The sequence below is a fragment of the Gadus macrocephalus genome, chromosome 13 (assembly GCF_031168955.1).
Source record: "Gadus macrocephalus chromosome 13, ASM3116895v1".
Taxonomy (NCBI): Eukaryota; Metazoa; Chordata; class Actinopteri; order Gadiformes; family Gadidae; genus Gadus; species Gadus macrocephalus.
This window is the reverse complement of record NC_082394.1, coordinates 14,354,873-14,417,073: the sequence shown is the minus strand read 5'-3', so window position 1 is coordinate 14,417,073 and position 62,201 is coordinate 14,354,873. Positions and strand designations below refer to the sequence as shown.

At 42.8% G+C, this 62,201-nt stretch overlaps 6 protein-coding genes across 9 annotated transcripts; 4 read left to right on the top strand and 2 right to left on the bottom strand.

Annotated features, from left to right (window-relative positions):
- Positions 1 to 4,097: 4,097 nt before the first annotated feature.
- LOC132471257 (taste receptor type 1 member 3) lies at positions 4,098 to 8,695 on the top strand. The gene is made up of 8 exons (XM_060070406.1): positions 4,098 to 4,526; positions 4,701 to 5,001; positions 5,825 to 6,181; positions 6,298 to 6,711; positions 6,808 to 7,011; positions 7,095 to 7,215; positions 7,364 to 7,734; positions 7,845 to 8,695. The coding sequence occupies exons 1-8, from the start codon at positions 4,324 to 4,326 to the stop codon at positions 8,469 to 8,471; spliced, it is 2,598 nt and encodes an 865-aa protein (XP_059926389.1). The 5' UTR covers positions 4,098 to 4,323; the 3' UTR covers positions 8,472 to 8,695.
- Positions 8,696 to 8,772: 77 nt separating this feature from the next.
- odad1 (outer dynein arm docking complex subunit 1) lies at positions 8,773 to 18,831 on the top strand. Of its 2 annotated transcripts, none has more exons than XM_060070404.1 (16): positions 8,773 to 8,921; positions 9,305 to 9,398; positions 9,494 to 9,593; positions 9,940 to 10,120; positions 10,375 to 10,500; positions 10,937 to 11,050; positions 11,249 to 11,316; positions 11,416 to 11,603; positions 11,975 to 12,109; positions 12,221 to 12,303; positions 12,655 to 12,823; positions 13,276 to 13,439; positions 13,727 to 13,830; positions 14,012 to 14,102; positions 14,202 to 14,344; positions 17,874 to 18,831. In XM_060070404.1, the coding sequence occupies exons 2-15, from the start codon at positions 9,332 to 9,334 to the stop codon at positions 14,304 to 14,306; spliced, it is 1,695 nt and encodes a 564-aa protein (XP_059926387.1). In that variant the 5' UTR covers positions 8,773 to 8,921; positions 9,305 to 9,331; the 3' UTR covers positions 14,307 to 14,344; positions 17,874 to 18,831. The 2 variants fall into 2 exon arrangements, with proteins under 2 accessions (XP_059926387.1, XP_059926388.1); XM_060070405.1 differs by having other exon boundaries at positions 8,778 to 8,950.
- A 3,972-nt stretch (positions 18,832 to 22,803) lies between these two features.
- On the top strand, positions 22,804 to 25,547 carry si:ch211-222l21.1 (prothymosin alpha). Its single transcript, XM_060070402.1, has 4 exons — positions 22,804 to 23,067; positions 23,592 to 23,687; positions 24,218 to 24,284; positions 24,475 to 25,547. The coding sequence occupies exons 1-4, from the start codon at positions 23,014 to 23,016 to the stop codon at positions 24,663 to 24,665; spliced, it is 408 nt and encodes a 135-aa protein (XP_059926385.1). The 5' UTR covers positions 22,804 to 23,013; the 3' UTR covers positions 24,666 to 25,547.
- A 318-nt stretch (positions 25,548 to 25,865) lies between these two features.
- On the bottom strand, positions 25,866 to 33,538 carry slc45a1 (solute carrier family 45 member 1). 3 transcript variants are annotated; one of them, XR_009528807.1, is made up of 10 exons: positions 33,097 to 33,538; positions 31,984 to 32,446; positions 31,683 to 31,775; positions 31,353 to 31,577; positions 29,416 to 30,290; positions 29,100 to 29,250; positions 28,801 to 28,977; positions 28,403 to 28,608; positions 26,733 to 27,725; positions 25,866 to 26,692 (listed from the first exon to the last, which is right to left on the bottom strand). XR_009528807.1 is itself a non-coding variant. In XM_060070399.1 (10 exons), exons 2-10 carry the CDS (start codon positions 32,408 to 32,410, stop codon positions 26,395 to 26,397), a joined length of 2,406 nt encoding a protein of 801 aa, XP_059926382.1. In that variant the 5' UTR covers positions 32,411 to 32,446; positions 33,097 to 33,538; the 3' UTR covers positions 25,866 to 26,394. The 3 variants fall into 3 exon arrangements, 2 of the variants coding, with proteins under 2 accessions (XP_059926382.1, XP_059926381.1); XM_060070399.1 differs by having other exon boundaries at positions 25,866 to 26,420; positions 27,500 to 27,725; XM_060070398.1 differs by having other exon boundaries at positions 25,866 to 27,725.
- Positions 33,539 to 34,572: 1,034 nt separating this feature from the next.
- On the top strand, positions 34,573 to 40,901 carry prxl2b (peroxiredoxin like 2B). The gene is made up of 7 exons (XM_060070401.1): positions 34,573 to 34,759; positions 35,771 to 35,975; positions 36,159 to 36,210; positions 36,297 to 36,360; positions 37,432 to 37,507; positions 38,840 to 38,958; positions 40,573 to 40,901. The coding sequence occupies exons 1-7, from the start codon at positions 34,607 to 34,609 to the stop codon at positions 40,597 to 40,599; spliced, it is 696 nt and encodes a 231-aa protein (XP_059926384.1). The 5' UTR covers positions 34,573 to 34,606; the 3' UTR covers positions 40,600 to 40,901.
- Positions 40,902 to 41,203: 302 nt separating this feature from the next.
- mmel1 (membrane metallo-endopeptidase-like 1) lies at positions 41,204 to 55,703 on the bottom strand. Its single transcript, XM_060070400.1, has 24 exons — positions 55,537 to 55,703; positions 53,500 to 53,675; positions 53,188 to 53,232; positions 52,737 to 52,796; positions 52,333 to 52,494; positions 51,931 to 52,011; positions 51,518 to 51,613; positions 50,764 to 50,882; positions 50,328 to 50,393; positions 50,105 to 50,239; positions 49,749 to 49,838; positions 49,007 to 49,143; positions 48,784 to 48,877; positions 48,303 to 48,431; positions 47,986 to 48,084; positions 47,698 to 47,781; positions 47,484 to 47,587; positions 47,170 to 47,228; positions 46,709 to 46,828; positions 46,361 to 46,494; positions 46,187 to 46,252; positions 45,858 to 45,953; positions 45,131 to 45,207; positions 41,204 to 45,039 (listed from the first exon to the last, which is right to left on the bottom strand). Exons 2-24 carry the CDS (start codon positions 53,654 to 53,656, stop codon positions 44,940 to 44,942), a joined length of 2,310 nt encoding a protein of 769 aa, XP_059926383.1. The 5' UTR covers positions 53,657 to 53,675; positions 55,537 to 55,703; the 3' UTR covers positions 41,204 to 44,939.
- Between the last annotated feature and the right edge of the window lie 6,498 nt (positions 55,704 to 62,201).

The following is a 62,201-nucleotide window of genomic DNA, read 5'->3' as shown; positions in this document are numbered from 1 at the left end:
ATTGAATTGAAGCTTGGTTTGAAACGATCAAGATGAGAGAACATTTATGTAAACTGTATTTCACGGCTTCACAGCTGATCTAGTGCTCTTTATTTTTATTTGATCTAGAATGCTTGCATTGTTTCAAACAATGGAAATCTCCCCAGAATAGTTTTTAACTCATTTTTACCTTGTTTGTACGCGCTGCATAACAGATTAGCAGACTCATACGTTGTCAATGATTTGAACTAATAATGTTTTTTTTCCAAAAGCTTTATTTACCCTGACCTGTAGGTTAGTGAATGTGCTGCGTGAACACTGTGCGTTCCAGTCCTTGCACACAGTTCTAGGAATCAGGCCTATCACTTTTCCTTTTTTCTCTCATCCACTTTTAGTCTTTGCCCATGCATGAGGAAAAATCACACGGCAGCACATTAAATAAAGGTAGTGTCCAGGGCCTGGGCGGTTAGGAGACCAAGGTCTAGATCAAAGTCAACATGATAAAGATAATAAAAAAACTTTTGAATGGACACAATGTATGAATGTGCATGTGATGAAATACAGATTGCACCACATATATAAACAAGAGGGACACAGAGTCAGACTCTCTCACACACACACACACACACACACACACACACACACACACACACACACACACACACACACACACACACACACACACACACACACACACACACACACACACACACACACACACTCACGCAAGAAGAAGAACAAGTTTTACTGCTGGAAGAGGTGGAGGGTGCATCCTTTATTTAACCCTTTAGAGGAAAGAGAAAAAAGCGCTTACACAACGTGCAAAACAAGGCTGACTAGATACACTAAGTCTGTACAGTACAGTACAGTATATTGTCCGACGGTGGACTTCTGTGGCATGTATCACAAGGACCACAGCTGGGTCTGCAACGCCGCTCCTCCTCTGCTCTGACCCAACAGGAACTTCATGCTCCCACTCTCCCTCTCCCTCTCAACACTGCCAAACCACACAGATGGACCCGTGCTGGCAGCTCCGTTTAACCTTCTACCTCCCCTGCACACTCACTGGCCGGCCGGCTGGCTTTCTGGCAGACTAACCAACTGGGCTGGCTAGCTGGCTGACACCGACTGGCTGACTAACCGACTGACTGAATAGCTGGCTGGCTTGCTGGCTGTGTGACTGACAAACTAGCTGGCTGGCTGGTTGACTCCTCAGTGCATATAGAGAGAGCGCTGGCTAATAATTTGTCAGACCCTGTGGGGTATGAGGCCACCGTGTCAACAACGGTCCCAGTGTTCCGCCAGCCAACGCTGACCCGGCCCCCGCTCTGGGGGGTGGGGGGGGTCAACAGCAATGGATGATGTTCCCATGGCAGTGGGTGTGTTCTTTACTGCAGCCGCGACCGTGGCCGTGCAGTCGTTTACCAGCGTCATGAAAACATGTCAATAATTTTTCAGAAACAGGCTTTATGCATGCAACAGGGAACAAGATGTTTTGATATCTGGTGCCTCTCTGATGCAGAGTGATGCAGAGAGAGCCATATCTTTTCTCCCAATCTGAATGGGATTTCGCAATAAGGCTCCCTGCTCTGTGCCGCTTATAAAGGTAGCACAACTTGACGTGAACAAGTACGCCATTGTTTCGCATGTTCAGCCATCATTTTCCTCCTTCAAATTTAGATTTAGAAGATCATAATCCACGAGTAAAGAAACTGATTTCATGTAATGATTTGCTCCTATTTGCTCTTAGTCTGTTTGTAGTTACTGAAATAAACCTGCAGCATGGTCCTGAATGCATAAAGTCATCATATGCATCACGTCATAACCCTGCAGTCATTACAATATACCACAGGACATTTGTAATTTTAATACATTGCTACTTGATGAAATTATAATACACACACCTGCCATCTAGTGGCAACGCCATGTAAAACAGTCCGATTTATTCACAATGTGATTGAAGAAAAGCTGTCAAATTGATTTATTAAATGTTTTGTAAAGCTTTTGAATAAAGACATAATTTTGAACAGGCTGCACAACTACAATGTAATCTAGTTGTGCACACACACACACACACACACACACACACACACACACACACACACACACACACACACACACACACACACACACACACACACACACGCACACAAACACACACAAATACACATGCACACACCAACACAAACAAGCACAGTCACACTGTTGCCAAGATCCTTGACAAGACAGGGCAACAGAGTGACGATATTGATGCTTCCTGTGTACGCTCCATGCCAACGTAACATAAGAAGACCTGTGAACCATTCAGCTGTAACAGAGAAAGAAATGTCTATAAATCAAAATAACAAAGCAAGAAAATAGTGTTGCACAACCACTCACGGGTGTGTTGTTGAATGCAAAACCACTGTCGGGATGCAAATTGTATCCAAAGTGTAACCATGAAGAGCATAACGTAGCATAAAGTAACAATTGACTGAGTATGAAGCAAACACACCAAGAAACTTTGCATCTAGCATTTCACCACTGTATTATTGCTCTTTGCAATACAGTAGAATGCTATGAATTAGAATAAAATGTGTGTTGTTCTACACTGTTATATTATATAACTTTTTCCACAAGTGGTTTATTTTAACATTCTATCATTCACATACAATTATACAATGTGTCATCAATACCCCTACTTTTTCTTACTAGATCTAAATAGAGTGTCTAATCTAAGTGTCTGACCATGTAATGCAAGGTTTTCTGAGATAAATTGACCTTTGTCTGATATGAAGAAACACAACACAGGCAGACTACCAAAACAACCCTTTATCATCGGTTTATGGAAGACTTCGGTCAATCAAAGCTTTATAAATGTTGTTTGAGTGAAACTAAATATTTATGCTTGTCGTAGATACAAGTTATTGAAAGAGTCGGCAAAATACATAAAGGTGCGTCCATGCAAAATGTGTGGGAGGAAATATACAATTTGCTTGAATGAGCAAAATGACATGCAAAGAGGCATGCAAAACATAGAGCAACACTGAGTCGAATGCAATGCAGCCAAAGTATATTATAAAAGCCCATTCTAACATTAATTGATTCCAGATCATATATAATCAGCTACAGTCATCTACCTGTCAAATAGGCAAATGAACACGTCGTGCAACAACAGTGCCACACTGCCGCCTTCTGGACACATGCTGTTATAGTATATAGTATCTGAGCTTATTTAATAATAAACAATACAGAGTAGATTGTGACAATGAATACTATTTACCGAATGTCTTGTTGATGGATAGGAGACAACAATTTTATCTGTAAAACCTGGTTAACAAAAGAAGCAAATAATGAAAATATGAAATAGAAAATAATATTTCATGAAGGAAATAAGAAGCAATGGATAAGGATCAGTAGCAAAGGGTGAGAAGCAGGCTCAACTTATGACAAATATGTCCCCCAAGGTAATCTCTAGACTAACCCACAAGCAAATGTCAGGAAAATATTCCGGAAAGAACAATACCACGAAATACACTCAGGTGAGACACACAATAAGCTGCAAAACGAGGACTCATATGAGCTCATTCATCTTTTATCTTAGTAGAATGTGCAGGTCCCAGAAGCCCATCCAAGCCTAATGTCACTCATTTTGGGAGTGACGATGGTACAATGTTGTAGTTGTGGCCTATTAAACGTGGTGATTGGTGTACGTGGTTGTTCAAGGTCCACAACCCCCCGAATGTTATATGTTTTGTAACCCGATATCAAATCACATACAAAACTATTTTATGACTACTTTTATCTGGAATCAAGCACAAGGAAGCAACGGCAATACCTTGAGATTGGATTGGTGCCGTGGCGGGGTAAACACAGGGGTAGCTGAAAACACCAATTATGGGTCCATTCCATTTAATAAGGCCAGTGCACCAGGAGTGACGGAGCGACTTGGATGCTGGTGTTCTGGTAGAAATAAATTAAATGGACCCAATATGACACATGTGTATTGACACTGCTGACACACCCAAGTGGTCAAATTACCCTAATATTATCGATTATATTATTATTATTATTATTATTATGATGTGTTCCACGACAAGGGTTATAATGCATGTCATTCTGAGATCAACTGTATTCACTAATGCATTTCCACTAATCCGGTAAATTCTTAGGAATCCTTGTATGTAAATATGTCTAGCCGTTGGGTGACATCTACATAACCACTGAGGACACCAATAATGAACCCACAGTCATGCAACAGCCTCCCTGTATCACACGATCACACGGATCACACCGAATGTGAGCACTATCCTCGTTCATCTCTAACCCTGCTGTTCTTCTCTCCCTCTCCAGAAGACTTAGAGAATGGCTGGGGCGTTCACCCTGCTTGCTCTTTGCTGGGTATTTGGACTGGCTTCTGGTAACAATTCAAATGCATGGTTCGGGAACGTCTCTACCAACCTTTTCTATTTACAAGGAGACATTGTGCTTGGTGGGCTCTTCCCCATCAACAGTATAACCAGCAACCTGAGTGACAGGTTGACTCCAAACGACATTGCATGTGAACGGTATAGTAAGCATTAATGTTTTGCTTTTTTAAGACAAATCTTGTACATTATTTTGCCAATTTAATTTGAAAATATATGGCTGACGCTGAAATGAAGGTTCACTTTGTAAAAAATAAATCAAAGTTGTTTTAAAGGAAAAAAGTTACATGCTTTCATGCGTCTATGATCCAACAGGTTAAGACCATCGGGCCTGGGTGCCTCTCTCGTCATGAAATACACGGTGGATGAGATCAACGCCAACCAGGCTCTGCTGCCAGGGATCAAGCTCGGCTATGAAATCTTCGACACATGCTCTCAGTCTGCCACACTTGTCAAGTCTACCATTTATCTTCTCTCTGACAAAGACACCGGGGAGTTGGCGGTGGAGTGTAACTACACCGACTACGAGCCCAGGGTGGCAGCCATTATCGGGCCGTACACCTCAGAGATGGTCACTGTCGTCGGGAACCTCCTGGGATTCTTTCTCATGCCCCAGGTATGGAAATCTAGGACTCTCCATGTGGTCCATTAAAAAATATATGTTTATCATAGTATTATTATCGTTTTTCTAGATATGGTATTTGTAGATTTTTATATGATATATATATATATTATAATAATATTATAATAAATATATATATATATATATATATATATATATATATATATATATATATATATATATCAGTACCTGTTTGTATGAACACAATTAATTACAATGATATCACAACAGTTGTTGGTCCTTTGATAGCACTGTTTACAAAGTGGTATAATCACCATAGTCGTCATCTTAATATAGAATGAAAGGAAGAAAACACCCTTTTTTTATTGATTATATTATATATTTATATTTTCCTCAATTAACATTGCTATCCCCATCTTGAGATGCAATACAGCCAGATTCAATTTTTCTTATAATACAATTACTATGGCTAGATATGATTTTAGGAAGACCCTCTATGTAAATCCCCTTGTGAATGACTACAGAAACAGTGACCCTGAGGGACGGCCTTCAAAGAGCAGACAGGGTGGCCTGGAGTAACACACCCTAACCCCTGCTGTCTCCAATATAAATATTTATTAAGGGTATTGGACAATGCCCTGTACCTGACTTTGTATGAATTCTGCAGACTGTAAGAGGTTATGCCTGTGCATTTCCTGTCCCTTTTAGTTTTGTAACCTTTTGTATTAACGTGTATGTTGTTTTATGCTGCTTCTTGGCCCGGTCTCTCTTGAACAAGGTTTTAGAGACTAAGAGACTTCAACTGGTCAAACAAAGGTTAAAAAAAACAAAACATGTGTATTTTGTGCAACGTCAGATCAGCTATGGCGCCACCAGCACCATGTTCAGCGACAATCTGCTGTTCCCATCGTTCATGCGCACCGTGCCTGACGACAGGCTGCAGGCGATGGCCATAGTGCAGCTGCTTATAGAGTTTGATTGGAAATGGTTGGTCATAGTTGGCAGCGACGATGAGTATGGGCGGCAGGGCCTGCAGGAGATCTCCACCTTGTCAGAAAACACCAGCCTTTGCATCGCATACAAGGGCCGGATCCCTGTGTACACAGACCCATACGCAGAGATCAAAATCATCTTGGACAACATTGAAATCACTGAAGCGGGCGTGGTCGTGGTGTTTTCGGGCGTGATCTCTGCGGAAATCTTTTTTAAAGAGGTTAGTCATGCCTGTAGCAGAGCGAGTTTAATTGTAAAAAAAAAAAAAATCTGTTATGCGACTGTTTCTCGGTTTGTCTCATCTTTTTCCTTTTCATTTGTATGAATACGGATCAGGTGATGAAGAGAAACATGACTGCCGTGTGGATCGCCAGCACTGCCTGGGCACTCGACTCGACGCTGACCAACATGGACAACATGCACGCCATCGGCACGATTATCGGGCTGGCAGATAACACCGGGGCGCTCCCCTTGTTTGCCAGCTATGCAGAAGAGCTGTTTACCAAAATAAGCCAAACCACTGATGACCCTGAGCCCACACAAGGACCCGCCCATTCCAAAGATCCATGCCCACAATGTGCAAACTTGTCCCCGGCAAATTTGAGCCTGGCGACTAATACTTACATACAGCATTCCGGTTTTAGTGTGTACGCTGCCGTCTACACTGCGGCACATGCGTTGCACACACTGCTGAATTGTGACGTTTCAAGCTGTACTTGGACAGAGGACCGTAAAGTCTATCCTTGGATGGTAAACATAATTTGATGCCCGAATACACTAAGGGAACAAAATAAATGGAGAAATCCAAATAGTTTTATAAAAACCCATTTCCATCTTCTTTTGCAGCTTATGAAAGAACTGAGGAAAACTACCTTCGAATTGAATGGTATACAAATGTCTTTTGACAGCAGTGGCAACCCAGACCTAGGATACATTCTGGTGGAATGGTTTTGGGAAAATGGCATTTTTAAATCTAAAACGGTTGGACAATATCACAACAGTCTGTCCCTGAACAAATCCCTCCTGGAATGGCATACAGACGATAATCAGGTAATGTCATGTTTTAAATGTTTTAAATTGTACATAGAACTTTGATGATGTACGAAATCGACACTTCTTACTCCCTGCTGCAGGTCCCCCAGTCGACATGTTCGTCAAATTGTGGGGCAGGCCAAGTACGCAGAGTCAAAGGCTTTCATTCCTGCTGCTTTGACTGCATTGACTGCATGGCAGGCACATTTCAGGCAATAAATGGTAAGTTACAGGCGTATGGATATGAATTGTACTCTAATGACTGCAGTAATCGGTTCTTGTTGTCGCTAGAGGTCCCATGATGGCAATAGAGCTAGCTTTTGGCTACCAATTGGTGCTACTTTTGATTGTGCTCTTTCTATATTCTTAGATGACATCCAGTGCAGAAGGTGCCCCAGAGGCCAGTGGTCACTTGTTCGCAGCACAAACTGCACCGATCCTACCTTTGAGTACTTGACATGGAGCCAGCCCGAGTCCCTGGGGCTGATGTTTGCCGCGCTGATGCTCATAGTGTGCCACAGCTGCGTCGGGGCGCTGTTCCTGAAGCACAGAGGGACCCCACTGGTGAAGGCCTCTGGGGGGTTCCTGAGTGGTCTGGCTCTCCTCTGCCTTGGCGCCAGCTGCCTCAGTCTGTTGCTCTTCCTGGGTCAGCCGGGGAACATGGTGTGTCGTCTGCAGATGCCCCTCAACTCCATCCTCCCAACCGTGGCCCTGGCAACCATCACCATCATTTCCCTAAGGGTGAGGGGGTTACTACTGGTTAACCAATTAAATCAATCAATCAATGAACACATTTTAAAAAACAAAACAAAAAAAACAATGCATGACTCCCTCTGCCCCTTTTCACACAGATGTTTTATATGACCGAGTTCCCTGAGAAGGCTGTCGCTCATCTGGATGTAATAAAGCGTGTGGAAGGCTGGCTTGTCTTGGCTTGCTGCTGCGTGGAGGCTGGGATCTGTGGCTGGTTTACCCAAACAGTGCCTCTTCTGTCTCAATATCTGGCCGATATGGACATTCACTTTGTCAGTGAATTCCTGGTGTGTCCCGTGGAGCTACTAGGTTTGGGCCTATTGCAAGGCTTTAACACAGGCATGGCCCTGATATCGTTCATGTGCACCTTCATGGCGGTGAAGCCCATCCATCAGTATAACCTAGCCAGGGACATAACCTTCTCCACTCTGCTCTACTGCGTGATTTGGGTGGTCTTTATCCCGATCTATACCGGCTTGAACGATAAGTTCAAGTCCATCATCTACATGATTTTCAGTTTGGGAAGCAATATAGGACTAGTAGCTGCTTACTACTTTCCAAAATGCTACATGTTGTTGAAGAAACCAGAACTCAACACTGACGAGTACTTCCGTAGCTACCTGGAGGGCGCTCCACCAAGGCCACTGGAGGAGGAGCAGCCAAACCAAGCGCCTGATACCAGCCAGGAATCTGAACCTAAACCAGATGATCCCCACAAAGGCTAGAAACATCGCCCATTAAGGCGCTAGATTTGAGCGCTACATTATCATGAAAAATATATTTATTTTTCCTAAACCACATTTAGACTGCTGTATAGGAAATGAATGATTAAAACAGTTTGAGAACATGTATCTATTTGATTTGTTTGTGAATGTTGTTCTTGAATGGCACCAATGCATTTTAAAAACCGATATACAACAGTCAGTTCCGACTAAGTAATTTGATTGGACAAGAGGCATTCCATGAGTGCTGATTTAGAGTATAACAGCACTGGGACTTTTTACTACACATGTCACGGCTGTGATTAGGTTCATCAATCGGCCTACGGCCGAATGGCGGCAGTGCTGATATTCAGTACAACAGCACTCCCTCTCGTGTGATATTGCTTAAATCCAGAGACCTCTGCACATGGCAACGGTTGCTAACAACGGACCAGCAGCGAGTCAAACAGAGAGGTAACGACACAGTGAGCGACACACTGGAGGTACCTTTTAGGAATAAAACCAACAGTTTCAATATCAGACTGCAATCTTACCTATGTATTAACAATTATTATTATGGTTCGTTCATTAAATAATCCAGAAAGCAGTTTGATTGCCAGGCAAAAGTGTAACTGATCTCTGTTAGCATCGACGTTAGCAAACATAGCAATGTAAATATAAAACATTATGCTTATGACAGCAAAGTGTTTATATAACTGGGAAGTAATGCACATAACTTTGAAGTTCAACGCACTTACTTTAAGCTATAGGGCGCTGCTCCCAGGATGTGCTCCTACCAGGTGCTCTGTAGTGTGATGAAGTTTTGACGTTACCTGAACACTATAACGTTAATTAAGTTCCAGCACGTCCGTCCTTATGCAACTATGCGGCGAGGACGATCAGCCAGGAGCTCCCACTCAGATAACAGCGATATGGATATCGATGGCATTGGTAAGTGTCATTATTAATTTGCACAAGCATAACTATGATAGTCTCTTTACGATTTATTCTACCTGATGTTTTGGTATATGTTGTACTTGTTATAGCGGAAACAGAGATGGGTAAACTGCAGAGACAGTTCAGGATCATGGATGGAGACCGGCAGGCCTACACTATTCAATCTCAGGAGCTCATACGAAAACAACGGTAAACAGGCCCCTGTCATATTCTCCTTGTTTATATTTCTGTGTGTGTGTGTGTGTGTGTCTGTGTCTGTGTCTGTGTGTGTGTCTGTGTGTGTGTGTGTGTGTGTGTGTGTGTGTGTGTGTGTGTGTGTGTGTGTGTGTGTGTGTGTGTTCATACTTTACCATCATCTGATTATGTGTGTGTGTGTGTGTGTGTGTGTGTGTGTGTGTGTGTGTGTGTGTGTTCATACTTTACCATCATCTGATTATGTGTGTGTGTGTGTGTGTGTGTGTGTGTGTGTGTGTGTGTGTGTGTGTGTGTGTGTGTGTGTGTGTGTGCATATGCATGTGCATGGGTGTGTGCACAGGCAGGAGTTGGAGAAGCTGAAGAAGGAGCAGGAGGAGCTCCAGCGTAGCCTCAGGGTGTCTGAGAACGTGTCGCGCAGACAGCAAGACAGTGGGAAGCTCCGCTCCCTGCTGGAGCACAGGGACCTGCTGAAGGAGGAGCTGGAGCAGGAGAATGAGATTCAGAGAGAGCTACAGAGAGAGGTGCTAGGCCTGTTGGATACCCATGTTATAATATAGGAAGAACAAATTCATGAGATAGATAGAACAGTTGTACAGAATAACATGACTATTTTAATACACAATAGAAATATTTATGCACAATGGGAAACACACACACACATACACAAACACACAAACATTCACACACATGTATATTTATTAAAAAATTCAACAATCATAAACCACTATTCAGACACAATTCCCCATCAGGAACTGTTTCTCCTGGATATCCACAGATTTCCGGCTATGAGAAGAAGCTTTCGGAGGTTCAGTCAGGCGTGCTCACCGCTGGTGACGCACAGAGATCCCAGTTGCGGCAGGCCCAGAAAGCCATACGCACTCTGGAGAACAAATTGGACAGAGTGAGTTAAAACCCTGGGGACCATATGGGCCACATGTGGTCCTCTTTCATTTACTGACTCAGATGGATAGATATTTAATTGAATGGTGGGATGCACAAGTACTCGCCATCGTTGTTGTCGTTGTTGCTTTTGTTGTTGTTTTTATTGTTGTTGTTCTTGTTGTTGTTGTTGCTGCTGCCTTACCAGAGCAGTACAGTAACAGTATCTGTTCCAGTAACCATTTTTTCTGCTGTCCTTTGAACCATAATGATTGATACAGAGCATTAATAACTTTTATCAAATATCCGACTCAAATATCCGACGGTATGTCTGCTCATGGTTAAAAGCAAAAGCCTGTACTCATCCATACAGTGTGTCCATTGTGTAACTACTACACATCTTAAAAGTAACAAATAATTGCCATCATTTCTGTTCTATTGGTATTCCTCCTATTCAGGCCCTAGTTCACTTTAATGAGCAGCTGACCAAAAACAGCCACCTGAGAGAGGACCTTGAGACCCTACGTGTTGAGCGCGCTCGCTACCATCAAATCCACCATAGGCTAACCCAGGTCAGCAGTCTAACTCTGAACCAATCAAGAACCTGCTGTGAGGAACTAGATGGTCCTACTTGACAATTGGTGTTCAGAAAAAGAAATGGTTCATGCTGTTGGCAATGTCTCACATTCTGTGTTTGTCTTTCAAATGCAAGCTAAAAACAAATGGCTGCATTGAAAGTTCAAGATTTACTTTTGAATCCGCCATTACAGGAGCGGCAGGGTATTCGCAAGGAGATCGGGGAAATGATCCACCTGTCTACTAGTGCATACGACGTCAGGTGGGAGAGCATGCTTTTAAGATATCCTTCTGTTTTAGTTTTTCCTCCATGACCTTTCATTACATAAGAGGGCTCCACTGCTGGTCTCTGTGTTTCCAGACTTGAGGCCCAAACCAAGATGAGCATGATGAGAGAGAAGGCGGTGAAGGACCTGGCCCAGTACAACACTGAGATGAAGGAACTGGAGAGAGTGATCGCCCACGAGCAGCGCCTCAAGGAGTTCATGACGGCCAAGTGCAGCGAGAGGAGTGCCCAGGACGAGGGCCAGGAGATGGGCCGCAGGCAATGTAGGACGTCGGCAAATATTGGACATCATGCAACCCATATGGAAATTACAATAATAACTGCAATTCACTGCCAATTAAAATGGCTAATAGAAAGTCAGTAGTGATTTTTATTAAATTGAACTTGCTCATTTTAAGATCTGAGGCCACATTATGATGGCACAACATTTTATTATTTAAAAAAATTCATCAGGGGTAATTGAAACAATTACATGGACCAGAAGAAAGGTTGTAAATATCATGACTCGTTCCAAACAGAAGAAGATGCTGACTTAATGAACAAGCAGGCCATGTTGGTGGTAGCATTAAGGACACTCGTACATTGCCTTCAGTGATTGTGGCGGGGCTGGTATCTGACATCTCTGTTCTCCCAGTTTCAGAGATGAGGGATCAGCGGAGGACGGACTCAGGGGAGCAGTCGGTGGACATGCTGCAGAAAGTGTTTGAGAGGATTCAGGCCGTAACCGGGGAAGATAACCTGGACATGCTGGTGACCAGGTTTGTCCAGGGTGAGTCATGCTGGTGCTAGCGAGCACACGCCAAGCCCCTTAACAATAACAACCATGTTCATGCTCAGGCTCGTGGTGAGACATTGAATTACTGTTTTTTTCTCTTTATAGTTGAAGACCGCAACTTTGCGCTCTTTAATTTTGTGAATGAGCAAAACAATGAAGCCGAGGCCCTCAGGGAACAAATCCACCAGGTGAATAGAAAGGAACCTGTTATTTCTTTATACTTCAGAGAAGTGGGTTTTGGGTTTTGTTTTGAAAAATGTCACCATTGTTTCCGAAATTTTTTATGTTAAAAAGAAAGAGTTGAACTCTTACTCAAGGAAACATATTATGTAGATATCAATACATACATTTTTGTTATACATTTTACCATTTGAATAAATTGCACTATATTTAAATTCTCAATAAATATTAAACTGGATATATAATTTTCGACAGATAACAAAAGATTCATCAGCTCAACAGTTCCATAATCTCATTGTACCACATTGGAGGAAATCTAGCAATGGCTACTTTGTCTTTTGTCACGTGTGCATGATCAGATCCGGGGTGAAATGGAGCAGTTCCAAGTGGAGGGTGTACAAAAGGAGCAGGAGCGCCACGCTTTGCTGAAAGAAGGGGATCAACAGCAGAGAGAAACAGAGGGCAAGGCTGGAGAGTATGAACAGCAAGCTAACGCTGTTAGCAAAATCCTTGACCAGATTAAAACAGGTAACCCCCTTCAAGTAGCCAATGAACTTCCATACCATCCCCAATTTGCCATCTGACTTTCCCATCAATGGAGTACTGTCTTATCCATCTTATCTGATGACCGATTGTACACATGAGCATTTGCATTTGCAACCTTCTGTTCCATGCATAATTAGAAAGGTCATGTATTACAGGGATTCCCAACTGGGGGTACCCTAATTGAGTAGGTTTGAGGGGGTACTTGTAATTCTTGAAATAGTTCATCCCAGCTTCTTAATATTAACACTAATCCAAAATGTGTTTCGCAGATTATAAGGAGGAAAACATGTATGATGTTTCTATGAAGGGGCACCTTTGCTGATGAGGCTGTGGAGAGGGGGGGGGGGGGGGGACACAACACAAAAAAACTATGGGAAACCCTGCTCCAAAGGTGATCTTCCAGGACCATCTTTTAAAACACCTTTTTCTTGTAGGGGTGAACCGTATCTTCTCCAAAATGGACAGTGACCGTTCAGCCATAGACGACTTGCTGGGCTCCACAGCGGGCATCAATGAAAACAACATCATGACCTACCTGGGTCTTGTCGAGCAGAAGACCAATGAGCTGGTGGCCATGCAGGCCTTCCTCCGCTCCAAGGTTGGCCTCAACTCCTAAGCAGGGAAGGAGGGATCCCTCTTTCTGCGTTCCTTTCCCAGGTTTCCCCTCGATAAATGAAGGGAGGTTTCCACTTTCCGCCTTTATAGGGCTGAGGGTAAGGTGTTGTTGTGGCCTGTGAAGCCCTTTCAGACTGTAACTGATAAAGGGTTTTACAGATGCAATTAAATTGACTTGACTTCAGCCGGTTCCTCCTCCATCAATCATAACTTGCGCTCTAGGTTTTGGTGTAACCATAACCCAGTGTCTCCATGTTGTGCCTCGTATAGGATACCGATAAGGACTACAACCCTAAGGACCTGGCCACCTTTATATTGGGTCAGAATCCAGACATGCTCAGGCAGAGTAACGCCATCCAAACAACAATTACTGGGTGGGTTGCTCTGTATAATCTATATAATCTACTGATCTGCACTCGTTCACTCAGCACCTTGAGAACCTATTACTAAAACCAACGTAGTTCCATATTCTGTTTGTCCCTGCATTTTCATTTATTTGTGTGTGTGTATGTGTGTGTGTTTCGCGCTTGGATGTTTCTGATTATTGCTCCAAAGAGATGACCACGAGGCAGAGGAGTCCCACCTCACGGATGAGGAAGAAAGGCCTCTTTCTCAGGGAGAGCTTCGCCAGAGAATAATGAAAGGGGTAAACGGAACAAACAAAGCAGTCTATTCACCACGCCGGGCAACAATGTTCAGCCTTTGTGCTGCGCCAGTGCTAAGTGTGCTGTGTGATGATTTGTAGGTGATGAGGAAGGAAGGCTCGCAGCAGCAGGGAGCACAGAGAGGCCAGAGGAGCGGAGCCAAACCCGATAGTGGACCACTCTCCCTGGAGGCCCTCACCTTGTAAAACCTGGAACCCGGGAGTTCTCCTCAGGCAGCAGCCAGGTCTGCTGGTGAATGAGACATGGCTGACAATCTGACATCCATCAGGTTGACATAGAATCCTCAATTAAAAAATATATCTTAATAAGGAACCTGAATAACGAGGTCATGATATTTGCGAAAGCTGTGTTTGTTAAAGCTCTATTCGTGTTGAACCCTTACCCTCTGCTTCAACCTCATTACTTTTTTTTTGATTTGTCATCAAATGTAGGAAGGTTCAAAGCTAATTGTATTAGTAGCTACAAAGGACACTTTCCAAAGCAGTCCTACAGCAACCCCCTATTTTTTTTATGTGTGATTTGCCATCTGCCTTCAACTTACCAATTTGTGGAGCCTGTGAGTCGTTTTCATGTTTCGTAACATGACACTTGCTGCGATGCTCAAGAGGAAAGAATGGGGGCAGCAGATCCTGTTGTAATACTAATCAGCATGCCTTGACCGTGGCTGCTGCTACACAAAATGAAGGTTACGGACTGTAATCTCTTTACAGCGCCCAATTATTTATAGGAGCATAGCCGGTTGCATATTAACTCGTCGTGATTCTTGTATCCAGTTCTTTAGATATGGTTATTGATGAACGTAATGTGGCTTATTAATCCTAATTCTTAAAATGAATGAGTAATCATGCATTGTAATATTTGTTATTTAATTTGAACATGATCGCTCAATGTGAATCATGCATATCTTATGGATACGTGGGAAATCGAAAAATATATCTTGATGGGAAAGCCCCATTCAATGTTTATTTTAGGTAAATGAATGACTAAGTAATGGCAAATGGAGCGCGAAAAATAGTTTCCCTTTAACCGTATTGTACACCTCTGTAAGGATGATATCCATAGCATATCTAAAAACAAGTGTGCACTTAAACAACCTTTGATCATTCGATTCAAATGTCTCTTATCATTTCATCTAAACATTTGAACTGCTAGTGTAACCGTTTTGCATCGTTGACCTTCCCCAACGCCACTACCACTTCCTCTTTACTAGAGAAAACAATGAAGATGGCAAATCTGTTATTTTAGGACGAGCATGTAACCAACCTATTCAGCCTCCTAAAACAATAAACAAAGAGTATGTGGTTCGATTGGAAAAGGTCATTCCCTTTTAGATCTTAAAGAATGGCTTATGCATGGGAATAGATACGCCAAACAATCAAAATGGGTCTGTTCAAACCAGGAAAATATACATCAGGTTATTCAGCATTCGATAAAGCACATATCTACATTTGTTGAGGTTGCCTTAATGATGCATTATATTGGCAGAATTAAATTCTTACTGCTCCTCTGGTTTGCCTTTATAAGAATAGTAAGTATATATTGGTATAGACCAATGACTTGGAGTTTCTCTAAATAATCCCCCCAACGTCTCAACGGCGTGGCTATGAAAACAGACGATCAAAGATAAAAGGCCTCTATGAAAAGTGGGTGGGGGGTAGGATATGGATGAGGCTGTCGTCTTTGAAATTCTACTCTCACTAAGCTCCACTCCACTCCCCACACATTCTCTGTGCACACGGCCCTCTGCATTGCCATAGAAACATTCCCTTTAATCACAACAGAACCTCATTTCCTGCTACTGACAAAGGCTCCTCATTGCCAGCAGAGACCGTCTGCATCCAGCCAGTCTCCTAAGGCCCACCTCCTTACCCCAGCCTACCTATCAGTGGCAGGCTCTCCCGCCTGCTCTCCACCACTCCTCTCCATATAAGAGCATTTTCCAACGCTTACCATTTCTCTCTTTGTTTTGTGCCGCTGCACATTTGGTTTCAGTGTTACCGGGGAGGAGGATGTTTATATTCACACAAAAGGGAATTAAAACACATTCGTATTGAGATAAAAAAAAGAAACACTGGCATCTTTCAACTTCTAACAAAATGCACAAAGTGAGTCACGTATGTGCCGCCGGTATGTATGCATAAATCCTCCTCTGCGCTAGACTACCGTGGCTCCATCCTGCTCTCTCTCCTCTTTGAGAGGCTGCACCCCCTCCATTAGCTGTTCCATAAATGCATTCCCTGCTACCCTGATTACCTATGTGTGTGTCCAAAGCCTATGTTGTCCCAGACGGCTCTTAGCTCTAGCATGCACTTTGACAAATCTCAGGCGAGATTGTTATCTTTACTTTGGAGCAAGTCCCTATCTCTTTCACACGCTTACTCCTTCTTTCTCCCTCCCCAGTTGTCACCATATCTCTCCCTATCTCTCTCTCTCTCTCTCTCTCTCTCTCTCTCTCTCTCTCTCTCTTTCCCTCTCCCTCTCTTTCTCTCCCTCTCTCGCTCCCTCTCTCTCTCCCTCTCCCTCTTGTTTATTTGGGAGTCTTGCCAGGTAATTCCCTAGTCTGCCTGCACCCAGTATCCAGAATGCTACCTCCCTCTGCATACCCCTCCCACACCTACCAAGGCAAGTTGCTAGGCAACCAACCGTCTGTGAGGTCTGGACATTTTTTCAACCAATCAGGTTGTAGTATTTATTTTCAAACCTTGAGAGAGAATGCAACATCTCCTTTCCCCATGACAAATCTACCTTTGGCTTATTAAGTCTAGCTTTATATGACAGCTTCAGCTTTATTTAAAGCTTTAGCTTTTTTTTTTAAATCTTTATATGTTTATTTCCGAAAGCTACACCAGCAGGTACTATAAGTCCACCACTGGGTGGCAACATGAGTGGTTTCTCTGTTGCCACACAGACTAGCTTTTTTTCCCCTGCTGTTGCTAAGCAATGCCATTTCATAGCTCTTGTACCTGTGGATCATTTCAGATTTTTACAGATGTTGCTGACACCATTTTGTCCTCATTCACACCATTTTGAAACAGATGCTTTCAGAGCTTTTATGAGCCTTAAGGACCCCCCGGTCATACCCTCACTATTGCTCCTCATATCCCTCTCTTAAAATGGATCCTCACACAAATCAGAGATGGACCTACCTTCCTCCCCAAAGTCAGTTTTAATATCGATAGTGTTTAAAGCTAAACCACAGTGTAGAAAAACGATAAGGCACATTCGTGTTTTATGTCCATATATTATTATATTCTCTGACCTTCAAACTGTGAATGTTGGTTTCAAAACCTCTGGGATACCTGATAATGTTTAAGGGTATAAGAGTGTAAGGGTCTGCCTTACACTCGTCTGATTTCAAAGACGGAAACCAAGCATTCTCAGTTCTGAATCCCTCCGATACAAGGCTGGTTTGAGATGCTAGTCAGGGTTAAACATTAGCCTTGTAACGGCCAGCCCTCTGTAAACTTCACCTCGCCTCGTAGCAGACAGGAAATGTGCTTTCAAACGATTAGGGGAGCCACTATTAACCACTAGCAGTGAGATCCTGTCCGTGTTTTCACTCACTTCCTTTCTGAAGAGCTTAAAATTAGATAAGCACTTCTGTAAACCCTTCACTGCTGAAAGAGACCACAGTCCAAAATACATGTTTTAAATCCATAATTGATACATTTGATGATTTTACTGGGTTTTCTCTCAACTCCCTCTGCCCCCCCTCCCCTAATTTGTTGTTTATCTTTTCTTACACTCTCCAGGTCCCCACGTTTCTTTCCCTCCCCCACCCTATTCCCTTGTGGGCTGTGTCTCTCTGTGTGTGTGTGTGTGTGTGTGTGTGTGTGTGTGTGTGTGTGTGTGTGTGTGTGTGTGTGTGTGTGTGTGTGTGTGTGTGTGTGTGTGTGTGTGTGTGTGTGTGTGTGTCCCTCATCTCAGCTGTGGTTGCTGTGCAGATGGCGCTTTGTTGGTGCTTTACAATGGGACTAAGGTCAGTGCGCCTCCAACCATCAGCACACTGCAGGTTCTCCACTCCAGCTGTCCTGATGCTTGACGTGGACCCCCATCCACAACCTCTCCCTGCTCCACACCGGCCCCACCGCCACCACTCCATCTTTGTGCAGAGCAGATGAGGAGAGGGTCTTTAAAACACAGAATAGGCCACACGCTTGCTGACGACGCGATTGGTCGGACCGTTTTGCATCTCTCATAGGGACACGGACGTCTTCTTCTTCAAGGCTTCGAGTGCATTTGTATATATTAATTTGACGTATGTCATTGTTCAACACATTTTGTGGTGATATCTCTAATCCAACGCACAAGCCAGAACCTCAGACCAGCTGGGGAAATGCAAATCCACCATCTGCCGTGTGATCCCATATCAACCCTTGTCCATAATTAGTCATAAGAGCTAATGTCATGTTTGCTCTGCACTCATCGGATTATCGGGATGCTCTGTAACCAGGAGAGTACACAAATGGTTTATTTAAACTAATTCAGAAGGATCTAAACCACAGCTTAAATGACAACTATGAGCAGTCACAACGATATGTATGCTATAATATAGACTTTCTCAGTTCCTCTCCGACTATTACCTTCAGCCGAAAGTGATCAACTGCTCTCAACCTAATTAAATATTTTCAAATCAAAGTTCATTGCTGTCAGGTCTTGTAAACCAAATGTGATTTCTAACGGACGAATAAAAGTAATGTGACAATCAAAGCATGCAACAACAATCCTTTTTCAAAAGGTAAATTGATTGGTTAAAGATAGCTGCTGGACTATGCTTCTTTGTCTTGGTGGAACTTTCAACATGAGTAAGCAGCAGGAAAAGACAGGTAGAGTAAAAGGCGGGAAACATAAGAGGGGGTGGAGCTCCAAAGAAGCCCCACGTATTACTGGAAATTTCCACTTTCTTCTGGCAAGACATTGGTGGAGGTGGAGTTAAGAGGTGAAATAAATAACATGGTGGAGCAAGTTACATTCAAGTTGCATTCCACTGCAACCCTCTTAATTATATCTACATGGTCAATTAAGTGCAGTAAATAACAAGACAATGTTTTAAATGTAAAATTCGATTATTTTTCAAATAACACAAGCTTTGATTAGTGTTTTTAAAATAACACGCTAACTGACATAATAATTAAGTCAGTTTGACTTAATTGATTACATGTTACGCTCACAATACAAATTTCAGATGGATGGAATTCATATTGTTTGTATTCAGTTATAAATCAATCACAGCAGAGATGAACAAAAAGGTTATTCTCAGTGCTTTTGCGCAGTCAGCCCTATAACGGTGACAGTCAAAGAAAAAAATATTTGTGCAAAGAATAATGACTTGAAATGCACTAAATTCAAAATAGTAGCGCTGAGACAAGGCCATAAAATACCTTTTATATGTCAAAAGATTTAAGACTCATTACTTACGAAAAATTATATTTGATATAAATAAAAGCAGTGGCTACAACTAATGCTAGCCAAGGTAGCACTACAAAGATTATTACACAAGGCTCAAGTAGATAATTCCATTTATCACAAATTGTGGTTTAATTTAAGCATTCCGAATCACACAGAAGATCTTCTGCCGTGCGTAGCGCAGTTTGAATATTTTGCTTTTTCATTTTTTTTCTAAATTCATAGTTTCATTTACTATTATAACCACTATAAACACAAATGGGGAACAATAGGGAACATGGGGGGCGGTTGATATGATTATATTGGCTAGTTATTTCAGGAATAGCTATCATATCCCAATGCATCGGTCCACTTCACAAAATGCTATTGCTTTATCAATGTCAACATGTTAGCATGCGGGCCCCTTCACAGCGACTTGTGTCAAGTTGCTGAGAGAAGTCAACTTATGTTGGCCCTATGTTCTTGAACCGCGAGAAAGGCAGACAGAGCATGCAGAACACCGCTGTTCAAAACAAAGGAACTTAGTTGGCCCCCACTGATTCCTCCAATTATGGGGACCCTTCCCCCGGCCTAATCTCAACCCCTGCTCTTTGATTGCCCTCTCTGCTCAACTCCCCCGATACATTCCACAAGTAAGGACCAGTTCTTTGTCCTGTGAGAATTTACTTGTACTGCCTTTTAGCATTAGAGTGGTTAGCACAGAGAACTAAACCGTTCCTTTAGCTCCTTCTTAAGGTTTGCTTAAGACTATGGAAATTGTGGCGAAATGTTGCCAGTTATTGAACTTTTTTTCTCCTTCAAGCACAAAGAGTTTATGTTCTCTGCCATGTTGGTCTCTGAAGAACCATAACAAAGCTAAAAATAGCTCCATAACTCCCAGAGAGGGTACATTTGAAGATAAAATTCATAGAGATGAGCAATGAGAGACTTTTTAGCATGAAGCTGTATTTATTGGATTCTGTTTTATTATTATGTGATTGATCATTTATTTCACATGCACTTCACAAAACGATTTTCGTCTTCTAAAATAGTTTTTAGGCAAATGGAAACATGGTCAGTTTGTAGTCAAACAAAGAGGGGAGGGGACAGGAAATGATCTCACGAACACTCCCCCTCTCTGATTGCTCCCATTTTCCAGTTACAGAAAGGCAATGAGTAATGTTGTCTGCTGTTTTTTAGGCTCATGTTTTTTTCTCCCATGGATTTTGGTTGTGTGCACACTGTGGCCTTTACAGTGCAGACGTCTGCCTCTCAGCTTTGCGGTGCCCACATGGTCTTCATTTCCCAAATAAAAGGCTTCTACTGTGACTCTGAGCAATGCTCAAACAAGACCCAGCAACAAAACTCCTGCCTTTCATTGGCTTCTTCATGTATATCATCACAATTTACATTGATGAACATCGATTGAAAAGGTTTATCCGCCGTTTTGATCTTTCATCATCAAGGCAAGGATCCAAAAATACATTTTATGAAGATGTGCTGCTTATTATCACGTCTCATGTTCGAAATACAACCATATATTATGTTGAATAATTTGTTGTTATCTCTTACTAAGGGAACTGAAGAAACATCCATTCAAAGCCCACTCTGGCAGACACTCTTTTTTTTAAATCTCTGCATGCAATTACACTCAGCAATTATAATTTAGGTGAACATGGATGAACAATAGAATGAAGTTTGAGTGCCTTCAACATCCATTGGTTTTCTTGGGTGGCACGGAGAAGATCATTGCTCAGGCTAGAGTCCTTTTTTTTTAGTGTGGATTGAGCAGCTACATGCTTGCTTTAACTATATGGAATAATATCTATTTGTGTTACTTCAATGTCCTGCATGCAATGATGCATTAGCTGTAGATAAAACGGTGTCCGAGAGGCGAAAACCCTTAAGACTTAATGTGTCACATTGAGAACAATCATTTGTCAAATCTTGAACCCTGAATGTAACATGATTCCCTTCAGGTCAGTCTAGAAAACAGCACCTGAACAATTTCCACAGTTATGTGTAGCCACTCCCTTGACACTTGGATGAGTAAGTAGGTGGTGCAACCTTACTTTACCTCCCCTGCTATTGTGTAAACCTAACAGACTTTGGTTATGACTTTAAAGATAACAAAATTACAATGGGCAGATGTTTTTGTGGATGATCATGGAACACGTTATTATTTAACCCTTATTGTACAGGATTGATTTAGTATAAAATCCACAGATACATTGCGTTTTATTCTAATTCATTAATATGCTATCCCTAGCAGCTCCATGGCACCACTGGGTTTTTGCTCTGGTCTCCCTGGAGATGGGGGGGCAAGAGGGCTTTCCCCCTATTAGAAAGAATAAGGTATCATGTTTCATAGTTCCTAGCACAAGCATGTAATTCAGCGATTTCATGTTTAAGGCCAAAGTGCCTGCGCAAGCTATTATTTGTAGTCTTTTGTTTGTAGACTATCATTAGTTTAATAATTTTTGCAAAACATCTTTAAACAAACAAAAGATAGCAGTCTATTGTTTCATAATCATCCAAATTACTGATACCTAAACATATTCTCAAAATACTAACTTTAATGTTCAAAACGGCATAGTGCTGACACAGTGCCTGTGCATGTGGATATCTTATGTATATGGCATACCATTGATTATTTCAATATTCCTGTAAAGCAATATGTTAGAAAAATTAATTATCTGAAAAATAAATAAAAGGTTATTATTTTAGGCTACATCAACTACATCCTAATCAGCTCAATATTGGAGTTGCTTGTGAGACTTACAGTTCAGTTTGTATTTTTTGCATACACATTGCATTGGTAAATTAACTTTCGCTTTTTGAAAGTGAAAGCTCTTTAATCGATCTTTCCGTTTTAATAGCATTTTTATTTTCCTCGTTTGAAATTGCAATGCTTTATGAATGTGTATGAATGTATGATCGTGGTTTCCTTTAATCACATCATTCAGTTCTACTTGCAATTTTCTGCATCTCCTAAGAAAAAGGAAGGAGGCTACTCAAGACAAAGGATGCCGTCGTGTGCTCCAACTAGTTGCAGAGACGTATATAATGCACATTTACTAATTTCGTTTTAAGCACATTTTAAAATATCGATTGAAGATTCCAGAATCATAAATGTGTATAACAGATCAAGAACTAACTGTTCGGTCGCAATAAATATATAAATAAACGTTATGGATAGTGGTGAAGCGCGAGGACCAATCAAAAAAAAGAGAGCTGGGCGGCGCTTACGGGGCGGGATGTTTCAAATAGATTGACAATGAATTTGTCCAATGGAGAGAGCGAATTCTAGGCAACGTCCAATCGTACTCAACAAGGACCTGCGGTATCCTCCAAGTCGATTTGCAGCGAATTCAACAGAAAAGAAGAGGTTGGTCATCACCATTTCTCTCTCAGCCTCGTAAGAGAAACTCATACGGGGTCAAAACGCCAAATTAATCCGACCGAAGAAATAACGTATTCAACGTTAATATAATTCCAAACTCAACAATGGCTGATACAGCAGTAGAGAAGAAAGCACCAACCACAGAGGTTACTGCAAAGGTAGGGTTAATATTCTACATTAACTAGTCGAACTAACTAGGGTTAGCTTTTGAAAAGTACTTTTTTTTACATTGATAGCTTAATTGATAACGGTAGCCCTTAAACGAGTTTGTCAGTCGGCGTTTGCGTGCAGCCTGAATCCGGAACTCGTCACTTAACGTTAATTTAAGTACCGATTTAACGTCATTTTTTAAATCGTCGTAATCAACCTTGTTAATAAATCGACATGGTACACGTGGGAGTTGATGAAATGGATATCTGAGCATTGTTGGCTCCAAACGTTGTTTGATGGGTACACAAAGCGACGACACAGCTGGTGGAGCGGTGCCGCTGTGGGCGGGAAGCCGCTCTGCCACCAGCGGCCACCGCACGAGCTCCACACGGCCAAAAATTAGGGGTTTTAATATTTTATGGTCCAACAATTTGTAAAGACTTTTATTTTTAGGTGAGGTTATTGATAGTCGGCCCAAATCGCAGACGTCGGGGGCAAATGTACAAAGTGATAACGATTACATTGTTTCCAGGAGCTGAAAGAGAAGAAAGAAGTGGAGGTGGAAGTGAAAGAAGATAAGAAAGAAAAGAAAGAAAACGGCAGTGGGGACGCACCTGCCAATGGCACAGTGAGTTGAGGCACAGACTCGTTAACAAGCCTCATGGCCTTTTGTCTTAGCACCACCATCGTGCAGGTGTCGCTAGTTCCGCCTCCATTCAGCTGCTCTTCAGCCTTTGCTATCCCAAGGCGCTTTGTTTGGGTCGTGAAGCGGCACAGATGCTCTTTACTAAGCTTTGGACGTCGACTTTGGCCTAGGACTTTTATCCTTTCAAAGATCCAAAAAGCATTCCCGTGGCCTTAAGACGAAAACAAAGGACTTGCATTTTTGCATGGTACATTTTTTGACAAACGATCACAAAGACATAAACCAATCAGGATGATGCGTTTTCGATTAATTGTATACTAGTAAGGGAATGTTTAGCAGTGGTTTGCAAGGAACTGCTGCTTTCGGCACATTCACAACCTAGACCTGCTTATCTTCCGTTAAGTAATTTTCTAAAAAGATTTTAAGTTACGTTTTTCAGTGTGGATACAATTGTTGGAGGGGATGTTTTTTTGTTATCCACAATACTGATGCATATTCCTCCTTTCGTTCAGAATGGTGCTGATGACAGTGAAAAGGCTGTGAAGGAGGTAGATGAGGAAAAGCATGAAAATGGCAACGGTATGTTATAAAAAAAACAAACTGAGAAATTGACTCGGGATCCTACACTTGTTGTTTTTTTTGTGTTTGTTCTTCCACTTATTATTATTTCCGTTGGCATGGGTGGCCTCAATGTTTCTCTGAATAGGCTGGTAGGGCGACCTCTCTGTGTAGTGCTGTAATTCACAGAGCGATGGGTCTGTTTGAACAGGGAAGGCAGAGGAGGCTCCCCCTGCTGAGAAGGCCGAGGCACAGCCTGTGAAGCGTGCCGCTGAAGAGGAGAAGGAGGAGGAGGAGGTTCGTTCAGACATGCTTGTGCAAGCTTTTAAATTCCCCAGTATCTTTAGGAAAACAATAGTGTTTCAACTCGATCTTGTGGCTATGATGGGACTTTTGTTTTAATAATCATCATCTTCATTTTAGGAAAAGGTGGAGACCAAAAAGCAGAAGACTGAGGAAAATGGAGATTCAAAAGCAGAAGCAAAAGTAGAGGCCTAAACCTCTGCCATGTTTGTTTACAGCGCTGCCTAAAGGGCCCTGGTCGGCATCATTTTGTAGAGTGATGTGCTTTCTGTTTCTGCAAGATGTATTGTTTGTTCCCACGGTATCCATGTTTGCACTGGAGTTTTTCAGCTTGGTGGCCCCTACTCCTTTTTTTTTTTATGAGATGTTATTTATTGGTCTAAAAAAATTGAATGTTTTCTTTTTTAACTTGTAAAAATTGGGCCATGCCCTATGATAAGTTTAGTTTTATAAATCAGTATGTTTTGAAGCACATCCTCTACTCCTAGTGCAGACCAGCTCATTCATTACTGGGCAGTTGCTTTCCTCGTCATGGCTCATGTTGACTCAGATTCACTATAAGACCAAAGATAAGTTTTAAGAAGGGGCTAATAGACAGTTGGCGTTAAGGCTTTTTTTGTGTTGAGCTGCTAGTAGTTAATCCTTTGCCTGGCTGCCCTGTTAACATAACAGATGGTACAAATAAATTAAGGGATCTTTCTGTTATGCCTCATAAGATTACTTGACCCTATTTTGTAGAGGCAGGCTTTTGCAATGTTAATTAACCCCTCTTAAATCTTAACACTTTGGTCGTTTGTTCTGTACGCATTCCACGCCAAGTTTATACCATATCATCTACAATTACCGTTTCTGGTTTTCTATTGGTTTATGTTTAGCTGAGTACCTGTGTCAAATACTGCCTTTATCAGAATGACATTTGTTTACTTCAGCCACTGCTTTGTATATTCTGATTACAAAAAAAATAAATTGTCTTTTTACTTATGTGCTGCAACATTTTTCGTTTTTTGGATTACAATCTGATTTATTTTAATTAAATCAAAAAAAATATTTGATAATATTTTTGGTCTTAACTGGCTGACGGAAAAGGCAGCAACTCTGTCTCCTAGCTCCCTCTCCTGGATGAATTTGGTTAAGACAGGGTTTGTCATTGACTTTCAGACGTGAAGGGTGAAATGTGGAATAACAAGCTCTCGATAGCAAAACAAATTATCTTAAGTTTGATCTCGCCCCTGAAAGCTATTTCAATAACTCACTAATAACCAGTTGGCATCAATTGGCATCAAAAGACACAATGTAAAATACTTCATATGCTTAAATAAGCAAGCAAAACACTTTATTAGTTTCCATAGAAACGTGGTATGTGGGCCATGTGCCCAAACAGTTCTTCAGGTCGTGGTCTGCAGAGGCTTCCTCAGTCTGGGGTGACTGGCATGGGAAAGGTAGGTGCTCAACGTGAAAACAAGAAACTGATGTTTCAGTTACATATGTAATTACAGTGTTGAAGCAATGAGGTGGAAACTTATTTCATTTGATGAGCTATTTCCCTCCGATGTTATAATCAGCACCCAGAGAAAGATGGGACTATCGGATAGTATTAATCTTGAAGAAGCCTCATTTGGTGTTGTGAAGTAACAATCCTATAACCTACAGCATGCACTTATGGCCAGATTAAGCACTTGCAGCTGAGAACATGACCCCACCCCCCCAAAGTCCCTTTTCTTCGTTGTCCAACGTCCGGGTTAACGATTGTTCACGTGAATCTTCTGTGAACTTCAGTGCAACAAATCAGTTTTGTGGTTCCTCTGTTTGGTTCCAACTGTATGCTGATTCACACCCCAGTTTCAACTTCACTACCTGATAATGACAAGAATCACTCTGTCATTACAACGCTACGGCCCGCCGCAGAGGGGCAGCTCACAGTGCTTCCCGTGGCTATTGTGAGGGCCCCAGAGACTTGTAACCAGCACTGCACAAGTTTGAGTGTTTTTCATTGTTCTGTGTGTTTTAATACTATCATCATGGCTTTAGTCCGTTAATTATGTAAATGACATCAGAGCCCTGCTGAGGACTCAAATAAGAGTACACCAGCAAAAATGTATATCCATAAGAATGTAAAAAAACAACAACTAAAGTCTTGTGTTCTATGAGCCTGTGTCAAAATATTACATGTGTTTGCAACATAATGCCAAATTTCTTAAACACAACTTGTCATTTTCCATGTCATACTCTGGGCTTCAAATATTGGTTTGAATTTGGTAGCACATTCTGTCACTAAATTATGTGAATGCTATATGCTAATATATGCTCAGAGAAACAGGCAGTTAGACATTCTCTTGGCCATGTGACCAATTAAATTGGCCTAGAGAAAGCATAATTTAGCTCATGCAGACATTTGGCAAATAATAATAGAAGGAAAGAGAGAAATGCTTTTGTTAAGTGCGACTGCCATTTCTATCTTAAACAGAAACAAGTAAGGTAAGATGAAAGGTTTAGCAGTTTGAAATCAGACAACAATCACACAAGAATTATACAGGCAGAACACACAAACGCGCACACATAAACGCACACATGCACGCACACAAACAATACTATCCTATTCGTACATTCTGCAGTCAGTGAGACTTTAGGATAAAGAAATGCAAGGGCACACACTACAGGAAGGACATCAGTCATGTATAGAAATACTGAATTGGCCAATGTATGTCCGTCTGTCTGTCTGTCTGTCTGTCTGTCTCTGAGTTGAGCAGCCCTGTGAAGTGAAAAAATCAACATGAAGTAATGGTGCTGTACAGTGTGTGGCAGCGTGTGAAGACTATAAGTGCTGTGTCAAAAGATACTTTAAGCATCAAAAGTGTGAAAAATAATTTGTGTAGCTTGCACTAATTTCTAAATGTGCACCAGGAGAGGCTGGGTCTCGCTTTCGGGGGGCTCACCCTCAGGTGGGGGCAGATGATACACCACGAAGAGTGAGGAATAGAGACACCCCACGAATGACATCAGGCTTGAAAAGTACATCACCCCCTGGGCCCCGCCCACCAGCGTGGTCAGCGGTCCCATCGCCACCGAGACCAGGATTTGAGCCAGGAAATACTGGCAGCTGAGCAGAGAGATGTCCACCCCCTTTCCTCGTCTGGTCCCATCCTCAGACGAGCCACAAAACTACGGACATAACAACATAGTTAGGTAGAAGTTAGACCACAGAGGTAGACACTGCACCAGTTGAGTAGGTATACTGAGATATGCTAACAAACAAGATCCCCAGTGCAGTAACAAGGTTGCATACATCCACCATGTGACCTTGACAAACTAAGAAGCAGGTAGGTGCATATTAAGGGTGTGCGTCTCTCCATTATAGGACAATCCAATACGTATCTTGATACATGCGCTACGATACGATTCAGGGATGATACATTAAATATGGATTGGTCTGATTTTCTTTTGCAGCTACCTGATTTGTCACTTTTTTTTTTCGATGTATCTGATTGGTTTAAAAAAATTATATTTCGAGCGATCACATTGGCGGAAAAAACTATATATTTCGAGCAACCTCATATTTCGAAAATAAATATTTATTTTGAGCGCTCTTGTGGTCTAAATAATGTATCGTCCCTGAATCATATCGTAGCGCATGTATCTAGATACGTATCGGATTGTCCTATAAAGGAGAGATGCACACCCCTATTATTTAATGTAAAACAATCATACTTTTAATCGTGCTTATTGTCCAACCCTGTGCTTGGATGTGTATTTACACCCCTTAGTGCATACACAATGCAAAGTTCGATATCATTGACAGAAATCGACAGGGGAAGTAAATGGTGTGTCTATTAACCCACCTGGGGACTCTGGTAGTATTCACACAGCAGAGAGTAAGGCAGCGTGCATAGAGAGGAGAACAGCACCCCGTATGTGACACACAAAGAGAGGATCACATAGAGGTTGGTGGACAGCGTGGCCAGGCCCGTGCCCAGACCAAATGCCAGGTAGGCAAAGAAATATAGAGATCGGAGGGAGAAGCGCTCCTCCAGCTTCTCCAGTATGGCTGGAAAACAAGTCAAGGGAAAAAATGATTAGCAGCTTAACAACATGAAGCAGTAAAAAGCCAATATAAACAAAGTGATAAATCTCTGTTAATTAACGTATTGTCTTTATCTAGTTCTTTTGCTTTAGTTTATATCAACCAAACCTCCCATAAATAGTCTGATCTAGTAAGTGTATTGTGCAAAAGGCTTACCTGAGTAAAAGGCTGCACTAAAAGCATAGATGCACATTCCCCAGCAGCCCATGCTGACACCGGCGTTGTAACGCTGGTAGGCCTCAGAGTCATGGGGGGCTTTGGGGTCACCCTCAAACACCACCTCCCCCATGAAGTCAGTGTAGAACAGCAGCATGCCTTCGAAGGACAGCCAGCCTAAAACAGACACAGATACCATCCATGTACAAACAATAATGGAAGCTTTGAACGTCTTTCAAAAGGGGGATTTTAAATAAGGAGGAACCATTTGAAATTTGAACTGAAAGGGTCCTTCTTACCCAAAAAGTGATTGGTGCATAAGCTCCGCAGAGAGGGGGGCATCCTGTAGATGGCCACACACAACAGCTTAATTGACATCTGGGATTGGGCTTGCGCATTCTCACCCAGGTCACTTTCATAGCGCACCCCATTTAGCAATATGTTTGCTACCTTCAATCGCCAGAGAAAGAACAAAAGTCAATGTTTTGCACCCATAAAAAACAAGTATGTCTACAAGTATGAATCTATGACGATGTATCAACGATTGCAGCTGTTTTCTATGTGTAATTAAATAGGCCATTTCAACAAAATAAAGAAAAACAAAAACAAGCAAACCTGCTGGCTGAATGTCACTGTCCTCCTGCGACCGTTCTCCACACCGACAACTTCAGTTTCCATGAGATCACTCATTAGTGCAAGGCTCTGGGGACGCTTCAGGATGCCAGCACTTGAGCCTCGATGCGATCCAGCCGCACCCTGAGGGGCGCCTGCAGCTTCCTCTCCTGTCGGAGGTCCCACTGCATGCTGGGTAAGAAGGGCGGCTGGGTTGGCCTCGATGGGGGGTTTAGTCCCCCCTCCAGCATTTGACTCGAGCTGGCCCGCAGTCACCTGAGGATGGGGTGAGTCCCCCGTAGCCAAAGGCCGGGCTGATGCGTCACTGTCCACGGGCTGTGGGCTCTGCTGGCCTACGTAACAGTCTATGAGCACACTGTCGATATAGGAGGTTCCCAGGGAGGAGGCAAACTCGTTGATGCCTGTGAGGGAGCCGTCCCTGCTTATGAAGCTGCCGTATTTGGGCGTGAGGGGGCTCATGGGGGAAATGGGGCTGGCGAGGCCTTCGCAGAGGCGCGCGCTGGCACTGCTAGACTGACCCAAGGGTTCGCGGTGGCGGGTAAAGTGCTCTGTGTACTGGTAGCCGTAAAGTCCCCCCTCATCGTCCTCCTCCTCCAGCCCAGGCATTGCCCCAGGGGCGACAGGGGGAGAGGGGGGGAGAGCGAGGCTGGGGCTCTTCAGATGGCTTTTACCGGAGGAGCCCTGGTTCTTTGGCAGCGGCCGTTCTGGAATACTGTTCAGGGTCATCACCGTGGCGACGACTAGGGTAACACTGGTAAAAAGGTACACGACCCGAAGCTGCCCTCCCATTGATCTTCCGAACTCTGTGTTGTCCCAGTTGATCCCCCCCACGATGTATCCAAACCCGCCTCCCAGTCCTGTAGAGCAGCATTAAGGACAGCGTTAAATTGCAATTAGAACAAATCTCGAATCATGACGTATTTACAAATTAAGACTGTCTGTCTGTAAGCCTGTTGCAGGCTTTGTAAGATGCTCAAGGGATCCATGTGATGGTTCATTGTTGAAATGTTCAGGCCATCAGCAGGTTAAGTTCACGTATCGATATATACAAAAATGTTTCAGCTTAAGAGGAGGTTAGATACAGTGATTTGATTTGGAGGTAACTAATATGCCAAAACATAAACAACTAATGAATTGAACTACAAGGTTTAAAGTGTTATCAATATAATGATATAACTTGCCAAAACAGGTTACAAAAGAGGGGAGGATGAACAAATAGTATATTCTCTGTATTCCACCAGAACATGCCTCAGAGAAAACACCTCTGATCTAATATCCACGTCTAAATACATTTTGAGAACTGGTCCTTTGTCTTAAAGGCACCCAGTGCAACTTTCGAGGCTTAAAAATAAACATTCAATTTCTAGTCTTTTTTACACGTAGTAAGTTTCAATAACTCCATACCATTACATACCGACATTCAAGCAGCAAAGATGAGACGTCGTTGTGTGGTGAGAACTGATAGAAAATCGATAACAACAACAATGCCGCCATTTTCTTTATTTTTTGTAACCTACAATAAATAAAGCAGGCTTCCAGTCAATGGAAAAATGGCTTCTCCCCACCGGCGATTGTTGTTGTTTATTTTCTTTCAGTTCTCACCACACAAAGACGTCTCATCTTTGCTCCTTGAATGTCGATATGTAATGGTATGGAGTTATTGAAACTTACTTACTTACTATTGAAACTTACTATGAGTGTGATTAGCCTTACAAGCCGTTTTGAAAATCTGCCCCATATGACATCACTAGTGGGCGTGTCCACCTATATCTGTGCTGGATAGATCAGTCTACCAGCCTACCCACCGAGTGGACTGAAGTAAAGGTTGCTCATCTATCCAGCACAGATCTAGGCACGCCCAAATTTTCATGCCATGCGATCTTTAAACCTTACAGAAGCATTGTATAGGGTTTTCTAACCTGCCAGCAATGCATGGATGTTCAGACCCCGATCCTGGTCTTCCGGGCTGCACACGTCCATCATGTAGGCATGACTGGGGTTGTCTGCGGAGTCTGCACTGAAGTCCATCAGCACAACACCGCAGATTGTCAGGATGATACCCCACTTGTGATTGGTTGCTGTGTCGGCCAATGCACTGCCAATGTCTCGCCCATTGAGAACCAGAGTTAAACCCAGCAGAGCACCTAAGTGTAGAAAGGAAGATGAGTTGAGAGTGGGGTAAAGTGTAGTATAGTAGAATGTGTGATTATTGAAAGTGGAGCAGATGACTAATACACGGGACGGCGTACCTATTGCCAACGCAAAAATGAATGGCCTCCTCCGACCAAACCGGGATGTACAGCGATCACTCCAGGCTCCTAAGAAAGGTTGAACCAGGAAGCCTTCAAGCAGGGATAGAGGGAGAGAGAGAGAGAGAGAGAGAGAGAGAGAGAGAGAGAGAGAGAGAGAGAGAGAGAGAGAGAGAGAGAGAGAGAGAGATGGGACAAAGTTATAATGCCAGTAAATGAGCAGCTCCAAAACATGGCTTATTAAAAATGCCAGTTTTTTTACGCTAAACGTGGATCATTGACCTGGCCTGTGTTTACTCACCAAGTATGGGACTTATGAACCACACCAGGCTGTAGAACTGGTCGGGCAGACCCATCTGAAGAAGCACCGGGGTGACGTACGCCGTTTCCATGGCGTAGCTGAACTCGATGCCAAACAGTACGCAGCCGTTGAGGACCAACTCTGGGAACGTGCGTCTCGGCGGGATCTCACTGAGGTCCAGCTGGCCCAGAGGACAGGGCGTGTTGGGCGGCGGGGGGGGCGACGGTCGGATCAGTTTGCGATGCTTCGGGTGTCTTTGGAAGTTGTTGGCACGGTGACTGAGGTGGCGCGTGGTGGACGTGGGGAAGCTAGCCGTTTTGGGGAGTGTGCTCTTCCATATGCTACATTCATGAGCCGCACTTGACCTCCCCAAAGGGCTAGACAAGAGGGGGTCACTGGGGGTACCCATGCCTGGTGATGACATCATTCTCAACCCAGCTGTCCGCAGCACTCAAAACGTTGGCTGTTGAAAAAAAGTTGATGACAACATAAAACAAACGAATGTATTGTGACTCAAGGGCATCTCCTCAGGATGTGTCACGTGTCAGAGGGCATCCAATATCACCCCATGATGTTGTTATAATATGAGTTCCGTGGATGTATGTAAACATTGTTTTATGTATAATTATCACGGATCCCATGAACACCGGTTTAGGACACTGCAGTAAACAGCAGAGAGCAGCGACGACGCTCCTCGTGGGCAGGTTGAACTGTGACCACTGCGCATGTTTGATGTGCGCAAAAGCCCACGTGCTTGTGCATGGTTGTTGAATACGGAATATGCGGCATGGTTATCATGGTCCGTTTCCATTAAAGAAAATGATGGTTAACGATCATATAGCACACAAAGGAGAACTACTGAAGCATCAGTTAGCCCTGTCCACCCAATGAACCAAATGTTGGCCTATTATTATCTCAGAGATCGTTTTCCGCTTACATTTTATGTGAAGAAGATATACTAGCTAAATTGGTGTTCGGTGGTGGGGTTTGCCTATTCCAATCATCGTCTTAATAGTGTATTCAATTTGAAAATTATTTTTCAATGTGGGGGAATACACAACCAAATCGTGTTAGTATTAGGTAGGCGTGCAGAATGAACGGGAAAATAATTACCTTATCGATTTGCTCGTCATTTATGGTCGCAATACATTGTACAGACAAACCATAGCATTAGTAATGATTTATAATAATGTACGGTGAAGTGCGGGATTCATGTTATTTCTTCTTATGACCCCCGCTATATCCTCCGTCCCTTCTTCTCCCCCCTCTTCTTTACTCCCCGGTTGCTTCTTCCTCCCGGTCTTTCCCGTGACGTCATGCCCCTCCCAAGCAGGGGAGACTTGCAGCATCAGCACCACGCGGACGTCCCGTCTGCCGACCATGTCAATGTCTCCAGAACGATGGAGGTTGTTCTGTCCATCATTATCGGGCTAATATCAACACTTGCCGCATCCATATGACAATGGAAGGTGGGGCGTGTTGCCATCTTGATAAACCTCATGTCCAGACTGTATGACACGTGGTTTATCCCTTGCTAACTTGTAGCCTACCTCATTCCCAGGCATCCCACCGCGCGACGGAACGCCTGGAACAGGATGCCTGAAATTACCGTTCTGGCGAGAGATAGGGAGGGCGGGACTTTCACTTGCATCGGTGGAGGGCCGTCCGATACGGGATTTTCCGTTTCCGTTACCTGTTTTCGATATTGCTTAGTCCGGCTTTTCATCAAAGCTCCATATTTAGTCTCCTCTCGTTGTTGTTGATGCTATTTGTGTCATGTACTTATTATTCTCGCCCCAGAGGCTGTTACCTGGCGTACACAGCTCACAGGAAGCATAGGACCGGAAACAGCGATGCGTTAGACCAGCATAACGCTTCACTTTAGGATACTCTCTCTTCCCGTCAAGCACATGCCTACTGAAAGTACACCTGGTGTCGTACCCTTCCTCCAAAGACATTTATATAAATAATAATTTGGCTTATATAAGTAAAAAATATGAATGTAATTTATACTAGAAAAGTGGTAGGCATTCTAGGCAATCATACAGGTTTCAGGAAAACTGAAGTCAATAGTCTGTCGTTTCTACTAAGCTCTTATTTTGGCCACCATCGGCATTTACATTGAAATTTACATTAAGGACATTTAGCAGACGCTTAAAGCTAAGCGCTTAGGCCTATATCGTTATTTATTTATGTTTATTATACTTAAATGTGTAATTTCTTTCTGTAAATATAATATTTGAGCACATAGACAGTATGCATATAATAGGCCTAAAAATGTGTTTTGGCTTGTAGGATAATATCTGTATTTTAATTGTAGGCCCATTGGATCATCTAGCTATATTTTAGGCTTATGCCTAAACATGAATTACAATTCTGGCATAATTCTCGTGGGGGGAAATACCTTTAGTGAACTTGAATTGAACTTTAATGTGGGCGTAACAAGGGGGAGGTGGCCCTACATTTTAGTCAATGGTAGAATACCATGAATATAAACTTGCATACATACTATTGAGTTGTGCAAGCCAAGCAACGCCTCTTTGTCAACTTTGCCGCGATGGGCGGACTATAGAAATATGATTGGCCGATAGTCTCTACTGGGCGTATCAGGATATAGTAAAAAATGTTTTGTAACAGTTGCGTTTACAGAAATATAATTGCTTACTCAGGTGGCTGTTTAAATCGCTTTTCCTGGACAAGTGCAACATTAACAATGGCAAAGATTGATCTAACTCAAATTGGAAAGAACCTGTTGAAAAAGACAGACTCTGGCGAGGTACGTTGTGTTATTGTCTCATTAGCTATATCATTGGTATCTATCCTATCCGCCTAATCGTAATGACTACATAACAAGTTAGCTCAAGCTGTTGGCTGTCCTAATGTGGGGCACCCATAATGACATAATTGCATAATAAAGGCATTACTGTAGGCTTAATTGGTCGTGAATGCCCCCGCCCCCCCCCCCCCCCCCCCCCATGGTGCCATAATGGCTTATGAATGCATATAGGCAGATGCATAAAGTGACACTAATGCGACCCTGTTACAGAACAGTGTTGATGTATGACTTCAAATAAGATCTGTTTGAACAAGGTTTGTAAACTGACAAGTCTATTTTGTTATTAATCGATGGATTCAATGTATCATATACTGGGCATTTATACCATCCACCTCCAACTGTTACATTGCCAAAATTATGTTACGGTGAAACACTTCACCATCACATAATTAAAGGGACAACAACAGAATTGAGTTTTAAAGCAAAATGCAATTTATTTAGCAAAGCAAACAAACAAACAAACAGTAACGTGTCTAGGGGTATATGTTTAAGTGCGAGATATGGTTGTGGACGAGTGGATGCAGTGAATGCGTCTGTATGTTTAGAAATGAGACTATAACTAATAAGAGTGAGGATGAGGGGAAAGAGTTAAAGACAAAGAACAAAGCAACGTGCCCAAGTGAAAGTATACCTAGTACCTGCAACAACCGAAAAGAGTGCCTAATGAGAGAGAGACCCAACCTGCTTAAATACCCCGCCCATTAACCCAGGTGTGATCAATACTGTGACTATGATCACATTGCTAATACTCTCATTGTGTTTACATGAATATATCTTCTGTAATTATATTTTGCAGGCCTATTTGGTAATTAACGTGGGTTATAAATAGTGTGTATCAACTACTTTCCTGTATACTTTCTGCTGTGAAAACCATATTTAATCTCTGGGATTAATAAAGTACCAATTTATCTTCATTGTTGTGGAATTTACAAGGTTTATATCTGTTTTAAGGATATAGAGATCCAGTCTCTATGGAAGGGACAGACGGTGGTCTTGTTCTTCCTACGCCGGTTTGGATGTCAGGTGTGTCGGTGGACAGCGGCTGAAATAAGCAAACTGGAGCCCGACCTGAGAGCTAACAACATCGCCCTGGTGGGCATTGGTCCAGAGGAGACGGGCCTGCACGACTTCAGGGAACTAGGGTTCTTTAAAGGAGGTGGGATATTTTCATTCAGCATATTATTATGCGATGAGTATAAGACGTGTCCCAACACTGTCTCCCCCCTGTGGTCTCTATGAGAATTGCACAATTCAACTTTACATAATTTACATGAGAGTGGGCATGGCACAAGGACAAGTGTCAAAGCTAATGCCTGTCTATCAATTATTTCTCCTGAAGCCCTTTATCTTGATGAAAAGAAGAAGACCTACAAGGATTTAGGCTTCAAAAGGTGAGCGTAGCTTAAATGTATATTCAAGACTCATTCTGCAAACTGTTTCAAAATGCCAAGGATTCATTGATTGTTTTCCTGCACAGGTACACAGCCTTGAGTGTCGTTCCTGCCGGCTTGGGGAAAAAAGTGAGAGCTGTGGCTGCAAAGGTAAGATGTAGCAAGCTAGAGGATGTTGACATTACTGCAGCCTCTTAGTTGCAATTCACTCCATGGAGAGCCCTATTAATTAAAACGTAAGTCCTATCTGCTTGTATAGTGGTAAGGTCACCAATATCGGACATCTAGGGACAGCTTAGGTCATCCTCTTTGACATACATTTTCACATAAATCTGGTTTGTCAGGTATGAGCAACTTTCTGTCAAGCAGTCAGCGAAGCGTTCAGCCAGGGTTCTGAAGTGATTGAACTCTTCAGACTTCTAGACAGAAAGGTGGATCTAGGTAAGGTGTATTGCCTTGATGACATCGCTGCGTAGTGTATTTAAGTATAAGATTGATGTGGTCTTAAAAAAAAAAAAAAAAAAAGTTAATTGTAGCTAATGACACAACAGGCTCGTAGAAGCTGCTTATGCACCATGTTTCTTGAGTTATTCAGGCAGTGACTCACTTTAGTCCAGCTCACAGCCTCGCTACAAGGGAGAACACACACAATATCAAACAGTCTCTGTGTTGTCTCTGCTCCTCTAACCAGCCACACGTTGTTCGTCACCTACTGCCCATGTCTAGGCCACACCCCCAAATATAATATGGTTCTTCAATCTTTGGACTTGTTGTTCCTATGGATACTATGGGGTCAATTGGATTCATCCTTTGTTTGCACAGTTTGTGTTGGGCAGTACTGTTTGTAAGCCTTAAACAATTGTTTGACTGGAAATATTAAATGGGTGAAACCAGAACAAATTAGTAGAATAGTAGATTTAGCAAGAGCACATTAAGGACTTTCTATCCCTAACATCTGTGCGTCAGCTAATATGCACAGAGGAAAGGGTTTTATTACCTACATTTAAAAGCTTTTTAGTTAAGAAAGAACATATACTAAGTTAAACCCAAAGTAAACCCAAGTGAATTGAGAGCAAAAAATCTAGCTGTGTAGACACCTGTTCTTCAAAACCTCTACTTGTGATCTTCTACCATCAGACCGGTGCCCTGTTTTGTCTAAAACCTGCACATGTAGCAGAATGTACGGCCTTCTGACCAGCTGCCATGTCTGTTGTTTTCCAGGCCAGTGCTCAAGGCATCCAGGGGAACTTCTCAGGGGATTTATTACAGAGTGGAGGAATGCTGATTGTTGCAAAAGGTAGGCTGTGACATTGAGCAGATAACAAAGCTCAACTTACATACTGAGATAAGGACCAGCGCGAAACAAGAGATGTGTCGTTCGCCTCTCTTTTCTCCACGGGTATAATTAGAAGAAAACTGCTCAAATGAATAGTTTATAATAATAATAATTGGATTCTGCAAGTGTGAATTTAGGTTGTTCATTTTATATTTTGAGCGGGCCAAACGACGGCACTGGCAGGGGCAAATTTCAAACGGCCTTAACAAATCCTAAGGACAATAAAATAGAGCAAAGCCACAGTGAATAGCTTGCATGCCGGATTCAAAGCCGTCATATCCTAGCCTCGTGCAAAAAGCCCCTTCTCTTGTCCCCAAACTATAAAATACTTATAAACGTCAAGTTTTCATTCGTTCAGCCAATCAAAAAGCGTTAAATGGCACAACAAAATAAATTGTCTTCCTTAATTCTAAATAGTTGTTTTAGCCGTATAAGAGATGGAGTTCATGGTAACTTACTAATTGTCTGTCTGTCTGTCTGTCTGTCTGTCTGTCTGTCTGTCTGTCTGTCTGTCTGTCTGTCTGTCTGTCTGTCTGTCTGTCTGTCTGTCTGTCTGTCTGTCTGTCTGTCTGTCTGTCTTTCTCACTCCGTCATCCTCTAAGATAATGAATGTATCCTTATCAAAGCACCTAGGAACAATCCCCAATAAGCAGGCAGCACAAGAACCACTGGCGACCCTTGCCCCTCACTCTCTGATTTAGCGACTGCCCTGCAGCTTAGTGGCGCGTCCACAAGCACCGTCAATTCGGCGCAATAAAAGACAGACCACGTTTTTACGGGGACAGGTTGTTCTAATTGGAAATCGGCATCTGAGAAAAAAAGGCCATTCAACTGATAAAATCAAGAGGGTGGTGATAAAGGAAAACTAATAATTTTCAATTAATTCAATAAAGCCTGCAATTCGAAAATGATTGGGTTTAATCTGAGTTTGGTTTGAATTATAATGAAATGATAAGCTCATAAACTAATGAGATTTACCATCTTGCCAATAGGGCTTTGGGTTTTATAAAAAAATAAATAATATAAAACATTTTGCAGGGGGGAGCACCTCGAGACTAGTGCTTTCCTCCACGTGCCCACCTTTTGGCATTTTGAGGGTTATTCATTAACACTTGTCTTGGTAGTTACTCCTCTCCCACTAGAGGGCAGTGTAGTATAACAAAATGGGAATGGTGGCTAGAAAAATAACGATGACCAGAAGTTGACCATCAATATATGTAAAGTACACATACATACATGATCTGTATCTGTTGTCATTTGCATTGCTGCATTATTTTCTTTCACATTGTAAAGGTGGAGAGAAGGTGCTGCTCCACTTTGTCCAGGACAACCCAGGAGACTTTGTGCCTTTAGAAGACATCTCCAAGGCACTGGGTGTGTCCACCAACGCACAGGAGGGACAGATGCCGTCGGTGAGACCCAAGAACAATAAGATATGTAAAAAACATATCTTGGCTAGGATTGAACCTCAGTGGTTGCAATCCTTACTTGAAGGTTTCCAGTTCTGATCAGTTGGCCTAACCAGTGATCAGGGGTAAGTCCCCTGGTTCAACTGTTGAGGGTTTATCTGCTGTCATGCCTTGACCATGGGTATGACCGCAGAAGCTGCCACTTATACCTAATTTGACGGGCTTTACCATCTCCTAACCACGTCAAAAGGGTCTAATGTGACACAAAGGTCTGTTTAATGCATGGCAATTCCGACCATTCGACTTGGGGCTTAAGGAAAATAATAAAACAAAGAATTTAAGAGAAAACAGTTCATGCTCAATGTTGAGAGGAATAGCATCCTAGGTCATATGTCCCAACGCACATCGCCTGTGGATACTGGGGAGATCTTGTGACCAGTCAGGGTCTCTAAAAAAGGCCTGCGTACGAGAGTAGGCTTGCGGCCATGGCACAAGGTTGTGTCCCTTTCAGAAATCACTGTGACACGTCTGACGACAGACGGTTGTCATTCAAGTATTCGGGAAACAAGAACAACATTGTCTCACCCCGGTGTTGCTGTCACAAGGCTTGACGGCAAGCATGACAAGATGCGTTACCGGCCTGAAACTTTCCCCAACGTGCTTCAATCGTATTTGATCGTCATCAAGGCGAGGCCTCCAGCCTAAGGAATACAACTTGATCCCAAGCATCCTCATGGCTTAGACATGTAATCAAAACACATGAACGCATGATGTAGTGACGATTGTAATTTAACCATCGTAGGACGATGGTGTTGATATTTCTCTGGAAGAAAGCTGTGTCCCTCCAGATCAGCCCCCATACACACACACAGGCAGACCCATGGTCAATTCCTTGAATTTAGCCATCATCAAGGGAAGGTGGTTCTCCATAGACTAACGTATGTTGTCCTATGTCCTATGGGTATGGCTGTATGGCTGTATGGGCCTTTCAAAAAAAGATTTTGAGCTGACATAATTTATGTAAAAATATAATGTGTGGGTGTTTGCATGTTTTCCCTGCTATATTTTAGAAAGAAAAAATAAGGGATGGTATATACATATGTTCCAGACAGACAGTTAAGTCTGTGTGGACTTAACTGTTGTTTTTTTAACAAACATTATGGAGGTTGAAATTTAGAACCTAATGTGGCTCTTTAAAACTGTACATATATAGCAGTCAATGTTCCTTGTTCCTCTTTCCCCAAACTGCCTCAACTCACTGAATTCGGCCCCAGGGGAATCAGAAAGTGAGATTACTTACAGTGTCTGCACAGTGTCTCGAATTAACTCGCTATTCACCACGCTAGGAGAAAGATCTTTATCATGTGGCTCATAAACCCTCAATGTATGGAAACATCTGTGTAGGCCACTTGATTTGCCGCTTTCGTATTTGTTTTTGCTTCCAGTCTGAACTATTATCCCTGGACAACAAGTACCATTCAGGTCATTGGCATTCCAGACCAGTGATTGATACTGCTGATCTATCAATCTATACTTATATGTGTATATTTAATAGATTCTTTCTTCTGGTTTGGTCTGAATTTGATCTCTTCTTTATTTATTTTTAACTCCCTGCAGTGCAATGACGAAGTTTGTACGCGATGATGGCCTCAAGGACTGTGATCCCACCAGGAGGAACTTTTTGTCTCTTTGTTGAAAAGAAATGGGTATTTTTTAAATCATGTGTGAATCATTATATCACCACCAATATTTTTTTAAGTCTTTGGTGAAATTGTGAGATTGAAATAGTTATACTTATTTAATAATGTAAAAAATAAGAATATTGTGATTTACATATATAGTCTGGATATTTCCTTATTCTATGAAGTGTCTTACATATCTAAATAGATTTGAGTTTTCTGTATAATTTTGAATGTCCATGATGGAATAAACATCTATAGAACTAACTTAAATACAAACTTTTGTATGCTTGATACCAAGAAATTATTACTTTAAAACTAGGAATTCTAGCCATTGACTATATCGCTGTATCCTGCTCAGAACCTTTATCCTATTCTTCATGAAATATGAATCGGAAGATGTATTTTCTATAATTTCAACCATAACTTAATTTATTATTATTATTATTCATTTAAGATTAGTGTGAATTTAATGAAAGCTAAACGTCTTCTAAATTGCTGTATTCAGACAAATGTTTTGCATAGTCTGAGAATACAATGATACATTCAAGGTACAGATTGAGACCATACAAGTAAAGATACTTTAATGGAATTTATAACATATTTGAGGCACAAAAATAGCAGTCTCAAAAATTACATAGCAGCAGAAACATTCATGTAACATCCTTTAATACTTATGCAGAGCAACAAGGGTATATTATAAATACATAGATAAATAAACTTTCTCTGGTTTGGTTGGTTTATGGCTTCTATAGCCGACATATAAAGCAATATATATGTACCATTAGGATTAGCATTTGATGATTACTCTTAAAATGATTTTACAGGAATATAAAGCTAAACAGAACAGTTAAGAATTTGCAAGCCATATATTTTCCCACCTCTGCATTCTGTTGATTTGTTATCACGACTGTACAGGGCATACCGAACATTTTGTCTAACATCACACTGTATATAACCTAGCTATTTTACTCTATACAATAAGGACTCTTCATCTGTTTCCTTACATGTAAAGAGAAAGTGAGAAAAATCTACAAAAGGCCAAGCAGTTGCTTCTAAAATATCAAAGCCAAACTATATTGTTGGTTAGCTTATATGTTTTTTGAAGTGAAAAGTGAATAGCTGCTGTAGACGGCAACACACTCTCAGTATTAGTGCTCCAAGTTGAACAGTCCCTAGCCACAGAGGTTTTGAATGTCCCCCGGTCGGAAACAGTGTTGGCCAATATGTAGAGTAAACAGGCTGAGCGTATAAAGCTTCCATTGGCACATTCATTGTAGCAGTCTATATGGCCACAAACTAACAGTCATGTTGAACTTAGGAAGGCATCCCCAATGGGACCTTCGACCGGTAGCAACGTTACAGCACGGAAATAACACGATGACCTTCACTGCATTTACCTCAATGTTATGAATATCACATTGTAATTAGGCCTCCATATTATTTCACATAGTCACAGCGAAATATCTACCATATTACTGGATAATATAATAGACAACGAATATATCTTTCAGTTATATATTCAGTTACATAATATATAACAATATATAAGTACTATATCTAAGTGGTGTCATTGATTATATTCAATCTTTTGTCAATGTGTAAGAACAGAGTAACAGCTGGAAATGCTGCATTAATTCGGTCCGTACTCAGTGACACACGTCCACCGGCCCACCAGCAATGCTTAACCTCCACATGAAAGTTATGTCGGGTTACCTGGAGCAGTGCTACGTTTCCTGGTTCTCCCCCGGCTGCAGACCTCAGCTCTCGCTAATTACTACGTGATCCACTTTCCAGAGACCTTGTTTCAGCGGGGAGTTTGCTAACTTCATGTTGTTGCACTTTAACAGCTCACTAAAGGAAATAGTTGCAACACAGCTGCCAAATCTGAACCCTTGTTGGACCTAAATAGTGATCGTCAATCACCCCTCCCAACTGCATATTGCCTGCGCTCTCCGAAACTTCAGTTTCAGGGAACTTTGTGTAAATGAAAGTCATTTTGGACCCACTATTATCCAAAGCCTCTTACAATAGTGTGAGAGGATACATTGTGAGCTTGGGGATGTTCCTCCTCAAATATACTGATTCCACATAACACACTATTCTGAGTGATAGAGAGACTTAGTCTGTATAGTAGGGAATGGGTTGCACTTGCAACAAGACATAACATGCAAGTTACATTATATTCGAGATGAGGGTGAATGTATATAAACTGGTATTTAAATAATTGTTTCGAAGAAGTGACTAACTACGACCTTAATACAATATTCTTCCCTATAGGCTACATCAACATGGCTACACTTGAATATGATATTGATATTGCATAAGTTATAAAAACAGGTTCGGATCAGCAAAATCTGTGTCGCACTGTTATTCCCGTGCTGTAATGTTGAGTAGTCCCAATGCCTACAACCCTATGATGAAGAACAATTGGAGCCAGATGTTCCTTTGTGGCTGCTGCCACAACAACAACAACAACAACTCCACGGGCTAACCTGATTGGTCATATAGTCAAGTCAACCCTCTCTCTGTCTTCTCTATGTACTGCTCCCGTGTTCCACTGTCATTACCCGTTAATCAAGGTAGAAAATAACAGACCCCCCCCCCCCCCCCTGCCCTGCGCGACTCCGTAATGGCCACGCTAATCCCTAGGACCCAGAGTGGCCAGCTTCATCTCTGTGGACAACATGCTCCGGCACAAAGCGACCGCTCTCCCACTCTCTCTCTCTCTCTCTCTCTCTCTCTCCCTCTCCCTCTCCCTCTCTCCCTCTCCCTCTCTCGCTCTGTCTCTCTATCTCTCTGCCTCTTTTTCTTTCATGTGCACACCGCTGATCAATATGGTTCAAGGTAGCCCACTTCATTTGATACATGTCCAGATAATCCCTCTCCGGCACTCTGCTTTCTCACTAATTCGTCTGTGTTCATTTTTTTCCTGGACCAAAGAGTATTTGTGTCACTTTGTATATCAAAACGTAAACTCACAGATTTTTCTCAAAAAGGATATATCTATTGTTGTCCAGAAATGTGTATCTATCACTTGAACCACAAACACACTTGGTTATTAGAGACTTGATAAGAACATGTACGTAACATAAACGGCACACAGGTCAAAGGTCATGTCCTATTTGACAACACAAGGTAGAACGGGCCGAGGGAGTCCAGGGGACGTCTGGGGTATGGGTTGGAGTATCAGTTAGACCATATTCAGTCCCAAATGTTAAGGCTTTCCTTAACTAACAGATAGGATCCAAGATTTTATTATTATAGTAAAATAAGCCATACATTTTAGTCCAATCTGCATTTGGGTGAACTTTTACTCTCCAAGGTATTGCCGACACTTGTATAACCTTTTAGGAATAGTGTTCAGGCATACAGAAACCCCACTTGTGCCTCTACCTCCCATGACTGTAACACCATGCCCGATGGCATAAACTTGCAATTCGACTGTGAGAGAATGGAGTTTGGATGATATGCGGTATGAATACAAATTCTTAATAGCTTTTACATTTTAAATGTAGTCACGCTGTACAAGTTCACTGTAAAAAGATATGTTAATCTGTCAGTATTTAATAAATGTCTCTTTTTTTTTTTTTAAAGCTGGAAAGATTTAACAGTCTTAAAGTCTTCATGTAATTTCCTTAATTTTACAGTGAATGACTAAAGCCTCATAGTGTGACTAATTATATTTAGCTCTGCTTCAGCAAAACTCCCATCACACATTTATCTCATTTTCAAGCTTTCGGCCGAACGACACTGGTGCTTGTTCTTCTTGTTCAACGTTTTGACTCAAAGAGAATAAAAGCAAACACAACAAGGCAACTTTGTGCCCACAGATCGGGAATAATCACAAAGATCCTTCCCCATATTTCGAAAGGACTAATTCAAGAAGTGTTGGTAAAGCCCGTTAAGCCCAGCTGTCAGCCTCAGCGTTCATCACGCTCTTGGTTTGTTTGTTTTACGTAGCTGTTTTCACTTACGCCCCCAGAAGGACACAGTGTGACCGTTTGTAAGCAGAGACCAGTGACCACAAGCAAGACTTCAAATATGAGCAGCAATACTCTATTCCTTTCTGTGTGTTCACTGACATACGTGTATACGCGTCCAGTCTCGAAACAACAGCTCGAGTTTTCTCAAGAGAATGTTAATATGTAAATGTGTGATCTTTCGCCATGTAAATACATATATATATAGAGAGAGAGAGTTATTGCAGATGGAGTTCACGCAGGATATCTCTGTTGGTTTCAAGATTTTCACCAGCTTTTATGAGTTATCCATAGCAATAAATAGCAAAAGTACCAGAATGGTCTACCAGACCCGGCATTTCATCTCAGGATTCATAAGGCTGCCTTTTTCACACTGGAACGCCTCGGAGAAGGCTTCAAAGTTCTGCAGGGATCCAAGAACTCTGAACAAAGCAGACACATCAGGTGTAAAGCATGCTGAATCAATCTTGAATCTAAATGATGATGTGTCATGATAACAATGTGTGGACTGACCTGTATTCTAGGGGACTGTGGGAGTCGGTTTTGATGGACTGGCTAGCATACTCAGGGCGATAGGCACCGCACCAAACCTGGGAAAACAATTGTGGTCGTTTGGACTGAAAGATCTTCTAGTGACCATGAATGGTGCTGAAAATCAGCGGTAACAATAGACTCTAAGAAACATATTTGGCTTTAAAACCAATCCAAATGTGACCCTTCTTTATGTTTTATGATCAATGTAAATGCAGTGAGATGTTTGAAGAACGATACACTGCTGCATGTTATGATAATGAACAGGAACAGGACATTGGTTTTCTTTCATTGAGCTTGCTAACATGATTTATTCATTGACCCTCCCTCCGACTTAACTCTCAGTGGAGTGTGTAACGCTTATATAGTGTGTCGATAAAACCTGTTTATTTAGGGCCTGTATTCTGACTAACTGACTAGTGACCTGTTTCTGGTTGTGCTGTATTTTCTCTGGCCCAACAGAAATCTTTTCCTTGGCAAGTCCTCTCAAGTTTAATGGAGATATCTTGTAGCACTCGGTCCCTCAACGACCACCCCCCACATTCCTTATTGTTTATTTGTGAAGAACAGACAGTATATTATAAAAAATATATACTTAAGGGAGTTTTTGTTCTCCGGAACGTTGAAAGAAGAAAGTAAATACATAAGGTTATACGAAAATTATATTTGACACCTGGAATGTGCTTTGGAGAGTGTTTTTTTTAGTTACCTGGGCAAAGTTAAGAAAGAAAAGCTGTTTATGATTCAGGTCTAGTCCAGGTAAATGAGGCTCTTCACCTTCTGTAGCCACCCACTTCAGATAAGCCTAGACACACACACACACACACACACACACACACACACACACACACACACACACACACACACACACACACACACACACACACACACACACACACACACACACACACACACACACACACACACACACACACACACACACACACACGCGCACACACACACACACACACACACACAGGAAACAATTTTAGTTATGGCCTTTTCAAGTCGAATGGTGGCTGATGGCAAACATCCTACCTTAAAAGCTTGCCTCACTCCTCCATTGTCGGCAATGTTTTCCCCCAGTGTACTGATACCGCTGACCTGATATCACACACATATAAAAACACAAGTTAGTCACTGTATCCTAACATGCATGCTATTTATCGCTAGTCCAGATATCACACATAATAATATTAATACTCGACTTACATTCTGTCCACCTGCAAGCTTCCAGTGGAAGTTCCCATACTGTTGCACCATGCACTGGGACTGCTCTTTAAAGTGCTCGGCAGAGTAATTACTCCACCAGTTGAGCATGTTACCGTCCTTGTCAAAATTGCGCCCTGCAACCAAAAAGAAAATCAGTCAAACACTGTTTACCCAAAAACAGTGACATAGTCGAGAAACATCTCACAAACCCCCCCGGAGAAAGAATCCCAATGCAATGATGTGATGATGTTGTCAGCAACCGTCAAGACACTAAAGAATGGTGCAATTTAAAGTTTAAAGGAATGATCATTATGAAGAGGAAAACGATGAGTTATCCATCCTGCCCACCATTGTCATCAAACCCATGTGTGATCTCGTGTCCAATCACCATGCCAATCCCGCCAAAGTTGAGGGCCTGCGGCTGATGCTTACTGAAAAAAGGTGGCTGTAGAATACCTGCAGGAAATACTGAAACAAGAAAAGAAAAAAGAGCAGATTCAACAGGAGCAAGGATATGAAGGAGTCTGAAGATATAGGATTATTTAATAGTATTATTCAGTTAGTGCTTTAGCATCGGCTGAGTAAGCATCACATATTTCATGCTTATTCTTGTGTTCTGGCGAAACTATTGCTATTGAGAATCATCCGATTCTCAATAGCATTGCATTTGGCATAGGACCATTACAATATGTTTCCCAATATGAGGGGTCCTGGTTCTTGAACCTCATCCATCTCATTTATTTATTATCTTATCTTTCGTCAGAACGGAATTGAGGCTTTGTGAAAAGGGGAAAGGGGGGTTGTCTTACCGATCTGGTTTCTGTTTGGTGAGTAAAACGCATTCACTACAGCAGCACCAATGATCCATCTAAATAAACACAGAGGGGGGTGACTAAGCTGGCTGAACATACGCTTTCTAGTATGGTGATGATGGTTGGGCCATCTGAGTCATTGTTGATGTGTATAATCATGATATTATTATACTACTATATTAGTGACCCAGTGGTGGTAGTAGTAGTAGTAGTAGTAGTAGTAGTAGTAGTAGTAGTAGTAGTAGTAGTAGTAGTAGTAGTAGTAGTAGTGGTGGTAGTGATAGTAGGTGTTGTTGTGTGATATAACTCACAGGTCTGAGTCAACTGGTTCTCTGAGTTTCTTCAGGCTTTTATGTGCCTCACACTGGAGGTTTTCAAGGATGTTCTCAAAGTAGTTATCTTCTGTAAAATTAAGCTACAGAGGAGAAATAAGGTGGAAGGTAATTGCAAATACTGTACGTTCAGAAACATATTCAAGTGGTCGAACAGACAGACGGACGGATCTGACAAACAACTCCTACTTACATGGGCATACTCCTCATCCAGCTTCTGATTGTTCTTTTCCAGAATGTGGTCTGGATACCCAATGTGTTCCTTTATGGCCATGGCCTGCAGTAGATGAACAAGTGGAGTCAACCAACAGCAGATTCCATCGGCCCCTCCTCTCTGACAGCAGGGTGTGTGTGTGTGTGTGTGTGTGTGTGTGTGTGTGTGTGTGTGTGTGTGTGTGTGTGTGTGTGTGTGTGTGTGTGTGTGTGTGTGTGTGTGTGTGTGTGTGTGTGTGTGTGTGTGTGTGTGTGAGGGCGTGGTCACCTTCTCTCTGGCCTTCTCCTTGGAGGGCGCGTCCATCCAGCTCAGCTCCTCCAGGGTTTCCACGTAGGCTTCTTGGATCTTACTGATGAGGTCACTGACCTGGATACAGACATGTCAAACTTTATCTAGAACGTGGATCTGTAAAGACAGAATGTGGTTTGAATAGTTCCCAGAGGGTTATTTCCACTCTGTAGCCAGCATGACTCGCAGTGGTACATAGTGAAGGTTCACGTGTCCGAATGCCTTCTAAATTCAACAGCCCCAGCAGCACCTCTTCTGTTGAGTGATCGAACCTCCGACCGGACGGCTGAACCCACCATGCGTTTGCTCTCTCCAGCGAAGGTCTCGCGCACGTACAGCGCCCCCACCGCGTTCTCCATGCTGCTTTGGATGTAGCGCACACAGTCACGCCAACGCACCTCCTCTACCGTGGTGCCGAACAGAGCCTAGCCCCGACACACACACACAGACACACACAGACACACACACACACACACACACACACACACACACACACACACACACATATGCAAACACGCACATATACATATGCACGCACACGCGCAGACACAAACACAAAACACACACATGTACATACACACATACACACGTACACACAAATGCACAAACACACACACACACACACACACAAATACACACGCATACGCACACATACACATAAGGGCCTTGCACAAATTGGGCGCACACACACGCATACTGAAAGGCCTGATATGGTGATATAGCAATAGTATCACAGTGGGCAGCTGTAATGTCTGTCTGCAGTGCCTTCAGCCTCACCTTTCTGTAGTGTGCTCTGGCTTCCTTGAAGCGGCGACTCAGGCTGTTGATTCGATCAAGGATGAGCTGCCAGGTGAGGTAGTTCTTCATAGTTCTGGAGGAATCAACACGAGTCAATCTCAGCACCTGCATGCTGTGATGACTAAGGATGGATGGATGGGTGGGTTGGTGGGAAGATAGGAGGATGGGTCAATGTTAAGGGAGGGTGGGGGGATGGACTGACCTGACACTATGTTTGGCTAAAACTTCATTCATTTTCTCCAGGTATGGAGAGCTGTAGACCACCACGTCCTCTTCAGGCTGTATTTTGATGGACACACTGGACAGTACACCTTGGATGAATCTAGTCCAGTTAAAACCCTGGGACAAAGGAACACACCATTTAAAACCCATGTTCAACGCTAGTGAAATAGTTTTTACCTACCCCTTCATAAAATAATTATATCAATATACATTTCAAGACCTTTTTTTTTTTTACAAAATATTGTCAACACATATCCTCAAGCTGAGAATTATCTTAAAGGTTGTATCAGCGATGTTGGCTGACGTCACTTCTGTTGGTATTTGAAGCGAGATCCCAAACCAACAGAGCCAGCTCGCCCCTCCCTACCGGGTTTCGTGTATCCAGTTAAAACTATCATGATCGCAGCGCAAAAAAACCACAATATGGTTTTGAGTGGTTGGCAGTACCATTTGTTTTTGTGTAAGATCTCGGAGCATAGGCTGCTCACAGATACCCGTTTTTTTTGGCGGCCTGTTTATGTGGCGCATAGCTATCAGATCGTGAGGAAAGATTAGTTGAATGTGATCATTTATGTTTCGGCCTAGAATCGCTGATGCAACCTTTAAGGGGGCATTCCAACATGTTTTCCCCTTCCTGCCTGGGGTTTGGCAGTGCAGGCTGTAATCATGCTGTAACTTTGCTAGTCAACCCGTCTCGCTTACTGACTGATGGGCCCACTCACGTTGAACTTGAAGGAGTCCTGGAGCTCTGCCAGGGTCATCCGGTTGTAAAGAACCGTGACATCTTGCCGCTCCTCCACCGGGGACGTGGCCTGCTCAGCGACAACAACAACAACAATAACAACAATGACAATGACAAGCCGTCTGTGACATTATCAGTTGACCACACATTTCCTCCATCCACTAAAGCCTGTCCCATTATACTCATTACGGCCGTTGCAAAAATAGCCACTCTCATCTCGTCTAGCCATGAGCTTCTGGCGCTAAACCCTGGACAAGTTTGATGTGTTTTATTGGATCCAATCTGAGAGGAGGCTTATCGGTCATTGCAATTTCATTTCCGATGCTATCCACTCACGTTTGCAATATCTGTCTCCAGGTCCAGCACCTGCCCCATCTCCTCCCACACGCGGTCGTCGTCTTGGGTCAGGTTCCGGTCCTCTCGGGCGATTTTGGCGATGGAAACCATGAAATGCAGATAGGCCTCTCGTACCTGTGGTGTGGAGATGACAAGTCGATGAACGGTGCCAATCATTTCAGAGCTACTGAATCAAGCAATGTTTTGACGACGTTGAGTTGACCTTTTGGTAATTTCCATCGTTGAAATAATAGTCTCTGGATGGCATTCCAAGACCAGGCTGGTCAATCTGTCAATAATGAAGCAAATTACATGCATGATTTGTGTGTAACTGTTTACATTTCAGCAGACACTTTGGACCCAGAGAGATCCACAGTGGATTCAGATAGAGGTTATTCAGGAGAAGGTAGAGGGTGAGGCATCTTGCTGAAGGATGCCTACTGCTAGATTGCAGACATTGGGGAACCAAATTTATGGAGTCAAACACCTTGGCCACGACCACCCTTTGCTTCCCTATCATCCAAAGACGCGTAAGCGCTTTACATCTGCGCATTCTCGATTCACAATCGTCATAAGAATGTGCGCATTAAATAATGAATACAGCCCATTGGTTATGGGCTTCAGTGCTTTATAATTGCTGTCCTGCCAGCTGATCTTACGTAAATGATATGGCGACAGGAGTCTCGGTCGTCCGTCCACACGTACATGTCCAGCAGCACCTTCTTATGAAAGCGAGATGTGAGTGTTGCCAGTTCGTCCTCCAGACTCCACGCCTCCTCTGTAATGAGAACAAACTCATGGAAACCATTCCATCATTCACAGAGAAAGAAAGAGAGAGAGAGAGACAGAAAGAGAGCGAGAGAGACGGAGAGAGAAAGAGAGACAGTTACCGAGCGAGAGCCATGCCTGCCCAAGATTAGGCCTGACAGGTTTTGATGAAAGCAGACTGCCTCTTCTCACAAGAAATAAAACACAGTCCTGCCAGCAGAATTACCCGGCCACTCATAAATGTGCCTGCAGATACGCATGGCTAATACTGTGTGAGCCACAGTGCTTACATTTAATTACAGGACAGACCAAGCTCAAAGAAGCTCTATTTAAACCCAGGGTGGCAATCCTGATAGAGAAGCCACCGCCACCACCAACACTAGCACTGCCATCCCCATCTCTATGACTGGCTTATCCCAGAACCGAGCTCAGCCAAATGTTACTGAACGCACACAGAGAAACTTCTAGAGTTTGGGGGTTTGAACCAAAGAGGATAGATTGTGTAGTTGTGTAAATCTGCAAATCACAGCGACAGCACCATCTGTGGTGAAACACAGGCAATTGTGATGATTTGCGATGACATGCGATGCTAAAAGATGCTGATCTGCAGCATTTGGTTACCCTCTATAGTCAGCTTTATATTACCTGTGGTCGTGTTCCAATCATCGGAGGCAATTGGCCAGTCTCCGATACTTTCAATGAGCCTCAACAGAGGCTGGGAGTCTCGCTGTTCTATCAGACCTGCCAACAGAAAGCCCACCACAAGCCATCAGATTTTACAGTGTTAAAGCATCTCTCCAACTGGAGCTGCAGGGCAACACTCGCTTTGTCCAGATAATAGTAACAAGACAGATGGCTCCAGTGGCCTCCAGTCCGTTCTACTGACAGTCCGAAAGAGAAGAAGCACAGGGGATACACGTTTTATGTTTGACATTACTTTTCCGGCCATCTATTTCAGATGACAATTTGTTTGCAACCATAACTTGTTTTTATGTCTTATATTTTAGGCTTATGTCAAGTTGAATGGCAAAAGAGGGCTGCAGAGTGGCGATCCTTACTCTCGTTCATGCAGGAGCTGTAAAGTGTCTTGGCCTTGCGTATAGCCACCCTGTCCTCCTCGTTCTCAGTCTCCAGAACACCTGCAAAACGGATGACGAACAAAGTTCAAAGTCTTCGCTGTAACGGACACTCTCTGATGACACCAAAAGCAGTCCCAATCACAGCGGTAATGATGCCAAGCTGTTCCGTGTACACTCCCCAGGTGTGTGTGTGTGTGTGTGTGTGTGTGTGTGTGTGTGTGTGTGTGTGTGTGTGTGTGTGTGTGTGTGTGTGTGTGTGTGTGTGTGTGTGTGTGTGCGTGTGTGTGTGTGTGTGTGTGTGTGTGAATATACATATTGTATATATATATTTATATGTTTGTGCGTGTGTGTTTGTGTGCACGTGTGTCTGTTTGAGCTGACCTTTGAGGACAATCTCCAGCTTGTCCCCCAGAATGTCAAACACACTGTGACGGGAGCTGGTCTCTGGGATGACATGGCGCTCCAGCCAACCCCCGCAGGCGTACTGGTAGAAGTTCTCACACGGCTTCACCGAGGCATCCATGTTCTGCAGGAGTCTCGCGGCTTCAGGGAGACATCAGAAGAACAAATCAAGAAAGAATTGATTAAAATAAATAAAGACAGATGATGATGTTTAGTTCAGGGATATTTCTCTTGAAGGGGAAAGGCATGAAGGTTTTTTTTTGATGAAATCAAACAGGGAGTTCATCATTCATTCGTGTTGGGATGTTCAGATGTTGTACTGGAGTTGGAAGTTATATGGAAAATCAAAAGAGAAATGGAACGGAACAGTGCCGAGCTTTCACCTGCAACAACACACTCTGCGGTCGTGCACACGTTGTTGATGTTGGAGCCGTGCTGCTGCCCTGCAAATATAATACGGGCTGAGAGTTAGAGTAAGGACAAGACAGGAAATTAGCCTGATTAGCATCCCAACCCCCAACACCCCCCAACCACGAGATGTAGGCTAGCGGTCGTATTGAGGGGGGGGTCATATTTTGTATTTTGCAAACGTGGCGGCGGGATAGAACAGGCTTCGACCAGATGGAGGTCAATGTGTCTGGTCTGAGGCGGTTTTGTCAGAACTGAGCGATGCTTGTTTGTTACTTTTGTCCGACACTGCTTATCAGGCAGTGCGGGGGAATTAAGAGGGAGGTCTGGCTTAGATGGCAGAGGAAATTCATTCATGATGGGGACTATTGTGCAGCTATTATCTTCAGAGTTGCGGCTCTCCAATCCTCCTGAACCAGCGCTCACCCTTGTCCGTGGAGCTAGTCCAGACACCAGTCCTGTTGGATTGTTCTGTGAATGGAAACAACAGTTCAAGATGGTCCCCAGTGAGCGATGAACACAACGGTACTGAAAACAATGAGGCTTTATTACAGCAGTTGCAACACTTTCCACTCACAAACAGCAATAGAAGCCGCGACAAGATGTGCAACATGTTAAAGAAATTGGCATGGCTTCTTCACCTCATCTTATTACGCGCTCATAAAACATTATCGCCTACTGACCCTGGGTGGGTGAGAGGTGTTTGGGTATTTTTGTGAGTGTGTTCCGGTAGCCTACCCTTCACAGCCGACGTATAGAGCACTATTAGCCCTGCCAAGGCACAGCTGAGCAGCAGCAGCAGAACAGACAGGCTGATCTCTGCGATGGTCCAACGGCGCTTCCCTGGTTTGCTTGATTTCTCCATGATGTCCATTTGACTTTCTGATTTGCCCATTCTCCCCTCCACCGGCGTTCTGGAATGGCATGGAGTGAGAAGGGACGCTAGGAATCCATGTGTGTGTGGGCTGCTCACTGCGATGCGAAATGCTGCACACCTACAAATGCACGACACTGATGAATCAAATGTTTTGCTTTGAGGTCCTACAGCACCAGAGCCTATGGACATGGTTGTTCAGATCCATGGAAACTCTAAAAGGTTGTGTTTAGGAGCTGTGTGTGGTCAGGCATGGGGAAAGGAAGGCATATGTCACTTAGGAGATTGGGTCCGGCTGGATCAGCAGACTGCATCTGTTGATCATGACGCGTGTGACAGATTCATGTATAGTATTGCGTTGTTTTAGGGAATGAGTGATCACATGCAAACAGACCAGCACACTGTCCTCCAAAAACCAAAATCAGTTTGAAATATTATGCGTGGTGACTGGATTATTTTCATTCTTTCTGTCTGTGTGTGTGTGTGTCTTTTCTTCCCTGTCTCCAGAATCAATAAATCCCCAGTATGAAAGAAAGAGAGAGAGCGAGAGCGTGAGAGAAGGAGAGAGATAGAGAGAGAGAGCGAGAGAGTTTCATTTTTCCTCCTCCTAATCATTACTTACACGTGAAACACAATATTGCTGATGAGTGTTTGTGGAGGTAACAAAACCACAATCACCTGCGGCATCTCGGGCGGCCTGGCACGGCATCTCGTCACTCCTGAGCACCTGTTCCCTCCGTAAGCAGCCTATCGCTCTGTCATTATGGGGCCCTGCCGACCGCGCGGCGCTAAATCAACGCCTTTCGTGCTGCTTTGCCCGCCCCCCGCCCCCGCCCCCCGCCCCTCCCACTATCCACCACCGCCACTACCACCGCCGCCCCCGCCATCAGCTGCTACCCATGAATACACATGGGCACATGTGTGTCGCCAACCCACCATGATGGATGTGCACTCGAGCAAAGGGGGGGGGGGGGGGGGGGGGGGGGGTAAGACACCCTCTGACACCGGTCAGGAGGAGGAGGAGTCGCTGACAGACATTCAGGGATGGAGATGAGATGCAACCACAGCCAAAGAAGAATCGAAGAAGAAGAGGAAGAGGAGGAAGGAGGAGAGGAAGGAGAGGACGGAAAAGCGAACAATGCCAGATTGGGTCTTGTGGTTTCTCTGTTACGTACGGTGGTGTGCTGAAAACACTGCGTAATTATTTTACTGTTCATGACATGTGAATAATATATAACAAGTGAATAATGTATGAAGTATTGATTAGTTAATTCTTTATTTACAAAAAGGAGGAAGAGAAATACAGATGCCAATGTGTGTTGAAATCGTGCAGTGGTTTAAAAGTTCTGTGGGTCAACGTTTATACATAATAACGGACATTTGAACCGATGGAATACTTTAAGCTGCTTTAACTGTATTTTCCGGGTAGGATTACAAGTCATTGTTTTTGGTCAGTTCCACGTCACTACTCTTAACTCGTACACAAAAACAAGGCTTATTGCACTGGCTGTGACAGGTCACCATGTGACCTGCTCTGTTCTGTCCATACTCTCATAATTTACATCTATTGTCAAGCACATGTACAGCCGAAAAACAAAGACACCAGGCACAAGCCATTGCAACGCTCAGCCTATCTTATCCAATGATTCACTACATAAAGTTTTGTTTTTCAAAAATGTGTCTGCTTTGTAAATGCACATTTGGACTACAATTTTAACTGGTACCTGTAATCCAATCCACCACTTAATTTGCGTGCGTATCATTCTGTGTGCGTGTGTGTGTGTGTGTGTGTGCTTGAAATGGTATACAAACAACAAAATTGTAGTTGGCTGATCATTCAACATTGTTGGTTTCCTATAGATGTACACACATGCACACTGACAAAGAGAATCACTGCTTACCTTTATCTGTGGATTGTAGAGAGTCGTCGCCAGAGCCTCCGTGCGGTTATCCCAGACACCCCTGCTGAGCTTCCACTCAGAGCTGGTGTGTGGAGAAATGAGACTGTGCTGCTGGATGGAAGGGAGAAGCAATGCACAGTGTGTGTCTACTGGGCTACTCATGGAGCGAGGGAGGCAACCTCGGAGAGGGAGGGAGGGCGAGAGAGGAGGGAGGGAGGGAGGGAGGGAGAGTGGAGGGGAGCGGAGGGCAGAGGGGGGAAAAGAGAGAGTAGAAAGGGAGGGAAGAGAGAGAGAAAGAGAGAGCGAGAGGAGAGAGAGAGAGAGAGAGAGAGAGAGAGAGAGAGAGAGGAGAGAGAGCGAGAGGAGAGAGAGAGAGAGAGAGAGAGAGAGAGAGAGAGAGAGAGAGAGAGAGAGAGAGAGAGAGAGAGAAGGCGAGATATAGAGAGGGAGACATATTAGAGCGAATGAGTTGCAAGATGCTTATTGGGTGATTGATTGCAAGAGTGATTAGGATAATATCCCAGGGTTTTGGCATTGTGGGCAGAGAGTAGTGCTGTACAAGCAGGGTGGGGGGGTGGGGTGGCTGTGTTGGCAGGGTGAAGGAGTTGCATGTTGCTGTAACCATCTGGTCCTCTGTAGTACTGGTAGTGGAGGCCTCCAGCTGCTTTGGAAGTTACTATACACACAAGCTGGCATGAATGAGGAAGTATGGAGGAAACAAAAGAGCATAAATCATGCACTTAAAGGATTTCCACAAAAGGGGTTCTAGAGTATCCTACTGTATTAGCACGATGTCCGGACACCCTCTTTTCTCACTGAGGTATCTTATTGATGTGATGTCATTGTAGCAGACAACTTTCAAACAATTTCGTAACTTTTAAAGTATGAGTGGAAACTTTCATTTCAGACTACATTTTCTGTGTTGGTGCCAGCTGAGTGATGTTTATCTTGTTTGTGTTGTTCACAATTTGGCCACCAGGTGCAGCATCAGGCCTCTTAGCAGCTCTCTGCTGTAATTAAGTATTGATGCACAACAGGTGTGGTCCGTGATGGCACACAGCATTTGACAGTGATGGATGTGTTTTGTGACCGACGTGATTTATGTGTTTGATCATGCGTTTTGGGACATTGCACATTAAATGTGAATTAGCTTTTGGGGGTTTTATTACTTGATTGATCTCCCTGCGTTGTATTTTTATGTCCTTCATTAAACACATTATATTATTCAAAGGAAGTTACAAGCCGAGGCGTTCACTTAATTAACTTGTCAAAACGCACACAGCTTCCCAATCAGCAGAGTCGCTTTACTGGAACAGGTTCAGAGTGTGTCTCTCAATTAGGAAACACTACGATCAATAGCCTTCCTCGGAGCAGCAGGGCTTTGGTTTTGGTTTTCATACTAGCATCAGAAAGACATCATTCAGCCCTGTTTTTTTCACACCATGTCTTCCCATGCCTCCCTCCTCCTCTTCATCATCTTTGAGGTCTTCGAAGGAAGACAGTGAGGAAGCAGCAGGTGGATAAAATGAACCCAGGCCTGTGTCATCTACAAATGGCACGCAGCCCAGAGTCATTATCAGCCTGATTGGGCAGACTAATGAACTGCTATTAGAGGGAGAGTGCCAGTAACTTTGGCCCGCTACCATCGTGTGCTGAGCCACGATGACTGTGGCGTCGACGGAGGTTTGGCATCAGAGTTTCAAACCTCCAGAGACACTGTATTTAAATGGTTATGTTCAACAGCAGAGAACAATGTAGGTAATCACAATGTTCCTTGTTAAATGCAGTCGTTTATGAAGTCTAAAATGAAGGTTCAATGCTTCTTTTCTCAAAGTTTACCAAAGATTATTTTATTACTTTTAATAATTGTGTCTTGGAAAATGGAAACAGATTTGAATTAGATGTTTCGCCCAGCTCATGTCATTCTATTAACTTTTTACATAAAATTGTACTCAAGATTCAATATTGGGAAACTATTCTAATATATTGCAATACATATGAGCTCGTAATCTATAGAGCCAAAAGCAAACAGTTAACCATGAAATAATGAAGCAATTTATCTGGCGTGGGCAACTTGTAAATGTGGGGCAAATGCTACAGTGGCTATTCAAACTTTTTTGACATTATTAAAGTTATTTGATTTGTTTTTTTAAATGTGTTCATCGTAAGAAGAAGATGTTGACATTTATAGAAAAAAAAGTTAATAGTCCAGTAAAAATTAGTTTAAAATGAATGGTAGGTAATCATGTTTTCGTTGTCTCTTTAACATGCGCATATCTTTGTGTCATCCTCAAACAGATCGAGTGCAAATGTTTTTACCAGAACACTTTGTCAACTCCGGCTGATTGTCTGCACTGTCAATTATGTTTGTGCTCTGAGTAGGGCTTGTACTGCAGGCACTGCAAAAGCCAAAGCCTTGTTATGCTCTGATATGGAATATTAAACTCAATCACTGGATTAATGCGAGGTACACTAACCAAGTGTATAGGCCTACTTGCGCTTGCACAGACCATTAATAAATACTTCAAAGTCTCAGTGATTATTTGGCTCAGGACAGCAACCTTGAAAGCTTTAGGCTGGTGAATGCTCTGTGTTTGATGCACAAGGTGGCTCAAGCTTGCTAAAATGATCCAGAAAATCTGACACGATCTAATACACAGGTGATCGTTGGTTTGCTATACGATTTATTAGTAAAATAATGATGAAAATAATCTCAAACATATGATATAGAAGTTAAAATAAATGTATCTTTATATTTGTATTTCAATGTGTTGTTTATCTACTATAACAATGTGCCCTTATTGGTGACAAAATGCATTATTTAGAAATATGTAATCTGATTTAGATTCAAATGTATTCATATTTGTTATCGCCTATGGAAACCGGCTGGATTAGGGCGGAAGGCCTACTGTGCTAATCTTAACAACATTGTAGACACAAATTGCAGAACTTCACCACCAACTGATCTTCGTCCAATCCCACACCATATTGTATGGCGCTTTCATATTTCCCATGGAAATATTCATGGAGATGCCTGGAATAACCTCCATGAACCCAAAAAAAACAAATTAACTAAACTAAATATATTAGCCCTTTTGGTTATGCAACCATGTATGTCGCGTAGCAGTAAAGACTGGGTGAAAGAGAGAGGCATTGATTTATCTTTGCCAGAGAGTGCTGAGGATGATGCGTTGTTGCCTGTTTAGCTTCACCACATTACTCGTCCCCACGGACTGACTGTCAGGTTTGAGGCACAGAACACATTTATACACCCTCCGCCATTAACACCGTGGTTAACTGGCGTGTTCCCGCCTCGCCTGATTCACCGCATGTGTTTAAAAAGCCCCACAGAGGCGCATGGGCCATTAGGCACGGCGTCAAAACAAACTGTCCCCTTTTGGTGCTTTAAAGAGCGTTTCAGGCTCCCCAAGGTTGCAAATATATCCTAAAAAGTAACATCGAACTGCTGTGTCATTGTTTACTTTGTGGCACCATAGGATTTGAGCGTGTAAAGATAGTGATGAGTGAAAATACTTTTTAGGATATGTGGATATAAAAACGTAAACTCCACCATAAGTACCAGATTTTTTGGGAGAAACTAATAAGCAGAATTGGCTACAATCAATCCTAATCGATCCAATCACTATTTGAGTTGCTAGTAGACTATGTGTGGCCTGTTATTCCACATTTGACAGTGATTTTATCTTTAAAGTAATGTAATCTAATGCAAAGGTTGACTTTGGCTTCCAGAAATAAACCCTGAGTGTAAATGTGGCAATTGATTTGGTGAGCATGTGGTTTAATGCCCCTAATGAGAAAATCAATGTTTTATGCATTGTTTACATCTTTCCTCAGAGATCTGCGTAAATCAATGTCAAGATATTCAGCTGTATGTCTAGAAGTCATCTTCAGGTACTGCATGTGAATAGTGAAACAATAATCGAGTTTGTTGTTTGTTGAGCCATGGGCCCAACACTGAGTGATCAACAATCGCTAAAGTCTCCCATGTATTCCAATATTCTATAGCTGTTGACACGTGAACTTGAGGACATGAAGCATAGATCCTCTCCACAGCAACAATGTCATAGTGGGTTTGCCCCCCCCCCCCCCCCCCCCCCCTTATCTTAATGGCATCCACTGCTATCGGGAGCAGCAGGGGACAATCGACCTCTTCCATTGCTTTATCAGCAGCGCTCTCCTCACCCCCCCCCCCACCCCCCACCCCCCCCCCCCATACGATTGATCTATCACCCTCTGCTATCTATCATCTTGTTCCATTGCGGCTATGCTTTTGCATCAATGTTATCCGATCTGCACTTATTTGGGGAGGAGAATTTTATTTTTATCTTCTTTTAAATCAAAGTAAAACCTTTTAGTCCTGCTCACAAAGACTTAAAGTCGAACAGACCTTTTTGTGGTTCTTTTGACGCGGGTGTAGGCTTCATGATGCACGTGGATGGGCCTGCAAAACGCGGACCGCGAGGGAGGTATTGTTTTGCTACGGGTTCTTCTCCTTCGCCGATGTCAGCAATGTGGTGCTATGAACTCATACCCCGCTGTGACAACAGTTACTTTGCGAGGAGATGCTGCGCAGAGCACCGGGCCTGAGGTCAGATAAAGAGGCTATGGTTTCGCCTCCTCACAGACACTCACTTTTTTTTTTTTTTTTAAATGGAGATTCCTTTGTTCATCCCCTTGGACCTTGGGCACGTCCTCTTGCTGAGATAATTTTATGGATTACATTGAACGAAAAATTATATCAGTGGGACTTCATGGCGCTCTGGATCTTTATTTGTATAGGATTTTAGATGGGTGTTTTGGGACTCAAACCCTTTTGCTCAATGTGAATATCAAGTGGCACTTTATCGCAAGTGTGATCATGCTTCCTTCGCAGGAAATACAAATATAGGCTTTAATGGCAGAATCACACTTTGATAATATCTCACCCAAGTAGTTTGTACAGATAAATGCTGCCCTCTACAGGTAAAGTCAAGCAGAGATAGACATCTACCTGCACTGGTGCTGGTGCTGGTGCTGCATCTAGTTATTCCCGTCATACCTTAGCACTTCCCGTCATATCCACCCCCATTAATACTGCTATCAAAGTTGTAGCCCTCAGGCGCCACGAGAGTTTATCACCCTGCACCATGCGCATATTCCCATAAATATGGTGACATGGGAAGAATAAACCTTGACTGAAAAAAAAATAAACAACGTTGTGTTTTGAGCGGGCCCATAATGACACGTTTGTAAATCGCAAAAGCAATGCACTTTCTTATGTTTTTGTTATTGTGCTCCTGGTTATCGCTGCCTTAATAAACAATGAGGCATTCCGGCAGCATGCTGTAATTGCCTGGAGCCCCCGGCCAACAGTGGCTGAGTAATTACACAGACAGAGAGGAGTATATGGCTTCATGACTGTCACCATTTAATGATAATGGGGCACAACTGCGGTCAGCTAATCACAGCGAACTGGCTCGTACAGCTCGCCATGCAAATGTGACGTGACTGGAATACAGAGCAGCCGCTCGCCCCCGCGGCTACACCACGCCGCTCGCTCGACAGGAGACCATGCATAATATCATTGTAGAGCGTGACCCATCGCCACCTGCAGGGCTTTGATTAGTGGCGCCGCGGACGGACAGGTTTAATTTTAGATAAACTATATGGCGTCTGCCGGCACAGACCATGCAGCACAGGCCTACTTATGTGTCCATTGTCTCAAAGTCGCATCGGATCTTAGAATCCTGTGGAGAATGGCACAACGGCAACCGACTCATCATAGCAACAAAAGTTGTGCACAGTAGGCTACATTAGCCTACTGTTTGGTTGCTACTGTCCTACTGTATTTTTTGTGATTCAGGTTTCTTAACCTGCAATTCTGCCTTGGATTAGGATTAATGTATTCTTACAGTTGTTACTCAAGTGTAAACTGCACTTTCAAAGAACAATACCAAAAGAAATACTAAAGGATCTGCGTAAGTTTTAATATGCCTAAAATAATAATTTGATCATACCGCTGACCATGAACACCTGATTCATATAAATCCTACTTCAAATCATCCAAGTTAGTTTGAATGTCAACAGAAGTTACCTCACACAGTATCACAATATTAAGGATATGACCAATTATTTCAAATGCTATATATGCACTTTTCACTCACAACCCACTGCCGTTTTTTGTTCATATACTCCTAAACTTTATGGGGTAACTGGCAGTATGACAACAATGTATATTCAGAGTGAGATGCTTAAAAACGCAAACCAGTGGCTCTAACTTTGATTTATAGAAAACAGTGATTGTCCGCCTACCTATTTCTTTATTGAGGGGGAAGGACGTTTATGATCTAACAGATCTTGCTGGTTGTTTTTGCATATTTTCACTTAAACGATGATGTTTGTTGCATTGTCCTGCGTACTACGGTGACGCTTTCGGGCGCCCTGGCGATTGCTCCCGCGGCCCCTCCCTTCTCCGTTTGTTTCGTATATTTTAATTGACTAATTAAGGGCGCCACCAGAGGGCGCCCCCAACGCATTTGCCGGTCGCCTATGCCGAGCGCCGGCCCTGAATGGTCACTCATCATAACCCATAATTGGGGTTATGAGCGACACTGTCCAACGATGAGACCTCTGTGAAAAGCGTTTATTGCTTGTAAATTTTCTAA

Coding starts and splice junctions, on each gene's coding strand:
- LOC132471257 (XM_060070406.1), top strand. CDS start 4,324: ATGGCTGGGGCGTTCACCCTGCTTGCTCTTTGCTGGGTATTTGGACTG. Junction 5,002..5,824: donor GATTCTTTCTCATGCCCCAG/GTATGGAAATCT, acceptor GTGCAACGTCAG/ATCAGCTATGGCGCCACCAG. Junction 6,712..6,807: donor GTAAAGTCTATCCTTGGATG/GTAAACATAATT, acceptor CTTCTTTTGCAG/CTTATGAAAGAACTGAGGAA.
- si:ch211-222l21.1 (XM_060070402.1), top strand. CDS start 23,014: ATGGCTGATACAGCAGTAGAGAAGAAAGCACCAACCACAGAGGTTACT. Junction 23,068..23,591: donor CCACAGAGGTTACTGCAAAG/GTAGGGTTAATA, acceptor CATTGTTTCCAG/GAGCTGAAAGAGAAGAAAGA. Junction 24,285..24,474: donor AAAGCATGAAAATGGCAACG/GTATGTTATAAA, acceptor CTGTTTGAACAG/GGAAGGCAGAGGAGGCTCCC.
- slc45a1 (XM_060070398.1), bottom strand. CDS start 32,410: ATGATGTCATCACCAGGCATGGGTACCCCCAGTGACCCCCTCTTGTCT. Junction 31,776..31,983: donor GTTCATAAGTCCCATACTTG/GTGAGTAAACAC, acceptor CCCTGCTTGAAG/GCTTCCTGGTTCAACCTTTC. Junction 28,978..29,099: donor ATGCACCAATCACTTTTTGG/GTAAGAAGGACC, acceptor TGTCTGTTTTAG/GCTGGCTGTCCTTCGAAGGC.
- odad1 (XM_060070404.1), top strand. CDS start 9,332: ATGCGGCGAGGACGATCAGCCAGGAGCTCCCACTCAGATAACAGCGAT. Junction 10,121..10,374: donor AGAGAGAGCTACAGAGAGAG/GTGCTAGGCCTG, acceptor GGATATCCACAG/ATTTCCGGCTATGAGAAGAA. Junction 12,304..12,654: donor TCAGGGAACAAATCCACCAG/GTGAATAGAAAG, acceptor GTGCATGATCAG/ATCCGGGGTGAAATGGAGCA.
- mmel1 (XM_060070400.1), bottom strand. CDS start 53,656: ATGGGCAAATCAGAAAGTCAAATGGACATCATGGAGAAATCAAGCAAA. Junction 49,839..50,104: donor TGGAGACAGATATTGCAAAC/GTGAGTGGATAG, acceptor GTCGCTGAGCAG/GCCACGTCCCCGGTGGAGGA. Junction 47,782..47,985: donor AGGAGAAGGCCAGAGAGAAG/GTGACCACGCCC, acceptor CATCTACTGCAG/GCCATGGCCATAAAGGAACA.
- prxl2b (XM_060070401.1), top strand. CDS start 34,607: ATGTTTTGTAACAGTTGCGTTTACAGAAATATAATTGCTTACTCAGGT. Junction 35,976..36,158: donor ACTAGGGTTCTTTAAAGGAG/GTGGGATATTTT, acceptor TTTCTCCTGAAG/CCCTTTATCTTGATGAAAAG. Junction 38,959..40,572: donor AGGAGGGACAGATGCCGTCG/GTGAGACCCAAG, acceptor AACTCCCTGCAG/TGCAATGACGAAGTTTGTAC.